Genomic DNA, 72,089 nt, shown 5'->3' with positions numbered 1-72,089 from the left:
AATACCCACTTTGAACTTACGGCCTTCTTCCCTTTGGGGAGGTCAGCCTCATCCCATGTGTGATTTCTGATCATTGCACCAGCTTCATCCTCCACAGCATCTACCCATACCTTATGTTCTTTGGCCTCCTCGTACGTTTGGGGAACCCAGTGTTCATCAACTTGGCCGAAGAAGGCTTGGTGCTCGGTCGGAAGCAGCTCGAGCGAACATACGGCTTGGATAGGATGTGCGACGGCTTGACTGTTGTAGTAGACCCTCTTATCTTTCCATGTAGAGGGGTGAGACCGGACACGCGTGCTTCGTCGTGGAGCTGGTTGAGCTGGCGGCACTGATTGGCTGGACTGAGTGACATCTTCGATGACCGGTTCAGCATCAGGTCGTGTCTCGGTCAGGCTTGAGTTTGGCTCGGGCATCTCATGTGCCTCGGTCATGCTCTGGTTTGACTCGGGCATCTCATGGTCCGGGGATATCATCTCGGGCATAGCACCTTCCGGCTCGAGCGTATGGTCAATGGAGCTCGGGTTGGGTTCTGGCTGAGGAAGGGCTGTGGCCGTAGGCGGATTTCCGAGATGGTCAAGGAGAAACTTAAGGCTGGAGGCTCTATCATTTGGTGATGATGAAAGATCCTTCAAGCTGTTCCAGTCTTTGTTATCAAAATAACCCACATTTTCCAAGAACCGAACATCTCTTGATACATACAGCCGGCTTGTCTTTGGGTCAAAACACTTGTATCCCTTTTGAGTAGTGGAGTAGCCGATGAACATACACCTTATGCTTTTGGGATCGAGCTTACTCCGCTGTTCTCCTGGCACAAGTACAAAAGAAACACACCCAAAGACCCGTAAGTGCTCTAGAGATGGTTTAAATCCATTCAATACCTCAAATGGCGATAGGTCATTAAGGACTTTGGTTGGTGTCCGATTGATCAGGTAGCATGCTGTCATCACAGCATCACCCCAATATCGCCTTGTAACGTGTGAATGGAACATCATCGACCGTGCCACCTCCATTAGATGTCGGTTCTTCCTCTCGGCCACACCATTTTGTTGGGGCGTATAGGGACAACTTGTTTGGTGTAGTATGCCGTGTTTTGCTAGGTGTTCTCTGAATTTGTGACTTGTATACTCTCCACCATTGTCTGATCTAAGTACCTTAATTTTAGCATTGAAATGATTAGTAACATAATTTTGAAAGTTTATAAAAGCATCAAACACTCTATCCTTTGAAGGCAACAAAGTAATCCATGTGTACTTAGATTTTTCATCAATAAAAGTCACAAAATATTTGTTATTATCTCTAGAAAGGCATGGTGAAGTCCACACATCCGAGTGCACTAAATCAAAACAATGCTCATAAATAGTTTTAGACTTGGGAAAAATAGATTTGCAATGTTTACCAAGAATACAAGACTCACACATTGAACTATCAAAAGAAACACTTGGTAACATTAAAGCAAGGGCACGAGAATGAGGATGGCCTAATCTAGCATGCCACACACTATCCAAATTAACAACAAAACAAGATTTAGTAGATAAACTTGGCGAGGTTTTCTCTAGGACATAGAGATCTCCACTCCCTTGTCCCTCTCCAAGAACTTTTCCAGTCTCAATATCCTGAAAATGAACACTATTAGGACCAAAGATTGCATAACAATTCAAATCATTAGTGGTTCTCTTAACCGATAGAAGATTAGATGTGAAGGTAGGCATAAAGAAAGCTTTTGTGGTTTTATCAAATAGTTTCAAGTCCCCTATTCCTTTCACTGGTATTTGTTCTCCATTTGCAATTATAACATTTCCTAAAGCCGGTTTTATATTGTCAATTAGACTAGGATTACTAATCATGTGGTGAGAAGCACCCGAGTCTATGACAAGAGATTTACTAGGCTTAGAGGTAAAGAAAGAGATACCAGACTCCTTGAGTGAGGCAATGGAACGGATGAGCGCCTCAAGGTCTGATTTCCTAACCACTTCTCCATACGCTGCGGTCATGGCTGCCTCATCTCCTTGCTTTGACGGCCCGGCTCCCTTGTCGCTAAGCGCTTCCTTTGAGAGGTTTGCTTTGAACTTGGCCGGTTTGAGATGAGGGTGGAGGACCCAGCACTTGTCTTTCAGGTGACCCCGCCTCTTGCAGTGGTCGCATATCCACACCTTCCTCTCCTCTTGCTTGTACACTCCTTTATTAGCCGTAGCAAGCTCCCCCTTACCGCTAAACAAGTCAAGAGAACCTTGCTCTCTTTGGATTTGTGAACAAATGTCTTCAAAAGAGGGAAGTTTCTCTGCCCTGAGGATGTGCTTCAAGAGATCGTTGAAGGATGGGTTTAAAGTAAGAAGGAGACCAAAGATCTTGTCTTGCTCCTTTCTTTCAGTCAACACACTCGGATCGAGTGTACTCGGCCGCAACATGTCAAGCTCGGACCATAAAGCTCGAAACTTGCCAAGATGTTTAGTGAACTCCACATCATCTTGGTTAAGCTCATTTATGGCCTTCTTGACTTCAAAGACCCGAGTCAAGTTGGAGATATTGCCATAGACACCTTTAAGTGTCTCCCACAACTCCTTGGCCGTCTCGCAATATGAGTAGGCCTCAAGGATTGGTGTGTCAAGAGAGTTTTGGAGAACAGATAGGACAACTTGGTCTTCTTGGAACCACTTGGCCTTCCTCTCGCTCTCTTCTTCTACTTCCTCCTCGGAAGCGCCTTCATCTTCTCCTTTTAGGTTTTGTTTTGGAGCATAGTCACTCTCGACATGACTCCAAAGACCACGACCTCCAAGGGCAGTTCTTGTGGTTCTAGTCCACAGCAAGTAGTTTGTTCCTTTGAGAACAACCGGCATGACAATGGGTTTGGCGTTTTCCATGGTTTAACCGCTATGGACCGATGGACAAAGCTTTTACCCGGAGAATAAAGAGAAATAGGACTGAGAATCGAGTGAACAAGAATGAAGAATGGAAGAATAGAAGAGATAGGTTATCAAGAACGACAACCTAGCTCTGATACCATGTTGAAATAAGCGGAAGACTTAGAGAGATTTGAGAGGTTTAGAATGAAGAAGAAGAGTTGGTGGCGAATAGTATGAAAGAGAGTGATAATAGGTTAGAATTAGGTAGAATATCTCAAATACAACACATGACAAGGGTTTAAATAGGGAGGCAGCTAGGGCGACCACATGACCTAAAGTAGAAACAAGAGAAATCGACAATTAGGAGAGAGAGGGGGTAGGTGATCGGTGATAGCGACTTGTCCTAGTCTTCCACTCTTGTCCACTTGCGCTTTCTCCCTAACGGCTACACAAGGGATTCTCGATCCTTCTCATGGGCCGGAGGTGAGCAGGCCTCCTCACTATCCTCACACATAGATGACTCGGCCTTAGTGCTTCACTCGGCCTTATTGCTTGCACGTACGGACGGTACGGACTGTACGGACGCCATAGGCTTATTCTTGATCAATAATAAGTGGCTTTTAAACTCTTCACATCTATCTCAAACTTTTATAATTAGTTAGTTGCGTTGGATTAAGACACATTTTAACCCCAGAAACACTAACATAGCTGTTTACAACTTCTAAGCAATGTTTTCTTGGTTTTAGCCTGTTTTGGGACAAAATGGGTATAAGTGGCTTTTAAACTCTCCACATCTATCTCAAACTCTTATAATTAGTTAGTTGCATTGGATTAAGACACATTTTAACCCCATAAACACTAACATAGCTGTTTACAGCTACTAAGCAATGTTTGCTTGCTGTTAGCCTGTTTTGGGACAAAATGGGTATAAGTGGCTTTTAAACTCTTCACATCTATCTCAAACTCTTATAATTAGTTAGTTGCATTGGATTAAGACACATTTTAACCCTAGAAACACTAACATAGCTGTTTACAACTTCTAAGCAATGTTTTCTTGGTTTTAGCCAGTTTTGGGACAAAATGGGTATAAGTGGCTTTTAAACTCTCCACATCTATCTCAAGCTCTTATAATTAGTTAGTTGCATTGGATTAAGACACATTTAAACCCCATAAACACTAACATAGCTGTTTACAGCTTCTAAGCAATGTTTTCTTGGTTTTAACCTGTTTTGGGACAAAATGGTTATAAGTGGCTTTTAAACTCTCCACATCTATCTCAAACTCTTATACTTAGTTAGTTGCATTGGATTAAGACACATTTTAACCCCATAAACACTAACATAGCTGTTTACAGCTACTAAGCAATGTTTTCTTGCTGTTAGCCTGTTTTGGGACAAAATGGGTATAAGTGGCTTTTAAACTCTCCACATCTATCTCAAACTCTTATAATTAGTCAGTTGCATTGGATTAAGACATATTTTAACCCCATAAACACTAACATAGCTGTTTACAGCTTCTAAGCAATGTTTTCTTGGTTTTAACCTGTTTTGGGATAAAATGGTTATAAGTGGCTTTTAAACTCTCCACATCTATCTGAAACTCTTATACTTAGTTAGTTGCATTGGATTAAGACACATTTTAACCCCATAAACACTAACATAGCTGTTTACAGCTACTAAGCAATGTTTTCTTGCTGTTAGCCTGTTTTGGGACAAAATGGGTATAAGTGGCTTTTAAACTCTCCACATCTATCTCAAAGTCTTATAATTAGTTAGTTGCATTGGATTAAGACACATTTTAACCCCATAAACACTAACATAGCTGTTTACAGCTACTAAGCAATGTTTTCTTGCTGTTAGCCTGTTTTGGGACAAAATGGGTATAAGTGGTTTTTAAACACTCCACATCTATCTCAAACTCTTATAATTAGTTAGTTGCATTAGATTAAGATACATTTTAACCCCAGAAACACTAACATAGCTGTTTACAACTTCTAAGCAATGTTTTCTTGGTTTTAGCCTGTTTTGGGACAAAATGGGTATTAGTGGCTTTTAAACTTTCCACATCTATCTCAAACTCTTATAATTAGTTAGTTGCATTGGATTAAGACACATTTTAACCCCATACACTAACATAGCTGTTTACAGCTTCTAAACAATGTTTTCTTGGTTTTAACCTGTTTTGGGACAAAATGGGTATAAGTGTCTTTTAAACTCTCTACATCTATCTCAAACTCTTATAATTAGTTAGTTGCATTGGATTAAGACACATTTTAACCCCATAAACACTAACATAGCTGTTTATAGCTTCTAAGCAATGTTTTCTTGGTTTTAACCTGTTTTGGGAAAAAATGGTTATAAGTGGCTTTTAAACTCTCCACATCTATCTCAAACTCTTATACTTAGTTAGTTGCATTGGATTAAGACACATTTTAACCCCATAAACACTAACATAGCTGTTTATAGCTACTAAGCAATGTTTTCTTGCTGTTAGCCTGTTTTGGGACAAAATAGGTATAAGTGGCTTTTAAACTCTTCACATCTATCTCAAACTTTTATAATTAGTTAGTTGCGTTGGATTAAGACACATTTTAACCCCAGAAACACTAACATAGCTGTTTACAACTTCTAAGCAATGTTTTCTTGGTTTTAGCCTGTTTTGGGACAAAATGGGTATAAGTGGCTTTTAAACTCTCCACATCTATCTCAAACTCTTATAATTAGTTAGTTGCATTGGATTAAGACACATTTTAACCCCATAAACACTAACATAGCTGTTTACAGCTTCTAAGCAATGTTTTGTTGGTTTTAACCTGTTTTGGGACAAAATGGTTATAAGTGGCTTTTAAACTCTCCACAACTATCTCAAACTCTTATACTTAGTTAGTTGCATTGGATTAAGACTCATTTTAACCCCATAAACACTAACATAGCTGTTTACAGCTACTAAGCAATGTTTTAATGCTGTTAGCTTGTTTTGGGACAAAATGGGTATAAGTGGCTTTTAAACTCTTCACATCTATCTCAAACTCTTATAATTAGTTAGTTGCATTGGATTAAGACACATTTTAACCCCAGAAACACTAACATAGCTGTTTACAACTTCTAAGCAATGTTTTCTTGGTTTTAGCCAGTTTTGGGACAAAATGGGTATAAGTGGCTTTTAAACTCTCCACATCTATCTCAAGCTCTTATAATTAGTTAGTTGCATTGGATTAAGACACATTTAAACCCCATAAACACTAACATAGCTGTTTACAGCTTCTAAGCAATGTTTTCTTGGTTTTAACCTGTTTTGGGACAAAATGGTTATAAGTGGCTTTTAAACTCTCCACATCTATCTCAAACTCTTATACTTAGTTAGTTGCATTGGATTAAGACACATTTTAACCCCATAAACACTAACATAGCTGTTTACAGCTACTAAGCAATGTTTTCTTGCTGTTAGCCTGTTTTGGGACAAAATGGGTATAAGTGGCTTTTAAACTCTCCACATCTATCTCAAACTTTTATAATTAGTTAGTTGCATTGGATTAAGACACATTTTAAACCCATAAACACTAACATAGCTGTTTACAGCTTCTAAGCAATGTTTTCTTGGTTTTAACCTGTTTTGGGACAAAATGGTTATAAGTGGCTTTTAAACTCTCCACATCTATCTCAAACTCTTATACTTAGTTAGTTGCATTGGATTAAGACACATTTTAACCCCATAAACACTAACATAGCTGTTTACAGCTACTAAGCAATGTTTTCTTCCTGTTAGCCTGTTTTGGGACAAAATGGGTATAAGTGGCTTTTAAACTCTTCACATCTATCTCAAACTCTTATAATTAGTTAGTTGCGTTGGATTAAGACACATTTTAACCCTAGAAACACTAACATAGCTGTTTACAACTTCTAAGCAATGTTTTCTTGGTTTTAGCCTGTTTTGGGACAAAATGGGTATAAGTGGCTTTTAAACTCTCCACATCTATCTCAAACTCTTATAATTAGTTAGTTGCATTGGATTAAGACACATTTTAACCCCATAAACACTAACATAGCTGTTTACAGCTTCTAAGCAATGTTTTCTTGGTTTTAACCTGTTTTGGGACAAAATGGTTATAAGTGGCTTTTAAACTCTCCACATCTATCTCAAACTCTTATATTTAGTTAGTTGCATTGGATTAAGACACATTTTAACCCCATAAACACTAACATAGCTGTTTACAGCTACTAAGCAATGTTTTCTTGCTGTTAGCCTGTTTTGGGACAAAATAGGTATAAGTGGCTTTTAAACTCTTCACATCTATCTCAAACTTTTATAATTAGTTAGTTGTGTTGGATTAAGACACATTTTAACCCCAGAAACACTAACATAGCTGTTTACAACTTCTAAGCAATGTTTTCTTGGTTTTAGCCTGTTTTGGGACAAAATGGGTATAAGTGGCTTTTAAACTCTCCACATCTATCTCAAACTCTTATAATTAGTTAGTTGCATTGGATTAAGACACATTTTAACCCCATAAACACTAACATAGCTGTTTACAGCTTCTAAGCAATGTTTTGTTGGTTTTAACCTGTTTTGGGACAAAATGGTTATAAGTGGCTTTTAAACTCTCCACAACTATCTCAAACTCTTATACTTAGTTAGTTGCATTGGATTAAGACTCATTTTAACCCCATAAACACTAACATAGCTGTTTACAGCTACTAAGCAATGTTTTAATGCTGTTAGCTTGTTTTGGGACAAAATGGGTATAAGTGGCTTTTAAACTCTTCACATCTATCTCAAACTCTTATAATTAGTTAGTTGCATTGGATTAAGACACATTTTAACCCCAGAAACACTAACATAGCTGTTTACAACTTCTAAGCAATGTTTTCTTGGTTTTAGCCAGTTTTGGGACAAAATGGGTATAAGTGGCTTTTAAACTCTCCACATCTATCTCAAGCTCTTATAATTAGTTAGTTGCATTGGATTAAGACACATTTAAACCCCATAAACACTAACATAGCTGTTTACAGCTTCTAAGCAATGTTTTCTTGGTTTTAACCTGTTTTGGGACAAAATGGTTATAAGTGGCTTTTAAACTCTCCACATCTATCTCAAACTCTTATACTTAGTTAGTTGCATTGGATTAAGACACATTTTAACCCCATAAACACTAACATAGCTGTTTACAGCTACTAGGCAATGTTTTCTTGCTGTTAGCCTGTTTTGGGACAAAATGGGTATAAGTGGCTTTTAAACTCTCCACATCTATCTCAAACTCTTATAATTAGTTAGTTGCATTGGATTAAGACACATTTTAAACCCATAAACACTAACATAGCTGTTTACAGCTTCTAAGCAATGTTTTCTTGGTTTTAACCTGTTTTGGGACAAAATGGTTATAAGTGGCTTTTAAACTCTCCACATCTATCTCAAACTCTTATACTTAGTTAGTTGCATTGGATTAAGACACATTTTAACCCCATAAACACTAACATAGCTGTTTACAGCTACTAAGCAATGTTTTCTTGCTGTTAGCCTGTTTTGGGACAAAATGGGTATAAGTGGCTTTTAAACTCTTCACATCTATCTCAAACTCTTATAATTAGTTAGTGGCGTTGGATTAAGACACATTTTAACCCTAGAAACACTAACATAGCTGTTTACAACTTCTAAGCAATGTTTTCTTGGTTTTAGCCTGTTTTGGGACAAAATGGGTATAAGTGGCTTTTAAACTCTCCACATCTATCTCAAACTCTTATAATTAGTTAGTTGCATTGGATTAAGACACATTTTAACCCCATAAACACTAACATAGCTGTTTACAGCTTCTAAGCAATGTTTTCTTGGTTTTAACCTGTTTTGGGACAAAATGGTTATAAGTGGCTTTTAAACTCTCCACATCTATCTCAAACTCTTATACTTAGTTAGTTGCATTGGATTAAGACACATTTTAACCCCATAAACACTAACATAGCTGTTTACAGCTACTAAGCAATGTTTTCTTGCTGTTAGCCTGTTTTGGGACAAAATGGGTATAAGTGGGTTTTAAACTCTCCACATCTATCTCAAACTCTTATAATTAGTTAGTTGCATTGGATTAAGACACATTTTAACCCCATAAACACTAACATAGCTGTTTACAGCTTCTAAGCAATGTTTTCTTGGTTTTAGCCTGTTTTGGGACAAAATGGGTATAAGTGGCTTTTAAACTCTCCACATCTATCTCAAACTCTTATACTTAGTTAGTTGCATTGGATTAAGACACATTTTAACCCCATAAAAACTAACATAGCTGTTTACAGCTTCTAAGCAATGTTTTGTTGCTGTTAGCCTGTTTTGGGACAAAATGGTTATAAGTGGCTTTTAAACTCTCCACAACTATCTCAAACTCTTATAATTAGTTAGTTGCATTGGATTAAGACTCATTTTAACCCCATAAACACTAACATAGCTGTTTACAGCTACTAAGCAATGTTTTAATGCTGTTAGCTTGTTTTGGGACAAAATGGGTATAAGTGGCTTTTAAACTCTTCACATCTATCTCAAACTCTTATAATTAGTTAGTTGCATTGGATTAAGACACATTTTAACCCCAGAAACACTAACATAGCTGTTTACAACTTCTAAGCAATGTTTTCTTGGTTTTAGCCAGTTTTGGGACAAAATGGGTATAAGTAGCTTTTAAACTCTCCACATCTATCTCAAGCTCTTATAATTAGTTAGTTGCATTGGATTAAGACACATTTAAACCCCATAAACACTAACATAGCTGTTTACAGCTTCTAAGCAATGTTTTCTTGGTTTTAACCTGTTTTGGGACAAAATGGTTATAAGTGGCTTTTAAACTCTCCACATCTATCTCAAACTCTTATACTTAGTTAGTTGCATTGGATTAAGACACATTTTAACCCCATAAACACTAACATAGCTGTTTACAGCTACTAGGCAATGTTTTCTTGCTGTTAGCCTGTTTTGGGACAAAATGGGTATAAGTGGCTTTTAAACTCTCCACATCTATCTCAAACTCTTATAATTAGTTAGTTGCATTGGATTAAGACACATTTTAAACCCATAAACACTAACATAGCTGTTTACAGCTTCTAAGCAATGTTTTCTTGGTTTTAACCTGTTTTGGGACAAAATGGTTATAAGTGGCTTTTAAACTCTCCACATCTATCTCAAACTCTTATACTTAGTTAGTTGCATTGGATTAAGACACATTTTAACCCCATAAACACTAACATAGCTGTTTACAGCTACTAAGCAATGTTTTCTTGCTGTTAGCCTGTTTTGGGACAAAATGGGTATAAGTGGCTTTTAAACTCTTCACATCTATCTCAAACTCTTATAATTAGTTAGTTGCGTTGGATTAAGACACATTTTAACCCTAGAAACACTAACATAGCTGTTTACAACTTCTAAGCAATGTTTTCTTGGTTTTAGCCTGTTTTGGGACAAAATGGGTATAAGTGGCTTTTAAACTCTCCACATCTATCTCAAACTCTTATAATTAGTTAGTTGCATTGGATTAAGACACATTTTAACCCCATAAACACTAACATAGCTGTTTACAGCTTCTAAGCAATGTTTTCTTGGTTTTAACCTGTTTTGGGACAAAATGGTTATAAGTGGCTTTTAAACTCTCCACATCTATCTCAAACTCTTATACTTAGTTAGTTGCATTGGATTAAGACACATTTTAACCCCATAAACACTAACATAGCTGTTTACAGCTACTAAGCAATGTTTTCTTGCTGTTAGCCTGTTTTGGGACAAAATGGGTATAAGTGGGTTTTAAACTCTCCACATCTATCTCAAACTCTTATAATTAGTTAGTTGCATTGGATTAAGACACATTTTAACCCCATAAACACTAACATAGCTGTTTACAGCTTCTAAGCAATGTTTTCTTGGTTTTAGCCTGTTTTGGGACAAAATGGGTATAAGTGGCTTTTAAACTCTCCACATCTATCTCAAACTCTTATACTTAGTTAGTTGCATTGGATTAAGACACATTTTAACCCCATAAAAACTAACATAGCTGTTTACAGCTTCTAAGCAATGTTTTGTTGCTGTTAGCCTGTTTTGGGACAAAATGGTTATAAGTGGCTTTTAAACTCTCCACAACTATCTCAAACTCTTATAATTAGTTAGTTGCATTGGATTAAGACTCATTTTAACCCCATAAACACTAACATAGCTGTTTACAGCTACTAAGCAATGTTTTAATGGTTTTAACCTGTTTTGGGACAAAATGGTTATAAGTGGCTTTTAAACTCTCCACATCTATCTCAAACTCTTATACTTAGTTAGTTGCATTGGATTAAGACACATTTTAACCCCATAAACACTAACATAGCTGTTTACAGCTACTAAGCAATGTTTTCTTGCTGTTAGCCTGTTTTGGGACAAAATGGGTATAAGTGGCTTTTAAACTCTCCACATCTATCTCAAACTCTTATAATTAGTTAGTTGCATTCGATTAAGACACATTTTAACCCCATAAACACTAACATAGCTGTTTACAGCTTCTAAGCAATGTTTTCTTGGTTTTAGCCTGTTTTGGGACAAAATGGTTATAAGTGGATTTTAAACTCTCCACATCTATCTCAAACTCTTATACTTAGTTAGTTGTATTGGATTAAGACACATTTTAACCCCATAAACACTAACATAGCTGTTTACAGCTACTAAGCAATGTTTTCTTGCTGTTAGCCTGTTTTGGGACAAAATGGGTATAAGTGGCTTTTAAACTCTTCACATCTATCTCAAACTCTTATAATTAGTTAGTTGCGTTGGATTAAGACACATTTTAACCCTAGAAACACTAACATAGATGTTTACAACTTCTAAGCAATGTTTTCTTGGTTTTAGCCTGTTTTGGGACAAAATGGGTATAAGTGGCTTTTAAACTCTCCACATCTATCTCAAACTCTTATAATTAGTTAGTTGCATTGGATTAAGACACATTTTAACCCCATAAACACTAACATAGCTGTTTACAGCTTCTAAGCAATGTTTTCATGGTTTTAACCTGTTTTGGGACAAAATGGTTATAAGTGGCTTTTAAACTCTCCACATCTATCTCAAACTCTTATACTTAGTTATTTGCATTGGATTAAGACACATTTTAACCCCATAAACACTAACATAGCTGTTTACAGCTACTAAGCAATGTTTTCTTGCTGTTAGCCTGTTTTGGGACAAAATGGGTATAAGTGGCTTTTAAACTCTCCACATCTATCTCAAACTCTTATAATTAGTTAGTTGCATTGGATTAAGACACATTTTAAACCCATAAACACTAACATAGCTGTTTACAGCTTCTAAGCAATGTTTTCTTGGTTTTAACCTGTTTTGGGACAAAATGGTTATAAGTGGCTTTTAAACTCTCCACATCTATCTCAAACTCTTATACTTAGTTAGTTGCATTGGATTAAGACACATTTTAACCCCATAAACACTAACATAGCTGTTTACAGCTACTAAGCAATGTTTTCTTGCTGTTAGCCTGTTTTGGGACAAAATGGGTATAAGTGGCTTTTAAACTCTCCACATCTATCTCAAGCTCTTATAATTAGTTAGTTGCATTGGATTAAGACACATTTAAACCCCATAAACACTAACATAGCTGTTTACAGCTTCTAAGCAATGTTTTCTTGGTTTTAACCTGTTTTGGGACAAAATGGTTATAAGTGGCTTTTAAACTCTCCACATCTATCTCAAACTCTTATACTTAGTTAGTTGCATTGGATTAAGACACATTTTAACCCCATAAACACTAACATAGCTGTTTACAGCTACTAGGCAATGTTTTCTTGCTGTTAGCCTGTTTTGGGACAAAATGGGTATAAGTGGCTTTTAAACTCTCCACATCTATCTCAAACTCTTATAATTAGTTAGTTGCATTGGATTAAGACACATTTTAAACCCATAAACACTAACATAGCTGTTTACAGCTTCTAAGCAATGTTTTCTTGGTTTTAACCTGTTTTGGGACAAAATGGTTATAAGTGGCTTTTAAACTCTCCACATCTATCTCAAACTCTTATACTTAGTTAGTTGCATTGGATTAAGACACATTTTAACCCCATAAACACTAACATAGCTGTTTACAGCTACTAAGCAATGTTTTCTTGCTGTTAGCCTGTTTTGGGACAAAATGGGTATAAGTGGCTTTTAAACTCTTCACATCTATCTCAAACTCTTATAATTAGTTAGTTGCGTTGGATTAAGACACATTTTAACCCTAGAAACACTAACATAGCTGTTTACAACTTCTAAGCAATGTTTTCTTGGTTTTAGCCTGTTTTGGGACAAAATGGGTATAAGTGGCTTTTAAACTCTCCACATCTATCTCAAACTCTTATAATTAGTTAGTTGCATTGGATTAAGACACATTTTAACCCCATAAACACTAACATAGCTGTTTACAGCTTCTAAGCAATGTTTTCTTGGTTTTAACCTGTTTTGGGACAAAATGGTTATAAGTGGCTTTTAAACTCTCCACATCTATCTCAAACTCTTATACTTAGTTAGTTGCATTGGATTAAGACACATTTTAACCCCATAAACACTAACATAGCTGTTTACAGCTACTAAGCAATGTTTTCTTGCTGTTAGCCTGTTTTGGGACAAAATGGGTATAAGTGGGTTTTAAACTCTCCACATCTATCTCAAACTCTTATAATTAGTTAGTTGCATTGGATTAAGACACATTTTAACCCCATAAACACTAACATAGCTGTTTACAGCTTCTAAGCAATGTTTTCTTGGTTTTAGCCTGTTTTGGGACAAAATGGGTATAAGTGGCTTTTAAACTCTCCACATCTATCTCAAACTCTTATACTTAGTTAGTTGCATTGGATTAAGACACATTTTAACCCCATAAAAACTAACATAGCTGTTTACAGCTTCTAAGCAATGTTTTGTTGCTGTTAGCCTGTTTTGGGACAAAATGGTTATAAGTGGCTTTTAAACTCTCCACAACTATCTCAAACTCTTATAATTAGTTAGTTGCATTGGATTAAGACTCATTTTAACCCCATAAACACTAACATAGCTGTTTACAGCTACTAAGCAATGTTTTAATGGTTTTAACCTGTTTTGGGACAAAATGGTTATAAGTGGCTTTTAAACTCTCCACATCTATCTCAAACTCTTATACTTAGTTAGTTGCATTGGATTAAGACACATTTTAACCCCATAAACACTAACATAGCTGTTTACAGCTACTAAGCAATGTTTTCTTGCTGTTAGCCTGTTTTGGGACAAAATGGGTATAAGTGGCTTTTAAACTCTCCACATCTATCTCAAACTCTTATAATTAGTTAGTTGCATTCGATTAAGACACATTTTAACCCCATAAACACTAACATAGCTGTTTACAGCTTCTAAGCAATGTTTTCTTGGTTTTAGCCTGTTTTGGGACAAAATGGTTATAAGTGGATTTTAAACTCTCCACATCTATCTCAAACTCTTATACTTAGTTAGTTGTATTGGATTAAGACACATTTTAACCCCATAAACACTAACATAGCTGTTTACAGCTACTAAGCAATGTTTTCTTGCTGTTAGCCTGTTTTGGGACAAAATGGGTATAAGTGGCTTTTAAACTCTTCACATCTATCTCAAACTCTTATAATTAGTTAGTTGCGTTGGATTAAGACACATTTTAACCCTAGAAACACTAACATAGATGTTTACAACTTCTAAGCAATGTTTTCTTGGTTTTAGCCTGTTTTGGGACAAAATGGGTATAAGTGGCTTTTAAACTCTCCACATCTATCTCAAACTCTTATAATTAGTTAGTTGCATTGGATTAAGACACATTTTAACCCCATAAACACTAACATAGCTGTTTACAGCTTCTAAGCAATGTTTTCATGGTTTTAACCTGTTTTGGGACAAAATGGTTATAAGTGGCTTTTAAACTCTCCACATCTATCTCAAACTCTTATACTTAGTTATTTGCATTGGATTAAGACACATTTTAACCCCATAAACACTAACATAGCTGTTTACAGCTACTAAGCAATGTTTTCTTGCTGTTAGCCTGTTTTGGGACAAAATGGGTATAAGTGGCTTTTAAACTCTCCACATCTATCTCAAACTCTTATAATTAGTTAGTTGCATTGGATTAAGACACATTTTAACCCCATAAACACTAACATAGCTGTTTACAGCTTCTAAGCAATGTTTTCTTGGTTTTAGCCTGTTTTGGGACAAAATGGTTATAAGTGGATTTTAAACTCTCCACATCTATCTCAAACTCTTATACTTAGTTAGTTGCATTGGATTAAGACACATTTTAACCCCATAAACACTAACATAGCTGTTTACAGCTACTAAGCAATGTTTTCTTGTTGTTAGCCTGTTTTGGGACAAAATGGGTATAAGTGGCTTTTAAACTCTTCACATCTATCTCAAACTCTTATAATTAGTTAGTTGCGTTGGATTAAGAAACATTTTAACCCTAGAAACACTAACATAGCTGTTTACAACTTCTAAGCAATGTTTTCTTGGTTTTAGCCTGTTTTGGGACAAAATGGGTATAAGTGGCTTTTAAACTCTCCACATCTATCTCAAACTCTTATAATTAGTTAGTTGCATTGGATTAAGACACATTTTAACCCCATAAACACTAACATAGCTGTTTACAGCTTCTAAGCAATGTTTTCTTGGTTTTAACCTGTTTTGGGACAAAATGGTTATAAGTGGCTTTTAAACTCTCCACATCTATCTCAAACTCTTATACTTAGTTAGTTGCATTGGATTAAGACACATTTTAACCCCATAAACACTAACATAGCTGTTTACAACTTCTAAGCAATGTTTTCTTGGTTTTAGCCTGTTTTGGGACAAAATGGGTATAAGTGGCGTTTTAAACTCTCCACATCTATCACAAACTCTTATAATTAGTTAGTTGCATTGGATTAAGACACATTTTAACCCCATAAACACTAACATAGCTGTTTACAGCTTCTAAGCAATGTTTTCTTGGTTTTAGCCTGTTTTGGGACAAAATGGTTATAAGTGTTGGGATTTATGAGACAAAGCTCACAAGAGAGGGTAGACAAACACTTGGTGAATGAATCCCCCTTTACCCACAACAAACTAACTCATTCTCAAGGGGGAGGAGAGGACATCAACTTGTGATGAACTCCCCATAAATAAGCTAAATAGATCCCCAATACTAGGTAGTAAACGGATCTATGAAGGAGCAAACAATCCTAGTTTGAGACTAATCCTTGTTAAAGTATCACAACACTTAAGAGTTTGTGTACTTAGGTAGAAAGGATTTAGAATCAGTAAGCTAGGGAAATAGAAGGAGATAAAGAAGAGTTTAGGTGGATTTGAGAAGAGAATAGGCTGCCTTAAGGGCAGCCTCTAATCGTTTATCCCTAAGCTATCTACATTGAAGATGATAGCATAAACATAAGTAAAAGAGGGAAAACGTTTCTCTTCTTATTAGATTGTTGTATTGTGTTACATATGAGATGAAATACAAAGCTTAATATAGGAGAATACAAGGTCATATGACCGTTAGAGAGAAGAAGAAGGTGATAGAGACTTGTAGCCGTTTGTCTCGAGTAAAGGATGGTGAAAGCGACTCCTTCTTTCTTTCTCCTACCAAAGGCACGAGATTCTCCTTCCCTTCCATTCCTTGTGACCGTTAGATCCTCCCTTCTTTCCTTTCTTTGTGGCCATTAGATCCTTCTCCCTTTTCCTTGTGAGATATTTCCTTCTTCTTGGGCCTCTTCTTCTTATAAGGCCTTTGTTCTTCTTATAAGGCACTTATGGCCTTGCTGACTTCTCTCACTCTTCACACGGCCCATATGGCCTTACTCATTGTGTTCACGGCCTAACTGGCCGCTCACACACCACTAATGGCCTTACCGGCCACACTTCTTGTACTAGCAGCCTTACCGGCCACTCTCTTCTTCCTTGTGCAGCTCGGCCTCACCGGCCTCACTCTCTCTTCTCCTTCATATATACTAATACTCCCCCGCACGTTTGATCTGCAGGGCACCATGGGGACCAAAGATCAAGCGTGGACACGTGAGGACTACCTCATTAAAAACCTTAACAAAGAAAACCACTTGGGAGAAAACTTTGTTAAGTAAAAAGAGTGTAGTCTCCACGTTCCTTGATGTCGCAATGATCTTGGTTTGTCAAGAACCAGCTCTCTTCTCTTTAAGCCTTTGAACCGCTACACTTCCTTAGCCCTCCTTGCCTTTAGCACATTCCTTATGATCTCCATCCTTGTTCCTTTAGAATTCCTTTGAGGCTCTCATAGTCTCCTTTACCCTTAAACAAGTGATAAAGAAGAAAAGAATAAGTGTTTGCTATGAGGAATATCAAAGAAAATTTCTAAAAGTGTGACAATTTAAGAGAACATATTAAAGAGTAAAGACTAGTAATGAAGCTAAGGTAATGAATTTAAGAAATTTAAATAGAGTAGAGTTTAGAGCACAGCCTTTATGGTGTTTTGATGGATAGGAAGGAGAGAGTTGATCACTGATGCGGTTTGGAATTCCTCCTTGAGACCGCTTCTCTAACCATGGTTTTTAAACCCGGCCAGTTTTATCGTCAGACTGACATATGCCCACTGAATCGGACATAACTTTCGAACGGCTGCTCGGATTGGTATGATTCCACTTCCACTGGCAAGATGACGCCATGGTCTAGAACTTTGTTGAAGAACGCGGAAGCTGAATCGCAGTGGAAGGGTTTCGTCCGAGTCGATCTTTGAGACGCTTCGGCTGAGCTTTAAGTAAAAACTTTTGCTTGTGGCCGAGCAGAATCTGTGAGGTACGGTCTGAAGTCACTTGATAGTTGATCTCCCCCGTAACCTTTACTTGATGATGGGCTGAAACCTCATCACCTCAGTTGAAACCTTGTGCATCACCGTTCTTGTGCACATCCGATCAACAGTTGAAACCTTGTGCATCACCTTTCTTAAAGACCATTGTGCACATCCGATCAACAACTTGGCACTAACACACATGCTCTTGGACTGATTCATCACATTCCACCAGCTTAACAAAGACTTGGTGGCCCTTGGTTCTAACTCCAGGCATTGTGCTGCGCTCTCCTCATGGCTATCTTGTAGCCTTCAACCTCGCCACTTCTTCTTCTTGAGATAGCAAGCGAGTTCCACACAATCTTCAAGGTTGAAACTGAAACCAAATTCAATGGAACAGATTCTAAACAAGAGATTGTTAGAGATTAGAGTATAGAGTATATTACTGAAAATTAAATAGAGAATTTAGAGAATTAATAAGAGTATCAATGGAGAATAGAGAATGAGTAACCAAGTATAAGTAACCAAGAGTATAGAGTATAGTAGAGTATATGGGCGGAAGTATAAGTGAATGGAGAGTAGAGTAGAGCTCAAGAGTTCCTATGGACAGAGTTAGACTCTGTTTTCTTGAGTTTGCGGAAGCTGTGACAGCCAGGAACAACCAAGAAGACAAACTCTTGGTGCTTTAATGGCTGAAATTCATGGACCTTATGGAGAATTAATTTCTCCAAAGGTTTAACAACAAAACTCATTGTAGAATCACTTAAACAAGTTTTCTCCAAGAGATTAAGGCTTGAAGATCCACGAAGATAACATATAGAAGATGTTTTTCGTGGTCCCAAGCAAAGAAGAAACAACAAAAGCCTTTGGAACAACCTATTGTCCAACGGTTAAAAGAATGCATCTTGGACCAACTTGAATCTATTTGACCAAGCGGGCTCTACATGCTAAAATAAAGTCTCTCTCTTCCTCAAACTCGAACCTGGACACACCATATGACCAGAAACAAAGCTTTCTCAACCTTGAGAAGAAGAAGAAGTGATTTAGTAATTAAACTTTAAAGGAAATTTAACAAAAGCAAAATTAAACCTTTAAAGGAAAATTAACTAAATCTTAAGAGAACTAAATCCTAAGAATTTCGTGGCTCATACAAGCACACAAAAACGTGAATCCTTACCAAGAACAAAACCGATTTGCTCCTTGGTTCATCACCACCTCATTTAAACCCAAGCTTTCACCAAATCGGTAAGCCTAAAGATGAGGTTTTAAAATCGATTTCTTTCACACACTTGGTCTACAAATTCTAACAAGACAAGAGACCAAGCTTACTCAACAATGAGCTGCTAGAGAATCGATTTAACAACAAAAGCAAAATTAAAGCTTTAAAGAACTAAGCTAAGCGAATTAACACCTAAGCTAGGATTAAAACTTTAACTAAGCTAACTCCTAAGAAAACGACATTGAGAATGAGTTTGAATCACCAAGAACAGAACCTGCTCTGATACCATGTTGGGATTTATGAGACAAAGCTCACAAGAGAGGGTAGACAAACACTTGGTGAATGAATCCCCCTTAACCCACAACAAACTAACTCATTCTCAAGGGGGAGGAGAGGACATCAACTTGTGATGAACTCCCCATAAATAAGCTAAATAGATCCCCAATACTAGGTAGTAAACGGATCTATGAAGGAGCAAACAATCCTAGTTTGAGACTAATCCTTGTTAAAGTATCACAACACTTAAGAGTTTGTGTACTTAGGTAGAAAGGATTTAGAATCAGTAAGCTAGGGAAATAGAAGGAGATAAAGAAGAGTTTAGGTGGATTTGAGAAGAGAATAGGCTGCCTTAAGGGCAGCCTCTAATCGTTTATCCCTAAGCTATCTACATTGAAGATGATAGCATAAACATAAGTAAAAGAGGGAAAACGTTTCTCTTCTTATTAGATTGTTGTATTGTGTTACATATGAGATGAAATACAAAGCTTAATATAGGAGAATACAAGGTCATATGACCGTTAGAGAGAAGAAGAAGGTGATAGAGACTTGTAGCCGTTTGTCTCGAGTAAAGGATGGTGAAAGCGACTCCTTCTTTCTTTCTCCTACCAAAGGCACGAGATTCTCCTTCCCTTCCATTCCTTGTGACCGTTAGATCCTCCCTTCTTTCCTTTCTTTGTGGCCATTAGATCCTTCTCCCTTTTCCTTGTGAGATATTTCCTTCTTCTTGGGCCTCTTCTTCTTATAAGGCCTTTGTTCTTCTTATAAGGCACTTATGGCCTTGCTGACTTCTCTCACTCTTCACACGGCCCATATGGCCTTACTCATTGTGTTCACGGCCTAACTGGCCGCTCACACACCACTAATGGCCTTACCGGCCACACTTCTTGTACTAGCAGCCTTACCGGCCACTCTCTTCTTCCTTGTGCAGCTCGGCCTCACCGGCCTCACTCTCTCTTCTCCTTCATATATACTAATACTCCCCCGCACGTTTGATCTGCAGGGCACCATGGGGACCAAAGATCAAGCGTGGACACGTGAGGACTACCTCATTAAAAACCTTAACAAAGAAAACCACTTGGGAGAAAACTTTGTTAAGTAAAAAGAGTGTAGTCTCCACGTTCCTTGATGTCGCAATGATCTTGGTTTGTCAAGAACCAGCTCTCTTCTCTTTAAGCCTTTGAACCGCTACACTTCCTTAGCCCTCCTTGCCTTTAGCACATTCCTTATGATCTCCATCCTTGTTCCTTTAGAATTCCTTTGAGGCTCTCATAGTCTCCTTTACCCTTAAACAAGTGATAAAGAAGAAAAGAATAAGTGTTTGCTATGAGGAATATCAAAGAAAATTTCTAAAAGTGTGACAATTTAAGAGAACATATTAAAGAGTAAAGACTAGTAATGAAGCTAAGGTAATGAATTTAAGAAATTTAAATAGAGTAGAGTTTAGAGCACAGCCTTTATGGTGTTTTGATGGATAGGAAGGAGAGAGTTGATCACTGATGCGGTTTGGAATTCCTCCTTGAGACCGCTTCTCTAACCATGGTTTTTAAACCCGGCCAGTTTTATCGTCAGACTGACATATGCCCACTGAATCGGACATAACTTTCGAACGGCTGCTCGGATTGGTATGATTCCACTTCCACTGGCAAGATGACTCCACTTCTAAGCAATGTTTTCTTGGTTTTAGCCTGTTTTGGGACAAAATGGTTATAAGTGGCTTTTAAACTCTCCACATCTATCTCAAACTCTTATACTTAGTTAGTTGCATTGGATTAAGACACATTTTAACCCCATAAACACTAACATAGCTGTTTACAGCTACTAAGCAATGTTTTCTTGCTGTTAGCCTGTTTTGGGACAAAATGGGTATAAGTGGCTTTTAAACTCTCCACATCTATCTCAAACTCTTATAATTAGTTAGTTGCATTGGATTAAGACACATTTTAACCCCATAAACACTAACATAGCTGTTTACAGCTTCTAAGCAATGTTTTCTTGGTTTTAGCCTGTTTTGGGACAAAATGGTTATAAGTGGATTTTAAACTCTCCACATCTATCTCAAACTCTTATACTTAGTTAGTTGCATTGGATTAAGACACATTTTAACCCCATAAACACTAACATAGCTGTTTACAGCTACTAAGCAATGTTTTCTTGTTGTTAGCCTGTTTTGGGACAAAATGGGTATAAGTGGCTTTTAAACTCTTCACATCTATCTCAAACTCTTATAATTAGTTAGTTGCGTTGGATTAAGAAACATTTTAACCCTAGAAACACTAACATAGCTGTTTACAACTTCTAAGCAATGTTTTCTTGGTTTTAGCCTGTTTTGGGACAAAATGGGTATAAGTGGCTTTTAAACTCTCCACATCTATCTCAAACTCTTATAATTAGTTAGTTGCATTGGATTAAGACACATTTTAACCCCAGAAACACTAACATAGCTGTTTACAACTTCTAAGCAATGTTTTCTTGGTTTTAGCCTGTTTTGGGACAAAATGGGTATAAGTGGCTTTTAAACTCTCCACATCTATCTCAAACTCTCATACTTAGTTAGTTGCATTGGATTAAGACACATTTTAATCCCATAAACACTAACATAGCTGTTTACAGCTACTACGCAATGTTTTCTTGCTGTTAGCCTGTTTTGGGACAAAATGGGTATAAGTGGCTTTTAAACTCTTCACATCTATCTCAAACTCTTATAATTAGTTAGTTGCATTGGATTAAGACACATTTTAACCCCAGAAACACTAACATAGCTGTTTACAACTTCTAAGCAATGTTTTCTTGGTTTTAGCCTGTTTTGGGACAAAATGGTTATAAGTGGCTTTTAAACTCTCCACATCTATCTCAAACTCTTATAATTAGTTAGTTGCATTGGATTAAGACACATTTTCACCCCATAAACACTAACATAGCTGTTTACAGCTACTAAGCAATGTTTGCTTGCTGTTAGCCTGTTTTGGGACAAAATGGGTATAAGTGGCTTTTAAACTCTTCACATCTATCTCAAACTCTTATAATTAGTTAGTTGCATTGGATTAAGACACATTTTAACCCCATAAACACTAACATAACTGTTTACAGCTTCTAAGCGATGTTTTCTTGGTTTTAACCTGTTTTGGGACAAAATGGTTATAAGTGGCTTTTAAACTCTCCACATCTATCTCAAACTCTTACACTTAGTTAGTTGCATTGGATTAAGACACATTTTAACCCCATAAACACTAACATAGCTGTTTACAGCTACTAAGCAATGTTTTCTTGCTGTTAGCCTGTTTTGGGACAAAATGGGTATAAGTGGCTTTTAAACTCGTCACATCTATCTCAAACTCTTATAATTAGTTAGTTGCATTGGATTAAGACACATTTTAACCCCAGAAACACTAAAATAGCTGTTTACAACTTCTAAGCAATGTTTTCTTGCCGTTAGCCTGTTTTGGGACAAAATGGGTATAAGTGGCTTTTAAACTCTCCACATCTATCTCAAAGTCTTATAATTAGTTAGTTGCATTGGATTAAGACACATTTTAACCCCATAAACACTAACATAGCTGTATACAGCTACTAAGCAATGTTTTCTTGCTGTTAGCCTGTTTTGGGACAAAATGGGTATAAGTGGCTTTTAAACTCTTCACATCTATCTCAAACTCTTATAATTAGTTAGTTGCATTGGATTAAGACACATTTTAACCCCATAAACACTAACATAGCTGTTTACAACTTCTAAGCAATGTTTTCTTGGTTTTAGCCTGTTTTGGGACAAAATGGTTATAAGTGGCTTTTAAACTCTCCACATCTATCTCAAACTCTTATAATTAGTTAGTTGCATTGGATTAAGACACATTTTAACCCCATAAACACTAACATAGCTGTTTACAGCTACTAAGCAATGTTTGCTTGCTGTTAGCCTGTTTTGGGACAAAATGGGTATAAGTGGCTTTTAAACTCTTCACATCTATCTCAAACTCTTATAATTAGTTAGTTGCATTGGATTAAGACACATTTTAACCCTAGAAACACTAACATAGCTGTTTACAACTTCTAAGCAATGTTTTCTTGGTTTTAGCCTGTTTTGGGACAAGATGGGTATAAGTGGCTTTTAAACTCTCCACATCTATCTCAAACTCTTATAATTAGTTAGTTGCATTGGATTAAGACATATTTTAACCCCATAAACACTAACATAGCTGTTTACAGCTTCTAAGCAATGTTTTCTTGGTTTTAACCTATTTTGGGACAAAATGGTTATAAGTGGCTTTTAAACTCTCCACATCTATCTCAAACTCTTACACTTAGTTAGTTGCATTGGATTAAGACACATTTTAACCCCATAAACACTAACATAGCTGTTTACAGCTACTAAGCAATGTTTTCTTGCTGTTAGCCTGTTTTGGGACAAAATGGGTATAAGTGGCTTTTAAACTCGTCACATCTATCTCAAACTCTTATAATTAGTTAGTTGCATTGGATTAAGACACATTTTAACCCCAGAAACACTAAAATAGCTGTTTACAACTTCTAAGCAATGTTTTCTTGCTGTTAGCCTGTTTTGGGACAAAATGGGTATAAGTGGCTTTTAAACTCTCCACATCTATCTCAAAGTCTTATAATTAGTTAGTTGCATTGGATTAAGACACATTTTAACCCCATAAACACTAACATAGCTGTATACAGCTACTAAGCAATGTTTTCTTGCTGTTAGCCTGTTTTGGGACAAAATGGGTATAAGTGGCTTTTAAACTCTTCACATCTATCTCAAACTCTTATAATTAGTTAGTTGCATTGGATTAAGACACATTTTAACCCCATAAACACTAACATAGCTGTTTACAACTTCTAAGCAATGTTTTCTTGGTTTTAGCCTGTTTTGGGACAAAATGGTTATAAGTGGCTTTTAAACTCTCCACATCTATCTCAAACTCTTATAATTAGTTAGTTGCATTGGATTAAGACACATTTTAACCCCATAAACACTAACATAGCTGTTTACAGCTACTAAGCAATGTTTGCTTGCTGTTAGCCTGTTTTGGGACAAAATGGGTATAAGTGGCTTTTAAACTCTTCACATCTATCTCAAACTCTTATAATTAGTTAGTTGCATTGGATTAAGACACATTTTAACCCTAGAAACACTAACATAGCTGTTTACAACTTCTAAGCAATGTTTTCTTGGTTTTAGCCTGTTTTGGGACAAGATGGGTATAAGTGGCTTTTAAACTCTCCACATCTATCTCAAACTCTTATAATTAGTTAGTTGCATTGGATTAAGACATATTTTAACCCCATAAACACTAACATAGCTGTTTACAGCTTCTAAGCAATGTTTTCTTGGTTTTAACCTGTTTTGGGACAAAATGGTTATAAGTGGCTTTTAAACTCTCCACATCTATCTGAAACTCTTATACTTAGTTAGTTGCATTGGATTAAGACACATTTTAACCCCATAAACACTAACATAGCTGTTTACAGCTACTAAGCAATGTTTTCTTGCTGTTAGCCTGTTTTGGGACAAAATGGGTATAAGTGGCTTTTAAACTCTCCACATCTATCTCAAAGTCTTATAATTAGTTAGTTGCATTGGATTAAGACACATTTTAACCCCATAAACACTAACATAGCTGTTTACAGCTACTAAGCAATGTTTTCTTGCTGTTAGCCTGTTTTGGGACAAAATGGGTATAAGTGGTTTTTAAACACTCCACATCTATCTCAAACTCTTATAATTAGTTAGTTGCATTGGATTAAGATACATTTTAACCCCAGAAACACTAACATAGCTGTTTACAGCTACTAAGCAATGTTTTCTTGGTTTTAGCCTATTTTGGGACAAAATGGGTATTAGTGGCTTTTAAACTTTCCACATCTATCTCAAACTCTTATAATTAGTTAGTTGCATTGGATTAAGACACATTTTAACCCCATAAACACTAACATAGCTGTTTACAGCTTCTAAGCGATGTTTTCTTGGTTTTAACCTGTTTTGGGACAAAATGGTTATAAGTGGCTTTTAAACTCTCCACATCTATCTCAAACTCTTACACTTAGTTAGTTGCATTGGATTAAGACACATTTTAACCCCATAAACACTAACATAGCTGTTTACAGCTACTAAGCAATGTTTTCTTGCTGTTAGCCTGTTTTGGGACAAAATGGGTATAAGTGGCTTTTAAACTCTTCACATCTATCTCAAACTCTTATAATTAGTTAGTTGCATTGGATTAAGACACATTTTAACCCCAGAAACACTAACATAGCTGTTTACAACTTCTAAGCAATGTTTTCTTGGTTTTAGCCTGTTTTGGGACAAAATGGTTATAAGTGGCTTTTAAACTCTCCACATCTATCTCAAACTCTTATAATTAGTTAGTTGCATTGGATTAAGACACATTTTCACCCCATAAACACTAACATAGCTGTTTACAGCTACTAAGCAATGTTTGCTTGCTGTTAGCCTGTTTTGGGACAAAATGGGTATAAGTGGCTTTTAAACTCTTCACATCTATCTCAAACTCTTATAATTAGTTAGTTGCATTGGATTAAGACACATTTTAACCCCATAAACACTAACATAGCTGTTTACAGCTTCTAAGCAATGTTTTCTTGGTTTTAACCTGTTTTGGGACAAAATGGTTATAAGTGGCTTTTAAACTCTCCACATCTATCTCAAACTCTTATACTTAGTTAGTTGCATTGGATTAAGACACATTTTAACCCCATAAACACTAACATAGCTGTTTACAGCTACTAAGCAATGTTTTCTTGCTGTTAGCCTGTTTTGGGACAAAATGGGTATAAGTGGCTTTTAAACTCTCCACATCTATCTCAAACTCTTATAATTAGTTAGTTGCATTGGATTAAGACACATTTTAACCCCAGAAACACTAAAATAGCTGTTTACAGCTTCTAAGCAATGTTTTCTTGCTGTTAGCCTGTTTTGGGACAAAATGGGTATAAGTGGATTTTAAACTCTCCACATCTATCTCAAACTCTTATACTTAGTTAGTTGCATTGGATTAAGACACATTTTAACCCCATAAACACTAACATAGCTGTTTACAGCTACTAAGCAATGTTTTCTTGCTGTTAGCCTGTTTTGGGACAAAATGGGTATAAGTGGCTTTTAAACTCTTCACATCTATCTCAAACTCTTATAATTAGTTAGTTGCGTTGGATTAAGAAACATTTTAACCCTAGAAACACTAACATAGCTGTTTACAACTTCTAAGCAATGTTTTCTTGGTTTTAGCCTGTTTTGGGACAAAATGGGTATAAGTGGCTTTTAAACTCTCCACATCTATCTCAAACTCTTATAATTAGTTAGTTGCATTGGATTAAGACACATTTTAACCCCATAAACACTAACATAGCTGTTTACAGCTACTAAGCAATGTTTGCTTGCTGTTAGCCTGTTTTGGGACAAAATGGGTATAAGTGGCTTTTAAACTCTTCACATCTATCTCAAACTCTTATAATTAGTTAGTTGCATTGGATTAAGACACATTTTAACCCTAGAAACACTAACATAGCTGTTTACAACTTCTAAGCAATGTTTTCTTGGTTTTAGCCTGTTTTGGGACAAGATGGGTATAAGTGGCTTTTAAACTCCCCACATCTATCTCAAACTCTTATAATTAGTTAGTTGCATTGGATTAAGACATATTTTAACCCCATAAACACTAACATAGCTGTTTACAGCTTCTAAGCAATGTTTTCTTGGTTTTAACCTATTTTGGGACAAAATGGTTATAAGTGGCTTTTAAACTCTCCACATCTATCTCAAACTCTTATACTTAGTTAGTTGCATTGGATTAAGACACATTTTAACCCCATAAACACTAACATAGCTGTTTACAGCTACTAAGCAATGTTTTCTTGCTGTTAGCCTGTTTTGGGACAAAATGGGTATAAGTGGCTTTTAAACTCTCCACATCTATCTCAAACTCTTATAATTAGTTAGTTGCATTGGATTAAGACACATTTTAACCCCAGAAACACTAAAATAGCTGTTTACAGCTTCTAAGCAATGTTTTCTTGCTGTTAGCCTGTTTTGGGACAAAATGGGTATAAGTGGATTTTAAACTCTCCACATCTATCTCAAACTCTTATACTTAGTTAGTTGCATTGGATTAAGACACATTTTAACCCCATAAACACTAACATAGCTGTTTACAGCTACTAAGCAATGTTTTCTTGCTGTTAGCCTGTTTTGGGACAAAATGGGTATAAGTGGCTTTTAAACTCTTCACATCTATCTCAAACTCTTATAATTAGTTAGTTGCATTGGATTAAGACACATTTTAACCCCATAAACACTAACATAGCTGTTTACAACTTCTAAGCAATGTTTTCTTGGTTTTAGCCTGTTTTGGGACAAAATGGTTATAAGTGGCTTTTAAACTCTCCACATCTATCTCAAACTCTTATAATTAGTTAGTTGCATTGGATTAAGACACATTTTAACCCCATAAACACTAACATAGCTGTTTACAGCTACTAAGCAATGTTTGCTTGCTGTTAGCCTGTTTTGGGACAAAATGGGTATAAGTGGCTTTTAAACTCTTCACATCTATCTCAAACTCTTATAATTAGTTAGTTGCATTGGATTAAGACACATTTTAACCCTAGAAACACTAACATAGCTGTTTACAACTTCTAAGCAATGTTTTCTTGGTTTTAGCCTGTTTTGGGACAAGATGGGTATAAGTGGCTTTTAAACTCTCCACATCTATCTCAAACTCTTATAATTAGTTAGTTGCATTGGATTAAGACATATTTTAACCCCATAAACACTAACATAGCTGTTTACAGCTTCTAAGCAATGTTTTCTTGGTTTTAACCTATTTTGGGACAAAATGGTTATAAGTGGCTTTTAAACTCTCCACATCTATCTCAAACTCTTACACTTAGTTAGTTGCATTGGATTAAGACACATTTTAACCCCATAAACACTAACATAGCTGTTTACAGCTACTAAGCAATGTTTTCTTGCTGTTAGCCTGTTTTGGGACAAAATGGGTATAAGTGGCTTTTAAACTCGTCACATCTATCTCAAACTCTTATAATTAGTTAGTTGCATTGGATTAAGACACATTTTAACCCCAGAAACACTAAAATAGCTGTTTACAACTTCTAAGCAATGTTTTCTTGCTGTTAGCCTGTTTTGGGACAAAATGGGTATAAGTGGCTTTTAAACTCTCCACATCTATCTCAAAGTCTTATAATTAGTTAGTTGCATTGGATTAAGACACATTTTAACCCCATAAACACTAACATAGCTGTATACAGCTACTAAGCAATGTTTTCTTGCTGTTAGCCTGTTTTGGGACAAAATGGGTATAAGTGGCTTTTAAACTCTTCACATCTATCTCAAACTCTTATAATTAGTTAGTTGCATTGGATTAAGACACATTTTAACCCCATAAACACTAACATAGCTGTTTACAACTTCTAAGCAATGTTTTCTTGGTTTTAGCCTGTTTTGGGACAAAATGGTTATAAGTGGCTTTTAAACTCTCCACATCTATCTCAAACTCTTATAATTAGTTAGTTGCATTGGATTAAGACACATTTTAACCCCATAAACACTAACATAGCTGTTTACAGCTACTAAGCAATGTTTGCTTGCTGTTAGCCTGTTTTGGGACAAAATGGGTATAAGTGGCTTTTAAACTCTTCACATCTATCTCAAACTCTTATAATTAGTTAGTTGCATTGGATTAAGACACATTTTAACCCTAGAAACACTAACATAGCTGTTTACAACTTCTAAGCAATGTTTTCTTGGTTTTAGCCTGTTTTGGGACAAGATGGGTATAAGTGGCTTTTAAACTCTCCACATCTATCTCAAACTCTTATAATTAGTTAGTTGCATTGGATTAAGACATATTTTAACCCCATAAACACTAACATAGCTGTTTACAGCTTCTAAGCAATGTTTTCTTGGTTTTAACCTGTTTTGGGACAAAATGGTTATAAGTGGCTTTTAAACTCTCCACATCTATCTGAAACTCTTATACTTAGTTAGTTGCATTGGATTAAGACACATTTTAACCCCATAAACACTAACATAGCTGTTTACAGCTACTAAGCAATGTTTTCTTGCTGTTAGCCTGTTTTGGGACAAAATGGGTATAAGTGGCTTTTAAACTCTCCACATCTATCTCAAAGTCTTATAATTAGTTAGTTGCATTGGATTAAGACACATTTTAACCCCATAAACACTAACATAGCTGTTTACAGCTACTAAGCAATGTTTTCTTGCTGTTAGCCTGTTTTGGGACAAAATGGGTATAAGTGGTTTTTAAACACTCCACATCTATCTCAAACTCTTATAATTAGTTAGTTGCATTGGATTAAGATACATTTTAACCCCAGAAACACTAACATAGCTGTTTACAGCTACTAAGCAATGTTTTCTTGGTTTTAGCCTATTTTGGGACAAAATGGGTATTAGTGGCTTTTAAACTTTCCACATCTATCTCAAACTCTTATAATTAGTTAGTTGCATTGGATTAAGACACATTTTAACCCCATAAACACTAACATAGCTGTTTACAGCTTCTAAGCGATGTTTTCTTGGTTTTAACCTGTTTTGGGACAAAATGGTTATAAGTGGCTTTTAAACTCTCCACATCTATCTCAAACTCTTACACTTAGTTAGTTGCATTGGATTAAGACACATTTTAACCCCATAAACACTAACATAGCTGTTTACAGCTACTAAGCAATGTTTTCTTGCTGTTAGCCTGTTTTGGGACAAAATGGGTATAAGTGGCTTTTAAACTCTTCACATCTATCTCAAACTCTTATAATTAGTTAGTTGCATTGGATTAAGACACATTTTAACCCCAGCAACACTAACATAGCTGTTTACAACTTCTAAGCAATGTTTTCTTGGTTTTAGCCTGTTTTGGGACAAAATGGTTATAAGTGGCTTTTAAACTCTCCACATCTATCTCAAACTCTTATAATTAGTTAGTTGCATTGGATTAAGACACATTTTCACCCCATAAACACTAACATAGCTGTTTACAGCTACTAAGCAATGTTTGCTTGCTGTTAGCCTGTTTTGGGACAAAATGGGTATAAGTGGCTTTTAAACTCTTCACATCTATCTCAAACTCTTATAATTAGTTAGTTGCATTGGATTAAGACACATTTTAACCCCATAAACACTAACATAGCTGTTTACAGCTTCTAAGCAATGTTTTCTTGGTTTTAACCTGTTTTGGGACAAAATGGTTATAAGTGGCTTTTAAACTCTCCACATCTATCTCAAACTCTTATACTTAGTTAGTTGCATTGGATTAAGACACATTTTAACCCCATAAACACTAACATAGCTGTTTACAGCTACTAAGCAATGTTTTCTTGCTGTTAGCCTGTTTTGGGACAAAATGGGTATAAGTGGCTTTTAAACTCTCCACATCTATCTCAAACTCTTATAATTAGTTAGTTGCATTGGATTAAGACACATTTTAACCCCAGAAACACTAAAATAGCTGTTTACAGCTTCTAAGCAATGTTTTCTTGCTGTTAGCCTGTTTTGGGACAAAATGGGTATAAGTGGATTTTAAACTCTCCACATCTATCTCAAACTCTTATACTTAGTTAGTTGCATTGGATTAAGACACATTTTAACCCCATAAACACTAACATAGCTGTTTACAGCTACTAAGCAATGTTTTCTTGCTGTTAGCCTGTTTTGGGACAAAATGGGTATAAGTGGCTTTTAAACTCTTCACATCTATCTCAAACTCTTATAATTAGTTAGTTGCGTTGGATTAAGAAACATTTTAACCCTAGAAACACTAACATAGCTGTTTACAACTTCTAAGCAATGTTTTCTTGGTTTTAGCCTGTTTTGGGACAAAATGGGTATAAGTGGCTTTTAAACTCTCCACATCTATCTCAAACTCTTATAATTAGTTAGTTGCATTGGATTAAGACACATTTTAACCCCATAAACACTAACATAGCTGTTTACAGCTACTAAGCAATGTTTGCTTGCTGTTAGCCTGTTTTGGGACAAAATGGGTATAAGTGGCTTTTAAACTCTTCACATCTATCTCAAACTCTTATAATTAGTTAGTTGCATTGGATTAAGACACATTTTAACCCTAGAAACACTAACATAGCTGTTTACAACTTCTAAGCAATGTTTTCTTGGTTTTAGCCTGTTTTGGGACAAGATGGGTATAAGTGGCTTTTAAACTCCCCACATCTATCTCAAACTCTTATAATTAGTTAGTTGCATTGGATTAAGACATATTTTAACCCCATAAACACTAACATAGCTGTTTACAGCTTCTAAGCAATGTTTTCTTGGTTTTAACCTATTTTGGGACAAAATGGTTATAAGTGGCTTTTAAACTCTCCACATCTATCTCAAACTCTTACACTTAGTTAGTTGCATTGGATTAAGACACATTTTAACCCCATAAACACTAACATAGCTGTTTACAGCTACTAAGCAATGTTTTCTTGCTGTTAGCCTGTTTTGGGACAAAATGGGTATAAGTGGCTTTTAAACTCGTCACATCTATCTCAAACTCTTATAATTAGTTAGTTGCATTGGATTAAGACACATTTTAACCCCAGAAACACTAAAATAGCTGTTTACAACTTCTAAGCAATGTTTTCTTGCTGTTAGCCTGTTTTGGGACAAAATGGGTATAAGTGGCTTTTAAACTCTCCACATCTATCTCAAAGTCTTATAATTAGTTAGTTGCATTGGATTAAGACACATTTTAACCCCATAAACACTAACATAGCTGTATACAGCTACTAAGCAATGTTTTCTTGCTGTTAGCCTGTTTTGGGACAAAATGGGTATAAGTGGCTTTTAAACTCTTCATATCTATCTCAAACTCTTATAATTAGTTAGTTGCATTGGATTAAGACACATTTTAACCCCATAAACACTAACATAGCTGTTTACAACTTCTAAGCAATGTTTTCTTGGTTTTAGCCTGTTTTGGGACAAAATGGTTATAAGTGGCTTTTAAACTCTCCACATCTATCTCAAACTCTTATAATTAGTTAGTTGCATTGGATTAAGACACATTTTAACCCCATAAACACTAACATAGCTGTTTACAGCTACTAAGCAATGTTTGCTTGCTGTTAGCCTGTTTTGGGGCAAAATGGGTATAAGTGGCTTTTAAACTCTTCACATCTATCTCAAACTCTTATAATTAGTTAGTTGCATTGGATTAAGACACATTTTAACCCTAGAAACACTAACATAGCTATTTACAACTTCTAAGCAATGTTTTCTTGGTTTTAGCCTGTTTTGGGACAAGATGGGTATAAGTGGCTTTTAAACTCTCCACATCTATCTCAAACTCTTATAATTAGTTAGTTGCATTGGATTAAGACATATTTTAACCACATAAACACTAACATAGCTGTTTACAGCTTCTAAGCAATGTTTTCTTGGTTTTAACCTGTTTTGGGACAAAATGGTTATAAGTGGCTTTTAAACTCTCCACATCTATCTGAAACTCTTATACTTAGTTAGTTGCATTGGATTAAGACACATTTTAACCCCATAAACACTAACATAGCTGTTTACAGCTACTAAGCAATGTTTTCTTGCTGTTAGCCTGTTTTGGGACAAAATGGGTATAAGTGGCTTTTAAACTCTCCACATCTATCTCAAAGTCTTATAATTAGTTAGTTGCATTGGATTAAGACACATTTTAACCCCATAAACACTAACATAGCTGTTTACAGCTACTAAGCAATGTTTTCTTGCTGTTAGCCTGTTTTGGGACAAAATGGGTATAAGTGGTTTTTAAACACTCCACATCTATCTCAAACTCTTATAATTAGTTAGTTGCATTGGATTAAGATACATTTTAACCCCAGAAACACTAACATAGCTGTTTACAGCTACTAAGCAATGTTTTCTTGGTTTTAGCCTATTTTGGGACAAAATGGGTATTAGTGGCTTTTAAACTTTCCACATCTATCTCAAACTCTTATAATTAGTTAGTTGCATTGGATTAAGACACATTTTAACCCCATAAACACTAACATAGCTGTTTACAGCTTCTAAGCGATGTTTTCTTGGTTTTAACCTGTTTTGGGACAAAATGGTTATAAGTGGCTTTTAAACTCTCCACATCTATCTCAAACTCTTATAATTAGTTAGTTGCATTGGATTAAGACACATTTTCACCCCATAAACACTAACATAGCTGTTTACAGCTACTAAGCAATGTTTGCTTGCTGTTAGCCTGTTTTGGGACAAAATGGGTATAAGTGGCTTTTAAACTCTTCACATCTATCTCAAACTCTTATAATTAGTTAGTTGCATTGGATTAAGACACATTTTAACCCCATAAACACTAACATATATGAACCGGCACACACACTTGTCCGTACGACCGTACGGACGTCCGTACGACCAACCAACGGGCCATCCTCAAATAGAAGTCTTCATGAGCCCAATCCACCAAAGAGATCCTCCAACGGTCGCCATTCATCTCGATCCTTCCTTTGTAGCCGTTGGAGCAAGTTGTAAGAGAGAAGAGGAGATCACATGTTAGAATAAGGAGATGTCGCTTTCTCCTCATATTAGTGTGCATAGGATCCTAAGAGAATATCCTATTTGTATATGTCTTTAAATAGTTTGTAAGTATCATACTAATAGAAGTAAGAAAAGAGTTTATTCTCTTTCTCCAACACTCTCTCTCTCAATCGTTCACTCTCCTCACTCTTTGCACGATTTCACTCTCTTCCATAATCTCTTGATTACTCTACTCTCAAACTTACATGGTATCAGAGCAGATTTGATTCTGTTCTTGCCTCAAATCTCCATCACTCCCTTCCGCATTCTCTTTCTTGTTCTTGAAATTTCTTGTTCTTGAATCTTCTTTCTTTAACCGTTGGACAATAGCTTTAACCAACGGTCTCTTCATCTTTTTCCATGGAAACTACCAAAACTCTCATTGTTCCAGTTACTCTCAAGGGAGAGAATTACTTACTGTGGGCTAGAACCACAAAGACAGCCCTATGCGGCCGAGGACTTTGGTCCCATGTTGAGACGAGCGAAGCTCCTAGTGGCGAGACCACCAAAGACGGCAAGGATCTTGTCGATGAGAAGAACAAGTGGTTTCAAGAAGATCAGGGAGTCCTAGCTATCATTCAAAACTCCCTAGATGCACCTATACTTGAAGCTTACTCTTATTGCGAGACAGCAAAAGACTTGTGGGACACTCTCAAGAATGTTTTTGGGAATGTTACAAATGTAAACCGAATTTTTGAGATTAAGAGGGCCATCAACAACCTCAACCAAGAAGACATGGAGTTCACCAAGCACTTTGGGAAGTTTAGGTCCCTTTGGGCTGAACTAGAGATGCTCCGGCCGGCGACTATAGATCCGGCCATTCTGAATGAGAGGCGTGAACAAGATAAGGTGTTCGGCCTTCTCTTGACCTTGAACCCCTCCTACAATGACCTTATCAAGCATATTCTACGGTCGGACAAGCTCCCTAGCCTTGATGATGTCTGTAACCAAATTCAAAAGGAGCATGGCTCCATGGGATTGTTTGGCGGCAAGGGAGAACTTGTGACCGCTAACAAAGCTGAGACGGCATCAGCAAACAAGGGCTACTACAAGCCGGAGGACAAGAACAACCCGCCATTTTGTGAGCATTGTAAGAAGCTTGGTCACTTCAAGAGCCGCTGCTGGATTCTACACCCTCATCTAGCACCACCGCCGGGTACCATCCGAGGTGGACGACCAAACCGCGGAGGACCACCGAGAGCTCATCAAGCAGTAGCCATGGGGGAGTCATCAATCTCTGAGCAACCTCAACAAGTGACCAGTGGAACTGCTCTTGCTGCAGCATCGTCCGAGCTGGTAAGGCGGTCCGACCTTGATGCGCTCATCAAAGCCATCAAAGAGGCCACCGGTAAGGCGTTTCTTGCCTCAAACAAAATTAAACCCCTCATAGTTGATTCTGGTGCATCCCATCACATGATTAGTGATTCTAGGCTAATTAGTGATATTAAACCTGCTAATGGTAATGTGATAATAGCAAATGGTGAGAAAGTACCAGTTAAAGGCATTGGAAACTTGAAACTTTTTGATAAGGAGACTAAGGCATTTTATATGCCAAACTTTACTTCTAACTTGCTATCAGTTAAGAGAGCCACTACTGATTTAAATTGTTATGCTATATTTGGTCCTAACAATGTTCATTTTCAGGATATTGAGACAAGTAAGGTTCTTGGTCAAGGAGGATCCAAGGATGACCTCTATGTGCTTGAGGACTTGAACTTATCTTCTAATGCATCTTGTTTTAATTCGGTTATTATGAAACCTAGTGATTCTATTTTACATGCTAGGCTAGGACACCCTCACACAAGAGCTTTATCTTTAATATTTCCTAATGTTTCTTTTCAAAATGATGAGTGTGAGGCTTGTATTCTTGGTAAACATTGCAAGGCTGTTTTTCCTAAATCTATTACTATTTATGAAAAATGTTTTGATTTAATTCATTCTGATGTTTGGACATCTCCTTGCTTATCTAGAGATAATCAAAAGTATTTTGTGACTTTTATTGATGAAAAATCAAAATATACTTGGATAACTTTACTTCCCTCTAAGGATAGAGTCCTTGAGGCCTTTACTAATTTTCAAAATTATGTCACTAACCACTTTCATGCCAAGATTAAAATTTTGAGATCAGATAATGGTGGAGAGTACACAAGCCATGCCTTTAAGCAATATCTAGCCAAACATGGAATTCTTCATCAAACTAGCTGTCCTTACACACCACAACAAAATGGAGTGGCTGAGAGAAAGAATAGACATCTCATGGAAGTAGCAAGGTCTATGATGTTTCACACAAGGGTTCCAAAGAGGTTTTGGGGAGATGCTGTGCTAGCCGCTTGTTATCTTATTAACCGCACACCAACAAAGATCCTAAAGGATGTGTCTCCATTTGAGGTATTAACGAATGACAAACCTACATTTGATCACTTACGAGTGTTTGGTTGTGTGTGCTATGTGTTGCGACCAGGTGAGCTAAGAGACAAGCTTGATGCAAAGAGTACAAAGGCTATGTTTCTTGGCTACTCTACCACACAAAAGGGGTATAAGTGCTATGAACCTACAACAAGGAGGGTTCTAGTATCTCGTGATGTCAAGTTCATGGAGACACAAGGTTTTTACGATGAGAAGAATTGGGATGAGCTCCGTAACCTCTCTGATTCACCATCTGATCGGACGCGCAACCTCCGAGTAATCCTTGAGCGACTAGGTCTTGAAAACGATCGGATCACTACCGAGTCAGCCAGACCAGCATCACCAGAGCAACCTGAGCCATTTACTGAGCCTGAGCCTGCTACACATGCCGATGACCATACTGAGCAGCATGAGGAAGCACCCGAGTCACTCGCGGACAACACGGCCGAAACAACCGAGGAGACGGCTGAACAGCTTGAGGAGATCATTACTCCAGGACGAGCCAACTCCGAAGCTGGGGCTATAGTTCCTCTTCGGCGCAGCCAACGTATTAGGTATCCTCCTAGTCATTGGAAGAACACCCGTGTGTACTACAACAACATGGCCGTTGCTCATCCAATTCAGGCCGTGTGCACCTTGGCTCATTTTCCGATAGAGCATCAAGTGTTTCTTGGCCATATTGATGAGGATTGGATCCCTAAGACCTATGATGAGGCTAAGCAGCACAAAGTATGGAGAGATGCAGTGGATGCCGAGAATACGGCCATGGTGCAAAATCATACATGGGACGAGGCTGACTTACCCAAGGGCAAGAAGGCTGTCACCTCTCGGTATATCTTCACAATCAAATATAAGAGCAATGGGGAGATTGAACGCCACAAAGCCCGCCTAGTCGCACGAGGGTTCACGCAAACGTATGGGGAGGACTATCTTGATACGTTTGCTCCGGTGGCTAAGCTTCACACGGTTCGAGTTGTACTCTCTCTCGCCACCAACCTCGACTGGGAACTTTGGCAAATGGACGTGAAGAACGCCTTCTTGCAAGGAGAACTGGAGGATGAAGTGTATATGCGACCACCACCGGGTTTGGAGGATACTATTGGTCCGGGAAAGGTCTTGAAACTCAACAAAGCTATCTATGGCTTGAAGCAGTCACCAAGGGCTTGGTATCACAAGCTTAGCACCACACTCCTTGACAAAGGCTTTCGCAAATCCGAAGCTGACCACACCTTGTTCACCTTACCAAGCGCCAAAGGTATAGTAGTCATTCTAGTGTATGTTGATGATATCATCATCACTGGAAGTGACTCGGTAGGTATTCAAGACTCTAAAACATTCTTGAAATCAGTTTTTGATATTAAAGATCTTGGAGAGTTGAAATACTTTCTTGGGATAGAAGTTTATAGATCAAATGAAGGGTTATTGTTGTCTCAAAGAAAGTATGCACTAGACTTATTGAGTGAAACAGGAAAACTAGGAGCTAAGGCAGTAACAACGCCCCTAGAAGAGAATTACAAGGATGGAGGACAGGGGGAGCTTGACACCGCTCCATTCGAGGACGTTAGCCTCTACCGGCGGCTAGTCGGTAAGCTCATTTATTTGACTATCACACGGCCTGACATTTGCTTTGCCGTGAACCAGGTAAGCCAGCATATGAAGAACCCCACCGTGCACCATTGGAACATGCTGACACGGATCCTCAAGTACATCAAGGGCTCACCCGGCCAAGGCATATGGATGGGACGCAACAAGAGCACTGAGTTGGTAGGCTACTGCGACGCTGACTATGCCGGAGATCGTGGGGACCGACGCTCAACCACAGGCTATTGCACGTTCCTTGGAGGGAACCTGGTCACATGGAAGAGCAAGAAGCAAAAGGTCGTCTCACTCTCAAGTGCCGAATCCGAGTATAGAGCTATGAGGAAGCTAACGACGGAGCTAATGTGGCTGAAGATGTTACTCAAGGATCTTGGAATAGAATCAACAAAGCCAATCACCATGCACTGTGATAACGAAGCAGCCATTCATATAGCAACCAATTCAGTGTTCCATGAGCGGACCAAGCACATTGAAGTGGATTGCCATAAGGTCCGAGAACAAATCAAGCTTGGAGTTGTCTTACCTTGCCATACCGAAAGCAAAGAACAACTTGCAGACGTCCTGACTAAAGCTGCGAGCCCCCAAGTGTGTGAATACATCCATCCTAAGCTTGGCCTCCTAAACCTCACTCGGCCATGACTTGCTTTGTTTTGGCGCCTACACTCTTTTTCCCTTAAGTATAGTTTTCCCAAGAGGTTTTTCTATACTAAGGTTTTTAATGAGGTGGGTGCCTATGTTGTCAAGCTTGACTAGTTCCCCAAGTCAAGCTTGAGGGGGAGTATGAACCGGCACACACACTTGTCCGTACGACCGTACGGACGTCCGTACGACCAACCAACGGGCCATCCTCAAATAGAAGTCTTCATGAGCCCAATCCACCAAAGAGATCCTCCAACGGTCGCCATTCATCTCGATCCTTCCTTTGTAGCCGTTGGAGCAAGTTGTAAGAGAGAAGAGGAGATCACATGTTAGAATAAGGAGATGTCGCTTTCTCCTCATATTAGTGTGCATAGGATCCTAAGAGAATATCCTATTTGTATATGTCTTTAAATAGTTTGTAAGTATCATACTAATAGAAGTAAGAAAAGAGTTTATTCTCTTTCTCCAACACTCTCTCTCTCAATCGTTCACTCTCCTCACTCTTTGCACGATTTCACTCTCTTCCATAATCTCTTGATTACTCTACTCTCAAACTTACAACATAGCTGTTTACAGCTTCTAAGCAATGTTTTCTTGGTTTTAACCTGTTTTGGGACAAAATGGTTATAAGTGGCTTTTAAACTCTCCACATCTATCTCAAACTCTTATACTTAGTTAGTTGCATTGGATTAAGACACATTTTAACCCCATAAACACTAACATAGCTGTTTACAGCTACTAAGCAATGTTTTCTTGCTGTTAGCCTGTTTTGGGACAAAATGGGTATAAGTGGCTTTTAAACTCTCCACATCTATCTCAAAGTCTTATAATTAGTTAGTTGCATTGGATTAAGACACATTTTAACCCCATAAACACTAACATAGCTGTTTACAGCTTCTAAGCAATGTTTTCTTGGTTTTAGCCTGTTTTGGGACAAAATGGTTATAAGTGGATTTTAAACTCTCCACATCTATCTCAAACTCTTATACTTAGTTAGTTGCATTGGATTAAGACACATTTTAACCCCATAAACACTAACATAGCTGTTTACAGCTACTAAGCAATGTTTTCTTGTTGTTAGCCTGTTTTGGGACAAAATGGGTATAAGTGGCTTTTAAACTCTTCACATCTATCTCAAACTCTTATAATTAGTTAGTTGCGTTGGATTAAGAAACATTTTAACCCTAGAAACACTAACATAGCTGTTTACAACTTCTAAGCAATGTTTTCTTGGTTTTAGCCTGTTTTGGGACAAAATGGGTATAAGTGGCTTTTAAACTCTCCACATCTATCTCAAACTCTTATAATTAGTTAGTTGCATTGGATTAAGACACATTTTAACCCCATAAACACTAACATAGCTATTTACAGCTTCTAAGCAATGTTTTCTTGGTTTTAACCTGTTTTGGGACAAAATGGTTATAAGTGGCTTTTAAACTCTCCACATCTATCTCAAACTCTTATACTTAGTTAGTTGCATTGGATTAAGACACATTTTAACCCCATAAACACTAACATAGCTGTTTACAACTTCTAAGCAATGTTTTCTTGGTTTTAGCCTGTTTTGGGACAAAATGGGTATAAGTGGCTTTTTAAACTCTCCACATCTATCTCAAACTCTTATAATTAGTTAGTTGCATTGGATTAAGACACATTTTAACCCCATAAACACTAACATAGCTGTTTACAGCTTCTAAGCAATGTTTTCTTGGTTTTAGCCTGTTTTGGGACAAAATGGTTATAAGTGGCTTTTAAACTCTCCACATCTATCTCAAACTCTTATACTTAGTTAGTTGCATTGGATTAAGACACATTTTAACCCCATAAACACTAACATAGCTGTTTACAGCTACTAAGCAATGTTTTCTTGCTGTTAGCCTGTTTTGGGACAAAATGGGTATAAGTGGCTTTTAAACTCTCCACATCTATCTCAAACTCTTATAATTAGTTAGTTGCATTGGATTAAGACACATTTTCACCCCATAAACACTAACATAGCTGTTTACAGCTACTAAGCAATGTTTGCTTGCTGTTAGCCTGTTTTGGGACAAAATGGGTATAAGTGGCTTTTAAACTCTTCACATCTATCTCAAACTCTTATAATTAGTTAGTTGCATTGGATTAAGACTCATTTTAACCCCATAAACACTAACATAGCTGTTTACAGCTTCTAAGCGATGTTTTCTTGGTTTTAACCTGTTTTGGGACAAAATGGTTATAAGTGGCTTTTAAACTCTCCACATCTATCTCAAACTCTTACACTTAGTTAGTTGCATTGGATTAAGACACATTTTAACCCCATAAACACTAACATAGCTGTTTACAGCTTCTAAGCAATGTTTTCTTGGTTTTAGCCTGTTTTGGGACAAAATGGTTATAAGTGGATTTTAAACTCTCCACATCTATCTCAAACTCTTATACTTAGTTAGTTGCATTGGATTAAGACACATTTTAACCCCATAAACACTAACATAGCTGTTTACAGCTACTAAGCAATGTTTTCTTGTTGTTAGCCTGTTTTGGGACAAAATGGGTATAAGTGGCTTTTAAACTCTTCACATCTATCTCAAACTCTTATAATTAGTTAGTTGCGTTGGATTAAGAAACATTTTAACCCTAGAAACACTAACATAGCTGTTTACAACTTCTAAGCAATGTTTTCTTGGTTTTAGCCTGTTTTGGGACAAAATGGGTATAAGTGGCTTTTAAACTCTCCACATCTATCTCAAACTCTTATAATTAGTTAGTTGCATTGGATTAAGACACATTTTAACCCCATAAACACTAACATAGCTGTTTACAGCTTCTAAGCAATGTTTTCTTGGTTTTAACCTGTTTTGGGACAAAATGGTTATAAGTGGCTTTTAAACTCTCCACATCTATCTCAAACTCTTATACTTAGTTAGTTGCATTGGATTAAGACACATTTTAACCCTAGAAACACTAACATAGCTGTTTACAACTTCTAAGCAATGTTTTCTTGGTTTTAGCCTGTTTTGGGACAAAATGGGTATAAGTGGCTTTTTAAACTCTCCACATCTATCTCAAACTCTTATAATTAGTTAGTTGCATTGGATTAAGACACATTTTAACCCCATAAACACTAACATAGCTGTTTACAGCTTCTAAGCAATGTTTTCTTGGTTTTAGCCTGTTTTGGGACAAAATGGTTATAAGTGGCTTTTAAACTCTCCACATCTATCTCAAACTCTTATACTTAGTTATTTGCATTGGATTAAGACACATTTTAACCCCATAAACACTAACATAGCTGTTTACAGCTACTAAGCAATGTTTTCTTGCTGTTAGCCTGTTTTGGGACAAAATGGGTATAAGTGGCTTTTAAACTCGTCACATCTATCTCAAACTCTTATAATTAGTTAGTTGCGTTGGATTAAGACACATTTTAACCCCAGAAACACTAACATAGCTGTTTACAACTTCTAAGCAATGTTTTCTTGGTTTTAGCCTGTTTTGGGACAAAATGGGTATAAGTGGCTTTTAAACTTTCCACATCTATCTCAAACTCTTATAATTAGTTAGTTGCATTGGATTAAGACACATTTTAACCCCATAAACACTAACATAGCTGTTTACAGCTTATAAGCAATGTTTTCTTGGTTTTAACCTGTTTTGGGACAAAATGGTTATAAGTGGCTTTTAAACTCTCCACATCTATCTCAAACTCTTATAGTTAGTTAGTTGCTGTAAGACTTTGTAGAATAAAGAAGAGAATCAAGAGATTGATGAGAGATATCGGTAGACAAAGAGAATGAGGAAGAAGAAAAGATTAGGTTCTTGTTCCATAAGAATCAATAATACAAGGTGGCTATGAGCCTATTTAAGGAAACACAAACTAGGGCTACTCCCTTGACCGAGACACACAAGTGGGATAGGGACATTAGGAGAGAGACACACTACATCCCAAGGTGAAAGCGACAGCCCATCCTTACCAAACATGTGACTATTTCCTTCCCTCCTCTCTAACGGTTATAATGTGCTTCTCGATCCTTCTAGTGGGCTTCAGGCCTCCTCTCCATTCCTTATCACTAGAAGACTCGGCCATTTCACCACACTTGTACGGACAGCCCATATTCAACACTCGTACGGACGGCCATGGCTGCCTTAGGCTTATTCTTTTGATCAATACTCCCCCTCAAGCTTAGCCTAATGAAATGGCTAAGCTTGGAACCCGTGAAGCAGCACCTCATTAAAAACCTTGACTTAGAAAACCTCATGGGACAAAACCAAGTCAAGGGAAAAAGAGTGTGCTGTCCACGGATTAGAGAAGCTTGATCATGGCCGTGTAATGTCTACAAGTCCAAGTTTGCTATAGATGTGATCACAAACCTTGGAGCTTGCAGACTTGGTGAAGATGTCAGCTAGCTGATCTTGACTCCTTGTGTGGCATGGTAACACCACTCCTTCTTCAATCTTCTCTCTCACCTTGTGGCAATCGCTTTCTATGTGCTTGGTCCTCTCATGAAAGACCGAGTTTGTGGCAATGTGGATGGCCGCTTCATTGTTGCAGTGCATGGTCATGGGCTGCTTTGTTTCGATGCCTAAGTCCTTGAGTAGACCCTTCAGCCATATCATCTCGTTAGTGAGCTTCCTCATAGCTCTATACTCGGCCTCGGCGCTAGAGCATGAAACCACCTTTTGTTTCTTAGACCTCCATGTAACCATGTTGCCTCCAACGAACGTGCAGTACCCAGTAGTGGATCTTCTATCCAGCGTGTCGCCATTGTAATCCGCATCACAGTAGCCAACAATCTCGGTGTTGTCATTCTTGCCCATCCAAATACCTTGACCCGGACTGCCCTTGAGATAGCTTAGGATCCTCTCGACTTGACTCCATTGGTACTTGCTTGGTGCCTTCATATGTTGGCTAACCTGATTCACAGCATAACATATGTCAGGTCGTGTGATAGTAAGGTATATTAGCTTACCTACAAGCCGGCGGTAGCGTGTGACGTCTAAGAATGGCTCGTCCATTGGTTCCTTAGGTCGGCCTTCTTTTTCCCGTAAGCTCTCCCCCTTTCGCTTGAGCTGGTAGTCTTCATCAAGTGGCGTAGCGACCGGAGACACACCAAGCTTGCCAGTCTCCTCTAACAAGTCAAGAGTGTACTTGCGTTGTGAGAGGAAGAGTCCTTCCGGTGAGCGACAAATTTCAATACCAAGAAAGTATTTGAGTTCCCCAAGGTCCTTGATGTCAAATGCCGACTTGAGGGAGTCCTTGGTGTCCTGAATGGCCGCCTTATCATCACCAGTCACGATGATATCGTCGACGTATATGAGCACCACCACCCAACCAATAGAGGTGCGACGTGTGAAGAGAGTATGATCAGCCTCCGATCGCTTAAAACCATAAGTCTTGAGAGTAGAGCTTAGTTTGTGGTACCAAGCTCGTGGGGACTGCTTAAGGCCATAGATGGCCTTACGTAGCCTCAAGACTTTTCCGGGTGTAACCATGTCTTCAAGGCCGGGAGGAGGCGTCATGTACACTTCTTCATCAAGTTCACCTTGAAGAAAGGCGTTCTTCACATCCATCTGCCATAAGTCCCATGATAGGTTGACAGCAAGAGACAGCACAACCCGAACCGTATGGAGCTTGGCCACGGGTGCAAAGGTGTCCGTGTAGTCTGCACCATAGGTTTGGGTGAAGCCACGGGCCACTAACCGGGCTTTATGCCGTTCAATGTCACCATTGCTCAAATACTTTATGGTGAACACCCATTTGGAGCTAACTGCCCGCTTGCCTTGAGGAAGATCCGATTCGTCCCACGTATGATTCCGGATCATGGCGCCGGTTTCATCCTTGACCGCATCTAACCAAACCTGATGCTCCTTGGCCTCATCATATGTCTGCGGGATCCAATTGGCGTCAACTTGGCCAAAGAAAGCTTGGTGATCAGCAGGTAACAGCTCAAGGGAACAAACGGACTGGATGGGATGAGCGACGGCTTGACTGTTGTAATATACACGCTTGTTCTTCCAAGTGGAGGGGTCAGATCGAGGTCTGGTGCTCCGACGCAGGACTGGTGCAGGAGGTGGATCCGTCCTAGGCAACTCCGTTGACGTACCGTCCGTAAGAACCGTCTCCGTGTTTTCCTCGGTAGGAGCCGCTGCCGGAGCATGTGTGTCCGGTGTAGGGCCAGGAACAGGAACACCGGCTATGGGTAGGCCAGACTCAAGGGACACACTATCTTGGGCTGAAACATTGTTATTCGTATCTCCTTGGTCAGACCCACCGTTGGTAGGGGTTTGGCGTAGCATAGGCTGCACGACACCCGTTGGTGGAGACGGGTTGCCAAGGTGATCAAGAAGGAACCTTAGACTTGAAGCTCGGTCATTAGGTGAGTGAGAGAGGTCTTTAAGGTTGTTCCAGTCCTTCTTGTCATAGTAGCCCACATTCTCTAGGAACCGGACATCTCGGGAGACATATAGACGACTTGTGGCCGGATCATAACATTTGTACCCCTTTTGTGTGGTAGAGTAGCCAATGAACATGCACTTTGTACTCTTGGCATCCAGCTTACTCCTTTGTTCTCCTAGTACTAACACAAAACAAACACAACCAAAAACGCGTAAGTGATCAAGGGATGGTTTAAATTTGTTTAGTACTTCAAATGGAGATAAGTCATGAAGAACTCGGGTTGGTGTCCGGTTGATGAGATAGCATGCAGTCATCACAGCATCACCCCAATATCGTTTGGGAACACTAGAGTGGAACATGATTGCCCGCGCCACTTCCATGAGATGCCGGTTCTTTCTCTCGGCCACACCATTTTGTTGTGGCGTGTAGGGACAACTAGTTTGATGGAGAATGCCATGCTTGGAGAGATGTTCTTTGAACTTGCAACTTGTGTATTCTCCACCATTATCAGACCTAAGTACCTTAAGTTTTGCATTAAAGTGATTAGTCACATAGTTTTGAAAGTTGACAAAGGCATCAAACACTCTATCTTTAGAAGGCAATAAGGTAATCCAAGTATATTTTGATTTTTCATCAATAAAAGTCACAAAATACTTGTTATTATCTCTAGATAGGCATGGTGAAGTCCAAACATCTGAGTGAACTAAATCAAAACAATTTTCATAAATAGTAGTTGACTTAGGAAAGATAGACTTGCAATGTTTTCCAAGAATACAAGGTTCACAAGTAGAATTATCAAAAGAAATATTGGGAAACATTAGTCCTAAAGCACGCGAATGAGGGTGGCCCAGCCTAGCATGCCACACCATATTCGAATCAACAACAAAACAAGACTTAATAGAAGATAAATTTGGATCGGTTTTCTCTAGGACATAGAGATCTCCACTCCCTTGCCCTTCTCCAAGAACCTTTCCAGTCTCAATATCCTGAAAATGAACACTGTTAGGACCAAAAATTGCATAACAATTCAAATCATTTGTGGCCCTCTTAACCGATAGAAGATTGGAGGTAAATGTAGGCATAAAGAAAGCTTTTGAGGTTTTATCAAAAAGTTTCAAGTCCCCTATCCCTTTTACTGGTATTTGATCTCCATTAGCAATAACAACATTCCCTAAAGCCGGTTTTATGTTGTCAATTAACCTAGGGTTGCTAATCATATGATGTGAAGCCCCCGAGTCAATAACAAGCGATTTACTAGGCTTAGAGGTAAAGAAAGAGATACCAGACTCCTTGAGTGAGGCAATGGAGCGGATGAGAGCCTCAAGGTCTGACTTCCTCACCACATCTCCATAGGCTGCGGTCATGGCCACCTCATCTCCCTGCTTTGATGATCCGGCTCCCTTGTCGCTAACCGCTTCCTTTGAGAAGTTGGCTTTGAACTTGGCCGGCTTGAGATGAGGATGGAGAACCCAGCATTTGTCTTTCAGGTGGCCCCGCTTCTTGCAGTGGTCGCATACCCACACCTTCCTCTCCTCTTGCTTGTACACTCCTTTGTTGGCCGTAGCAAGCTCCCCCTTACCGCTAAACAAATCAAGAGATCCTTGTTCTTTCTGAATTTGGGAGCAAATATCTTCAAAGGAGGGAAGCTTCTCTGCCCTTAGGATGTGCTTCAAGAGGTCATTGAAGGATGGGTTCAAGGTAAGGAGGAGTCCAAAGATCTTGTCTTGCTCCTTCCTTTCGTTTAGCACACTCGCCTCAAGTGTACTTGGCCGCAACATGTCAAGCTCGGACCATAGTGCACGGAACTTACCAAGATGCTTAGTGAACTCCACATCATCTTGGTTAAGGTCGTTTATGGCCTTCTTGACCTCAAAGACTCTAGTCATGTTAGAGACATTACCATACACGCCTTTAAGTGTTTCCCACAGTTCCTTGGCCGTCTCGCAGTATGAGTAGGCCTCAAGGATAGGCGTGTCCAGAGAGTTTTGGAGAACAGATAGGACAACTTGGTCTTCTTGGAACCATTTGGCCTTCCTCTCGCTCTCTTCCTCCGCTTCCGCCTCGGAAGCGTCCTCTCCTTTGGGGTTTTTCTTTGGGACATAGTCGGATTCGACATGACTCCAAAGGCCGCGACCTCCAAGGGCGGTTCTTGTGGTTCTTGTCCACAGCAAGTAGTTTGTCCCCTTTAGGACAATCGGTGAAACAATGGGCTTGGCGTTTTCCATGGTCGGATTTCTATGGACCGATGGGTAAAGCTTTTACCCGGAGAATAAAAGAGATGCGAGTAAGAAGAAACGGAGATAAGGAGACTAGAGTGTAGAAATGAGTAGGAGAATGAGATTAGACTGTAGAGAATCGAAGAACTTGCTCTGATACCATGTAAGACTTTGTAGAATAAAGAAGAGAATCAAGAGATTGATGAGAGATATCGGTAGACAAAGAGAATGAGGAAGAAGAAAAGATTAGGTTCTTGTTCCATAAGAATCAATAATACAAGGTGGCTATGAGCCTATTTAAGGAAACACAAACTAGGGCTACTCCCTTGACCGAGACACACAAGTGGGATAGGGACATTAGGAGAGAGACACACTACATCCCAAGGTGAAAGCGACAGCCCATCCTTACCAAACATGTGACTATTTCCTTCCCTCCTCTCTAACGGTTATAATGTGCTTCTCGATCCTTCTAGTGGGCTTCAGGCCTCCTCTCCATTCCTTATCACTAGAAGACTCGGCCATTTCACCACACTTGTACGGACAGCCCATATTCAACACTCGTACGGACGGCCATGGCTGCCTTAGGCTTATTCTTTTGATCAATAGTTGCATTGGATTAAGACACATTTTAACCCCAGAAACACTAACATAGCTGTTTACAACTTCTAAGCAATGTTTTCTTGGTTTTAGCCTGTTTTGGGACAAAATGGGTATAAGTGGCTTTTAAACTCTCCACATCTATCTCAAACTCTCATACTTAGTTAGTTGCATTGGATTAAGACACATTTTAACCCCATAAACACTAACATAGCTGTTTACAGCTACTAAGCAATGTTTTCTTGCTGTTAGCCTGTTTTGGGACAAAATGGGTATAAGTGGCTTTTAAACTCTTCACATCTATCTCAAACTCTTATAATTAGTTAGTTGCATTGTATTAAGACACATTTTAACCCCAGAAACACTAACATAGCTGTTTACAACTTCTAAGCAATGTTTTCTTGGTTTTAGCCTGTTTTGGGACAAAATGGTTATAAGTGGCTTTTAAACTCTCCACATCTATCTCAAACTCTTATAATTAGTTAGTTGCATTGGATTAAGACACATTTTCACCCCATAAACACTAACATAGCTGTTTACAGCTACTAAGCAATGTTTGCTTGCTGTTAGCCTGTTTTGGGACAAAATGGGTATAAGTGGCTTTTAAACTCTTCACATCTATCTCAAACTCTTATAATTAGTTAGTTGCATTGGATTAAGACACATTTTAACCCCATAAACACTAACATAGCTGTTTACAGCTTCTAAGCGATGTTTTCTTGGTTTTAACCTGTTTTGGGACAAAATGGTTATAAGTGGCTTTTAAACTCTCCACATCTATCTCAAACTCTTACACTTAGTTAGTTGCATTAGATTAAGACACATTTTAACCCCATAAACACTAACATAGCTGTTTACAGCTACTAAGCAATGTTTTCTTGCTGTTAGCTTGTTTTGGGACAAAATGGGTATAAGTGGCTTTTAAACTCGTCACATCTATCTCAAACTCTTATAATTAGTTAGTTGCATTGGATTAAGACACATTTTAACCCCAGAAACACTAAAATAGCTGTTTACAACTTCTAAGCAATGTTTTCTTGCTGTTAGCCTGTTTTGGGACAAAATGGGTATAAGTGGCTTTTAAACTCTCCACATCTATCTCAAAGTCTTATAATTAGTTAGTTGCATTGGATTAAGACACATTTTAACCCCATAAACACTAACATAGCTGTATACAGCTACTAAGCAATGTTTTCTTGCTGTTAGCCTGTTTTGGGACAAAATGGGTATAAGTGGCTTTTAAACTCTTCACATCTATCTCAAACTCTTATAATTAGTTAGTTGCATTGGATTAAGACACATTTTAACCCCATAAACACTAACATAGCTGTTTACAACTTCTAAGCAATGTTTTCTTGGTTTTAGCCTGTTTTGGGACAAAATGGTTATAAGTGGCTTTTAAACTCTCCACATCTATCTCAAACTCTTATAATTAGTTAGTTGCATTGGATTAAGACACATTTTAACCCCATAAACACTAACATAGCTGTTTACAGCTACTAAGCAATGTTTGCTTGCTGTTAGCCTGTTTTGGGACAAAATGGGTATAAGTGGCTTTTAAACTCTTCACATCTATCTCAAACTCTTATAATTAGTTAGTTGCATTGGATTAAGACACATTTTAACCCTAGAAACACTAACATAGCTGTTTACAACTTCTAAGCAATGTTTTCTTGGTTTTAGCCTGTTTTGGGACAAGATGGGTATAAGTGGCTTTTAAACTCTCCACATCTATCTCAAACTCTTATAATTAGTTAGTTGCATTGGATTAAGACATATTTTAACCCCATAAACACTAACATAGCTGTTTACAGCTTCTAAGCAATGTTTTCTTGGTTTTAACCTGTTTTGGGACAAAATGGTTATAAGTGGCTTTTAAACTCTCCACATCTATCTGAAACACTTATACTTAGTTAGTTGCATTGGATTAAGACACATTTTAACCCCAGAAACACTAACATAGCTGTTTACAGCTACTAAGCAATGTTTTCTTGCTGTTAGCCTGTTTTGGGACAAAATGGGTATAAGTGGCTTTTAAACTCTCCACATCTATCTCAAAGTCTTATAATTAGTTAGTTGCATTGGATTAAGACACATTTTAACCCCATAAACACTAACATAGCTGTTTACAGCTACTAAGCAATGTTTTCTTGCTGTTAGCCTGTTTTGGGACAAAATGGGTATAAGTGGTTTTTAAACACTCCACATCTATCTCAAACTCTTATAATTAGTTAGTTGCATTGGATTAAGATACATTTTAACCCCAAAAATACTAACATAGCTGTTTACAGCTACTAAGCAATGTTTTCTTGGTTTTAGCCTGTTTTGGGACAAAATGGGTATTAGTGGCTTTTAAACTTTCCACATCTATCTCAAACTCTTATAATTAGTTAGTTGCATTGGATTAAGACACATTTTAACCCCATAAACACTAACATAGCTGTTTACAGCTTCTAAGCGATGTTTTCTTGGTTTTAACCTGTTTTGGGACAAAATGGTTATAAGTGGCTTTTAAACTCTCCACATCTATCTCAAACTCTTACACTTAGTTAGTTGCATTGGATTAAGACACATTTTAACCCCATAAACACTAACATAGCTGTTTACAGCTACTAAGCAATGTTTTCTTGCTGTTAGCCTGTTTTGGGACAAAATGGGTATAAGTGGCTTTTAAACTCTTCACATCTATCTCAAACTATTATAATTAGTTAGTTGCATTGGATTAAGACACATTTTAACCCCAGAAACACTAACATAGCTGTTTACAACTTCTAAGCAATGTTTTCTTGCTGTTAGCCTGTTTTGGGACAAAATGGGTATAAGTGGCTTTTAAACTCTCCACATCTATCTCAAAGTCTTATAATTAGTTAGTTGCATTGGATTAAGACACATTTTAACCCCATAAACACTAACATAGCTGTATACAGCTACTAAGCAATGTTTTCTTGCTGTTAGCCTGTTTTGGGACAAAATGGGTATAAGTGGCTTTTAAACTCTTCACATCTATCTCAAACTCTTATAATTAGTTAGTTGCATTGGATTAAGACACATTTTAACCCCAGAAACACTAACATAGCTGTTTACAACTTCTAAGCAATGTTTTCTTGGTTTTAGCCTGTTTTGGGACAAAATGGGTATAAGTGGCTTTTAAACTCTCCACATCTATCTCAAACTCTTATAATTAGTTAGTTGCATTGGATTAAGACACATTTTAACCCCATAAACACTAACATAGCTGTTTACAGCTACTAAGCAATGTTTGCTTGCTGTTAGCCTGTTTTGGGACAAAATGGGTATAAGTGGCTTTTAAACTCTTCACATCTATCTCAAACTCTTATAATTAGTTAGTTGCATTGGATTAAGACACATTTTAACCCTAGAAACACTAACATAGCTGTTTACAACTTCTAAGCAATGTTTTCTTGGTTTTAGCCTGTTTTGGGACAAGATGGGTATAAGTGGCTTTTAAACTCTCCACATCTATCTCAAACTCTTATAATTAGTTAGTTGCATTGGATTAAGACATATTTTAACCCCATAAACACTAACATAGCTGTTTACAGCTTCTAAGCAATGTTTTCTTGGTTTTAACCTGTTTTGGGACAAAATGGTTATAAGTGGCTTTTAAACTCTCCACATCTATCTGAAACTCTTATACTTAGTTAGTTGCATTGGATTAAGACACATTTTAACCCCATAAACACTAACATAGCTGTTTACAGCTACTAAGCAATGTTTTCTTGCTGTTAGCCTGTTTTGGGACAAAATGGGTATAAGTGGCTTTTAAACTCTCCACATCTATCTCAAACTCTTATAATTAGTTAGTTGCATTGGATTAAGACACATTTTAACCCCATAAACACTAACATAGCTGTTTACAGCTACTAAGCAATGTTTTTTTGCTTTTAGCCTGTTTTGGGACAAAATGGGTATAAGTGGTTTTTAAACACTCCACATCTATCTCAAACTCTTATAATTAGTTAGTTGCATTGGATTAAGATACATTTTAACCCCAGAAACACTAACATAGCTGTTTACAACTTCTAAGCATTGTTTTCTTGGTTTTAGCCTGTTTTGGGACAAAATGGGTATTAGTGGCTTTTAAACTTTCCACATCTATCTCAAACTCTTATAATTAGTTAGTTGCATTGGATTAAGACACATTTTAACCCCATACACTAACATAGCTGTTTACAGCTTCTAAGCAATGTTTTCTTGGTTTTAACCTGTTTTGGGACAAAATGGGTATAAGTGTCTTTTAAACTCTCTACATCTATCTCAAACTCTTATAATTAGTTAGTTGCATTGGATTAAGACACATTTTAACCCCATAAACACTAACATAGCTGTTTATAGCTTCTAAGCAATGTTTTCTTGGTTTTAACCTGTTTTGGGAAAAAATGGTTATAAGTGGCTTTTAAACTCTCCACATCTATCTCAAACTCTTATACTTAGTTAGTTGCATTGGATTAAGACACATTTTAACCCCATAAACACTAACATAGCTGTTTACAGCTACTAAGCAATGTTTTCTTGCTGTTAGCCTGTTTTGGGACAAAATAGGTATAAGTGGCTTTTAAACTCTTCACATCTATCTCAAACTTTTATAATTAGTTAGTTGCGTTGGATTAAGACACATTTTAACCCCAGAAACACTAACATAGCTGTTTACAACTTCTAAGCAATGTTTTCTTGGTTTTAGCCTGTTTTGGGACAAAATGGGTATAAGTGGCTTTTAAACTCTCCACATCTATCTCAAACTCTTATAATTAGTTAGTTGCATTGGATTAAGACACATTTTAACCCCATAAACACTAACATAGCTGTTTACAGCTTCTAAGCAATGTTTTGTTGGTTTTAACCTGTTTTGGGACAAAATGGTTATAAGTGGCTTTTAAACTCTCCACAACTATCTCAAACTCTTATACTTAGTTAGTTGCATTGGATTAAGACTCATTTTAACCCCATAAACACTAACATAGCTGTTTACAGCTACTAAGCAATGTTTTAATGCTGTTAGCTTGTTTTGGGACAAAATGGGTATAAGTGGCTTTTAAACTCTTCACATCTATCTCAAACTCTTATAATTAGTTAGTTGCATTGGATTAAGACACATTTTAACCTCAGAAACACTAACATAGCTGTTTACAACTTCTAAGCAATGTTTTCTTGGTTTTAGCCTGTTTTGGGACAAAATGGGTATAAGTGGGTTTGAAACTCTCCACATCTATCTCAAACTCTCATACTTAGTTAGTTGCATTGGATTAAGACACATTTTAACCCCATAAACACTAACATAGCTGTTTACAGCTACTAAGCAATGTTTTCTTGCTGTTAGCCTGTTTTGGGACAAAATGGGTATAAGTGGCTTTTAAACTCTTCACATCTATCTCAAACTCTTATAATTAGTTAGTTGCATTGGATTAAGACACATTTTAACCCCAGAAACACTAACATAGCTGTTTACAACTTCTAAGCAATGTTTTCTTGGTTTTAGCCTGTTTTGGGACAAAATGGGTATAAGTGGCTTTTAAACTCTCCACATCTATCTCAAACTCTTATAATTAGTTAGTTGCATTGGATTAAGACACATTTTAACCCCATAAACACTAACATAGCTGTTTATAGCTTCTAAGCAATGTTTTCTTGGTTTTAACCTGTTTTGGGGAAAAATGGTTATAAGTGGCTTTTAAACTCTCCACATCTATCTCAAACTCTTATACTTAGTTAGTTGCATTGGATTAAGACACATTTTAACCCCATAAACACTAACATAGCTGTTTACAGCTACTAAGCAATGTTTTCTTGCTGTTAGCCTGTTTTGGGACAAAATAGGTATAAGTGGCTTTTAAACTCTTCACATCTATCTCAAACTCTTATAATTAGTTAGTTGCGTTGGATTAAGACACATTTTAACCCCAGAAACACTAACATAGCTGTTTACAACTTCTAAGCAATGTTTTCTTGGTTTTAGCCTGTTTTGGGACAAAATGGGTATAAGTGGCTTTTAAACTCTCCACATCTATCTCAAACTCTTATAATTAGTTAGTTGCATTGGATTAAGACACATTTTAACCCCATAAACACTAACATAGCTGTTTATAGCTTCTAAGCAATGTTTTCTTGGTTTTAACCTGTTTTGGGACAAAATGGTTATAAGTGGCTTTTAAACTCTCCACATCTATCTCAAACTCTTATACGTAGTTAGTTGCATTGGATTAAGACACATTTTAACCCCATAAACATTAACATAGCTGTTTATAGCTTCTAAGCAATGTTTTCTTGGTTTTAACCTGTTTTGGGAAAAAATGGTTATAAGTGGCTTTTAAACTCTCCACATCTATCTCAAACTCTTATACTTAGTTAGTTGCATTGGATTAAGACACATTTTAACCCCATAAACACTAACATAGCTGTTTACAGCTACTAAGCAATGTTTTCTTGCTGTTAGCCTGTTTTGGGACAAAATAGGTATAAGTGGCTTTTAAACTCTTCACATCTATCTCAAACTTTTATAATTAGTTAGTTGCGTTGGATTAAGACACATTTTAACCCCAGAAACACTAACATAGCTGTTTACAACTTCTAAGCAATGTTTTCTTGGTTTTAGCCTGTTTTGGGACAAAATGGGTATAAGTGGCTTTTAAACTCTCCACATCTATCTCAAACTCTTATAATTAGTTAGTTGCATTGTATTAAGACACATTTTAACCCCATAAACACTAACATAGCTGTTTACAGCTACTAAGCAATGTTTGCTTGCTGTTAGCCTGTTTTGGGACAAAATGGGTATAAGTGGCTTTTAAACTCTTCACATCTATCTCAAACTCTTATAATTAGTTAGTTGCATTGGATTAAGACACATTTTAAAACTAGAAACACTAACATAGCTGTTTACAACTTCTAAGCAATGTTTTCTTGGTTTTAGCCTGTTTTGGGACAAGATGGGTATAAGTGGCTTTTAAACTCTCCACATCTATCTCAAACTCTTATAATTAGTTAGTTGCATTGGATTAAGACATATTTTAACCCCATAAACACTAACATAGCTGTTTACAGCTTCTAAGCAATGTTTTCTTGGTTTTAACCTGTTTTGGGACAAAATGGTTATAAGTGGCTTTTAAACTCTCCACATCTATCTGAAACTCTTATACTTAGTTAGTTGCATTGGATTAAGACACATTTTAACCCCATAAACACTAACATAGCTGTTTACAGCTACTAAGCAATGTTTTCTTGCTGTTAGCCTGTTTTGGGACAAAATGGGTATAAGTGGCTTTTAAACTCTCCACATCTATCTCAAAGTCTTATAATTAGTTAGTTGCATTGGATTAAGATATATTTTAACCCCAGAAACACTAACATAGCTGTTTACAACTTCTAAGCAATGTTTTCTTGGTTTTAGCCTGTTTTGGGACAAAATGGGTATTAGTGGCTTTTAAACTTTCCACATCTATCTCAAACTCTTATAATTAGTTAGTTGCATTGGATTAAGACACATTTTAACCCCATACACTAACATAGCTGTTTACAGCTTCTAATCAATGTTTTCTTGGTTTTAACCTGTTTTGGGACAAAATGGGTATAAGTGTCTTTTAAACTCTCTACATCTATCTCAAACTCTTATAATTAGTTAGTTGCATTGGATTAAGACACATTTTAACCCCATAAACACTAACATAGCTGTTTACAACTTCTAAGCAATGTTTTCTTGGTTTTAGCCTGTTTTGGGACAAAATGGGTATTAGTGGCTTTTAAACTTTCCACATCTATCTCAAACTCTTATAATTAGTTAGTTGCATTGGATTAAGACACATTTTAACCCCATACACTAACATAGCTGTTTACAGCTTCTAATCAATGTTTTCTTGGTTTTAACCTGTTTTGGGACAAAATGGGTATAAGTGTCTTTTAAACTCTCTACATCTATCTCAAACTCTTATAATTAGTTAGTTGCATTGGATTAAGACACATTTTAACCCCATAAACACTAACATAGCTGTTTATAGCTTCTAAGCAATGTTTTCTTGGTTTTAGCCTGTTTTGGGACAAAATGGTTATAAGTGGCTTTTAAACTCTCCACATCTATCTGAAACTCTTATAATTAGTTAGTTGCATTGGATTAAGACACATTTTAACCCCATAAACACTAACATAGCTGTTTATAGCTTCTAAGCAATGTTTTCTTGGTTTTAACCTGTTTTGGGACAAAATGGTTATAAGTGGCTTTTAAACTCTCCACATCTATCTCAAACTCTTATACTTAGTTAGTTGCATTGGATTAAGACACATTTTAACCCCATAAACACTAACATAGCTGTTTATAGCTTCTAAGCAATGTTTTCTTGGTTTTAACCTGTTTTGGGAAAAAATGGTTATAAGTGGCTTTTAAACTCTCCACATCTATCTCAAACTCTTATACTTAGTTAGTTGCATTGGATTAAGACACATTTTAACCCCATAAACACTAACATAGCTGTTTACAGCTACTAAGCAATGTTTTCTTGGTTTTAGCCTGTTTTGGGACAAAATAGGTATAAGTGGCTTTTAAACTCTTCACATCTATCTCAAACTTTTATAATTAGTTAGTTGCGTTGGATTAAGACACATTTTAACCCCAGAAACACTAACATAGCTGTTTACAACTTCTAAGCAATGTTTTCTTGGTTTTAGCCTGTTTTGGGACAAAATGGGTATAAGTGGCTTTTAAACTCTCCACATCTATCTCAAACTCTTATAATTAGTTAGTTGCATTGTATTAAGACACATTTTAACCCCATAAACACTAACATAGCTGTTTACAGCTACTAAGCAATGTTTGCTTGCTGTTAGCCTGTTTTGGGACAAAATGGTTATAAGTGGCTTTTAAACTCTTCACATCTATCTCAAACTCTTATAATTAGTTAGTTGCATTGGATTAAGACACATTTTAAAACTAGAAACACTAACATAGCTGTTTACAACTTCTAAGCAATGTTTTCTTGGTTTTAGCCTGTTTTGGGACAAGATGGGTATAAGTGGCTTTTAAACTCTCCACATCTATCTCAAACTCTTATAATTAGTTAGTTGCATTGGATTAAGACATATTTTAACCCCATAAACACTAACATAGCTGTTTACAGCTTCTAAGCAATGTTTGCTTGCTGTTAGCCTGTTTTGGGACAAAATGGTTATAAGTGGCTTTTAAACTCTTCACATCTATCTCAAACTCTTATAATTAGTTAGTTGCATTGGATTAAGACACATTTTAAAACTAGAAACACTAACATAGCTGTTTACAACTTCTAAGCAATGTTTTCTTGGTTTTAGCCTGTTTTGGGACAAGATGGGTATAAGTGGCTTTTAAACTCTCCACATCTATCTCAAACTCTTATAATTAGTTAGTTGCATTGGATTAAGACATATTTTAACCCCATAAACACTAACATAGCTGTTTACAACTTCTAAGCAATGTTTTCTTGGTTTTAGCCTGTTTTGGGACAAAATGGGTATAAGTGGCTTTTAAACTCTCCACATCTATCTCAAACTCTTATAATTAGTTAGTTGCATTGTATTAAGATATTAGTATATATGAAGGAGAAGAGAGAGTGAGGCCGGTGAGGCCGAGCTGCACAAGCAAGAAGAGAGTGGCCGGTAAGGCTGCTAGTACAAGAAGTGTGGCCGGTAAGGCCATGAGTGGTGTGGGAGCGGCCAGTAAGGCCGTGAGCACAATAAGAGTGGCCAATAAGGCCATGTGGGCCGTGAGCACAATGAGAGTGGTTAGCAAGGCCATAGGTGCAATGTGAGAAGAATTGTGAAGTAAAGGCCTTATAAGAAGAAGAGGCCCAAGAAGAAGTTAAATATCTCACAAGGAAAAGGGAAGAAGGATCTAATGGCCACAAAGAAAGGAAAGAAGGGAGGATCTAACGGTCACAAGGAATGGAAGGGAAGGAGAATCTCGTGCCTTTGGTAGGAGAAAGAAAGAAGGAGTCGCTTTCACCATCCTTTACTCGAGACAAACGGCTACAAGTCTCTATCACCTTCTTCTTCTCTCTAACGGTCATATGACCTTGTATTCTCCTATATTAAGCATTGTAATCTCTCATTTTGTAACACATCACAACATTATTCAATAGAAGAGAAACCGATTTCCTCTCTATACTTGTGTTCTTGTTTCATATTAACAATGTAGAGAGTTTAGGATTAGCGGTTAGGGGCTGCCCTTAAGGCAGCCTATTCTCTTCTCAAATCCACCTAAACTCTTCTTATTTACTGCTTTACTTAGCCTAGATTACTGATTCTTAATCCTCCTTCTCCTAAGTACACAAACTCTAAGTGTTGTGATACTAGAAGAGGATAAGTCTCAAACTAGTGCTTCTCCTAGTTAGGATCCGCTTACTCTCTAGTATTTGGGTTCTATCTAGCTTGTTTATGGGGAGTTCATCACAAGTTGATGTTCTCTCCTCCCCCTTGAGAATGAGTTAGTTTGTTGTGGGTAAAGGGGGATTCATTCACCAAGTGTTTGTCTACCCTCTCTTGTGAGCTTTGTCTCATAAATCCCAACATGGTATCAGAGCAGGCTCTGTTCTTGGTGACTCAAACTCGTTCTCAAGTTGGTTCTCTTAGGAGTTAGCTTAATTAAAGTTTTAATCCTAGCCTAGGTGTTAAATCGCTTAGCTTAGTTTCTTTAAAACTTTAATTTTGCTTTTGTTGTTAAATCGATTCTCTAGCAGCTCAATGTTGAGTAAGCTTGGTCTTGGGTCTTTGTAGAGTTCATAGACCAAGTGTGTGAAAGAAATCGATTTTAAAACCTCATCCTTAGGCTTCACCGATTGGGTAAAAGCTTGGGTTTAAATTGAGGTGGTGATGAACCAAGGAGCAAATTGTTCTTGTTCTTGGTAAGGATTCACGTGTTTTTAGGCTTGTATAGAGCCACGAAATCCTTAGGATTTTTCCTAGGATTCTCTTAAGATTTAGTTAATTTTCCTTTAAAGGTTTAATTTTGCTTTTGTTAAATTTCCTTTAAAGTTTAATTACTAAATCACTTCTTCTTCTTCTCAAGGTTGAGAAAGCTTTGTTTCTGGTCATATGGTGTGTCCAGGTTCGAGTTTGAGGAAGAGAGAGACTTTATTTTAGCATGTAGAGCCCGCTTGGTCAAATAGATTCAAGTTGGTCCAAGATGCATTCTTTTAACCGTTGGACAATAGGCTGTTCCAAAGGCTTTTGTTGTTTCTTCTTTGCTTGGGACCACGAAAAACATCTTCTATATGTTATCTTCGTGGATCTAAAGCCTTAATCTCTTGAAGAACACTTGTTTAAGTGATTCTACAAGGAGTTTTGTTGTTAAACCTTTGGAGAAACTAATTTTCCATAAGGTCCATTGTGTTTCAGCCATTAAAGCACCAAAAGAGATTGTCTTCTTGGATGTTCTTGGCTGTCAAAGCTTCTTTCAACTCAAGAAAACAGAGTTAAACTCTGTCCATAAGAATTCTTGAGCAGATTCTCTATTCTACTCTCCATTCATCTTATACTACCGCCAATACTCTCCCTTATACTCTCACTTTCTATTCTCCATATATACTCTTATTAATTCTCTAAATTCTCTATTTAATTTCAGTATTATTCTCTATACTCTAATCTCTAACAATCTCTTGTTTAGAATCTGTTCCATTGATTTTTGGTTTCAGTTTCAGCATTGAAGATTGTGTGGAGCTCGCTCACTATCTCAAGGAGAAGAAGTGGCGAGGTTGAAGGCTACAAGATAGCCATGTAAGAGCGCAGCACAATGCCTGGAGTTAGAACCAAGGGCCACCAAGTCTTTGTTAAGCTGGTGGAAGGTGATGAATCAGTCCAAGAGCATGTGTGTTAGTGCCAAGTTGTTGATCGGATGTGCACAATGGTCTTTAGGAAAGGTGATGCACAAGGTTTCAACTGTTGATTGGATGTGCACAAGAACGGTGATGCACAAGGCTTCAACTGAGGTGATGAGGTTTCAGCCCATCATCAAGTAAAGGTTACGGGGGAGATCAAGTGACTTCAGACCGTACCTCACAGATTCTGCTCGGCCACAAGCAAAAGTCTTTACTTAAAGCTCAGCCGAAGCGTCTCAAAGATCGACTCGGACGAAACCCTTCCACTGCGATTCGGCTTCCGCGTTCTTCATTAAAGTTCGAGACCACAGAGTCATCTTGCCAGTGGAAGTGGAATCATACCAATCCGAGCAGCCGTTCGAAAGTTATGTCCGATTCAGTGGGCATGTGTCAGTCTGACAAATAAAACTGACCGGGTTTAAAACCATGGTTAGAGGAGCGGTCTCAAGGAGGAATTCCAAACCGCAACTGTGATCAAATCTCTCCTTCCTATCCATCAATACACCATAAAGGCTGTGCTCTAAACCCTTCTCTATTTTAATTCATAAATTCATTACCTTAGCTTCATTACTAGTCTTTAGTCTTTAATATGATTCTTCTTAAATTGTCACACTTTTAGAATTTTTCTTTGATATTCCTCATAGCAAACACTTATTCTTTTCTTCTTTATCACTTGTTTAAGGGTAAAGGAGACTATGAGAGCCTCAAAGGAATTCTAAAGGAACAAGGATGGAGATCATAAGGAATGTGCTAAAGGCAAGGAGGGCTAAGGAAGTGTAGCGGTTCAAAGACTTAAAGAGAAGAGAGCTGGTTCTTGACAAACCAAGATCATTGCGACATCAAGGAACGTGGAGACTACACTCTTTTTACTTAACAAAGTTTTCTCCCAAGTGGTTTTCTTTGTTAAGGTTTTTAATGAGGTAGTCCTCACGTGTCCACGCTTGATCTTTGGTCCCCATGGTGCCCTGCAGATCAAACGTGCGGGGGAGTATTAGTATATATGAAGGAGAAGAGAGAGTGAGGCCGGTGAGGCCGAGCTGCACAAGCAAGAAGAGAGTGGCCGGTAAGGCTGCTAGTACAAGAAGTGTGGCCGGTAAGGCCATGAGTGGTGTGGGAGCGGCCAGTAAGGCCGTGAGCACAATAAGAGTGGCCAATAAGGCCATGTGGGCCGTGAGCACAATGAGAGTGGTTAGCAAGGCCATAGGTGCAATGTGAGAAGAATTGTGAAGTAAAGGCCTTATAAGAAGAAGAGGCCCAAGAAGAAGTTAAATATCTCACAAGGAAAAGGGAAGAAGGATCTAATGGCCACAAAGAAAGGAAAGAAGGGAGGATCTAACGGTCACAAGGAATGGAAGGGAAGGAGAATCTCGTGCCTTTGGTAGGAGAAAGAAAGAAGGAGTCGCTTTCACCATCCTTTACTCGAGACAAACGGCTACAAGTCTCTATCACCTTCTTCTTCTCTCTAACGGTCATATGACCTTGTATTCTCCTATATTAAGCATTGTAATCTCTCATTTTGTAACACATCACAACATTATTCAATAGAAGAGAAACCGATTTCCTCTCTATACTTGTGTTCTTGTTTCATATTAACAATGTAGAGAGTTTAGGATTAGCGGTTAGGGGCTGCCCTTAAGGCAGCCTATTCTCTTCTCAAATCCACCTAAACTCTTCTTATTTACTGCTTTACTTAGCCTAGATTACTGATTCTTAATCCTCCTTCTCCTAAGTACACAAACTCTAAGTGTTGTGATACTAGAAGAGGATAAGTCTCAAACTAGTGCTTCTCCTAGTTAGGATCCGCTTACTCTCTAGTATTTGGGTTCTATCTAGCTTGTTTATGGGGAGTTCATCACAAGTTGATGTTCTCTCCTCCCCCTTGAGAATGAGTTAGTTTGTTGTGGGTAAAGGGGGATTCATTCACCAAGTGTTTGTCTACCCTCTCTTGTGAGCTTTGTCTCATAAATCCCAACATAAGACACATTTGAACCCCATAAACACTAACATAGCTGTTTACAGCTACTAAGCAATGTTTGCTTGCTGTTAGCCTGTTTTGGGACAAAATGGTTATAAGTGGCTTTTAAACTCTCCACATCTATCTGAAACTCTTATACTTAGTTAGTTGCATTGGATTAAGACACATTTTAACCCCATAAACACTAACATAGCTGTTTACAGCTACTAAGCAATGTTTTCTTGCTGTTAGCCTGTTTTGGGACAAAATGGGTATAAGTGGCTTTTAAACTCTCCACATCTATCTCAAAGTCTTATAATTAGTTAGTTGCATTGGATTAAGATATATTTTAACCCCAGAAACACTAACATAGCTGTTTACAACTTCTAAGCAATGTTTTCTTGGTTTTAGCCTGTTTTGGGACAAAATGGGTATTAGTGGCTTTTAAACTTTCCACATCTATCTCAAACTCTTATAATTAGTTAGTTGCATTGGATTAAGACACATTTTAACCCCATACACTAACATAGCTGTTTACAGCTTCTAATCAATGTTTTCTTGGTTTTAACCTGTTTTGGGACAAAATGGGTATAAGTGTCTTTTAAACTCTCTACATCTATCTCAAACTCTTATAATTAGTTAGTTGCATTGGATTAAGACACATTTTAACCCCATAAACACTAACATAGCTGTTTATAGCTTCTAAGCAATGTTTTCTTGGTTTTAACCTGTTTTGGGAAAAAATGGTTATAAGTGGCTTTTAAACTCTCCACATCTATCTCAAACTCTTATACTTAGTTCGTTGCATTGGATTAAGACACATTTTAACCCCATAAACACTAACATAGCTGTTTACAGCTACTAAGCAATGTTTTCTTGCTGTTAGCCTATTTTGGGACAAAATAGGTATAAGTGGCTTTTAAACTCTTCACATCTATCTCAAACTTTTATAATTAGTTAGTTGCGTTGGATTAAGACACATTTTAACCCCAGAAACACTAACATAGATGTTTACAACTTCTAAGCAATGTTTTCTTGGTTTTAGCCTGTTTTGGGACAAAATGGGTATAAGTGGCTTTTAAACTCTCCACATCTATCTCAAACTCTTATAATTAGTTAGTTGCATTGGATTAAGACACATTTTAACCCCATAAACACTAACATAGCTGTTTACAGCTTCTAAGCAATGTTTTGTTGGTTTTAACCTGTTTTGGGACAAAATGGTTATAAGTGGCTTTTAAACTCTCCACAACTATCTCAAACTCTTATACTTAGTTAGTTGCATTGGATTAAGACTCATTTTAACCCCATAAACACTAACATAGCTGTTTACAGCTACTAAGCAATGTTTTAATGCTGTTAGCTTGTTTTGGGACAAAATGGGTATAAGTGGCTTTTAAACTCTTCACATCTATCTCAAACTCTTATAATTAGTTAGTTGCATTGGATTAAGACACATTTTAACCCCAGAAACACTAACATAGCTGTTTACAACTTCTAAGCAATGTTTTCTTGGTTTTAGCCTGTTTTGGGACAAAATGGGTATAAGTGGCTTTTAAACTCTCCACATCTATCTCAAACTCTCATACTTAGTTAGTTGCATTGGATTAAGACACATTTTAACCCCATAAACACTAACATAGCTGTTTACAGCTACTAAGCAATGTTTTCTTGCTGTTAGCCTGTTTTGGGACAAAATGGGTATAAGTGGCTTTTAAACTCTTCACATCTATCTCAAACTCTTATAATTAGTTAGTTGCATTGGATTAAGACACATTTTAACCCTAGAAACACTAACATAGCTGTTTACAACTTCTAAGCAATGTTTTCTTGGTTTTAGCCTGTTTTGGGACAAGATGGGTATAAGTGGCTTTTAAACTCTCCACATCTATCTCAAACTCTTATAATTAGTTAGTTGCATTGGATTAAGACATATTTTAACCCCATAAACACTAACATAGCTGTTTACAGCTTCTAAGCAATGTTTTCTTGGTTTTAACCTGTTTTGGGACAAAATGGTTATAAGTGGCTTTTAAACTCTCCACATCTATCTGAAACTCTTATACTTAGTTAGTTGCATTGGATTAAGACACATTTTAACCCCATAAACACTAACATAGCTGTTTACAGCTACTAAGCAATGTTTTCTTGCTGTTAGCCTGTTTTGGGACAAAATGGGTATAAGTGGCTTTTAAACTCTCCACATCTATCTCAAAGTCTTATAATTAGTTAGTTGCATTGGATTAAGACACATTTTAACCCCATAAACACTAACATAGCTGTTTACAGCTACTAAGCAATGTTTTCTTGCTGTTAGCCTGTTTTGGGACAAAATGGGTATAAGTGGTTTTTAAACACTCCACATCTATCTCAAACTCTAATAATTAGTTAGTTGCATTGGATTAAGATATATTTTAACCCCAGAAACACTAACATAGCTGTTTACAACTTCTAAGCAATGTTTTCTTGGTTTTAGCCTGTTTTGGGACAAAATAGGTATTAGTGGCTTTTAAACTTTCCACATCTATCTCAAACTCTTATAATTAGTTAGTTGCATTGGATTAAGACTCATTTTAACCCCATACACTAACATAGCTGTTTACAGCTTCTAAGCAATGTTTTCTTGGTTTTAACCTGTTTTGGGACAAAATGGGTATAAGTGTCTTTTAAACTCTCTACATCTATCTCAAACTCTTATAATTAGTTAGTTGCATTGGATTAAGACACATTTTAACCCCATAAACACTAACATAGCTGTTTATAGCTTCTAAGCAATGTTTTCTTGGTTTTAACCTGTTTTGGGAAAAAATGGTTATAAGTGGCTTTTAAACTCTCCACATCTATCTCAAACTCTTATACTTAGTTAGTTGCATTGGATTAAGACACATTTTAACCCCATAAACACTAACATAGCTGTTTACAGCTACTAAGCAATGTTTTCTTGCTGTTAGCCTATTTTGGGACAAAATAGGTATAAGTGGCTTTTAAACTCTTCACATCTATCTCAAACTTTTATAATTAGTTAGTTGCGTTGGATTAAGACACATTTTAACCCCAGAAACACTAACATAGCTGTTTACAACTTCTAAGCAATGTTTTCTTGGTTTTAGCCTGTTTTGGGACAAAATGGGTATAAGTGGCTTTTAAACTCTCCACATCTATCTCAAACTCTTATAATTAGTTAGTTGCATTGGATTAAGACACATTTTAACCCCATAAACACTAACATAGCTGTTTACAGCTTCTAAGCAATGTTTTGTTGGTTTTAACCTGTTTTGGGACAAAATGGTTATAAGTGGCTTTTAAACTCTCCACAACTATCTCAAACTCTTATACTTAGTTAGTTGCATTGGATTAAGACTCATTTTAACCCCATAAACACTAACATAGCTGTTTACAGCTACTAAGCAATGTTTTAATGCTGTTAGCTTGTTTTGGGACAAAATGGGTATAAGTGGCTTTTAAACTCTCCACATCTATCTCAAACTCTTATAATTAGTTAGTTGCATTGGATTAAGACATATTTTAACCCCATAAACACTAACATAGCTGTTTACAGCTTCTAAGCAATGTTTTCTTGGTTTTAACCTGTTTTGGGACAAAATGGTTATAAGTGGCTTTTAAACTCTCCACATCTATCTGAAACTCTTATACTTAGTTAGTTGCATTGGATTAAGACACATTTTAACCCCATAAACACTAACATAGCTGTTTACAGCTACTAAGCAATGTTTTCTTGCTGTTAGCCTGTTTTGGGACAAAATGGGTATAAGTGGCTTTTAAACTCTCCACATCTATCTCAAAGTCTTATAATTAGTTAGTTGCATTGGATTAAGACACATTTTAACCCCATAAACACTAACATAGCTGTTTACAGCTACTAAGCAATGTTTTCTTGCTGTTAGCCTGTTTTGGGACAAAATGGGTATAAGTGGTTTTTAAACACTCCACATCTATCTCAAACTCTAATAATTAGTTAGTTGCATTGGATTAAGATATATTTTAACCCCAGAAACACTAACATAGCTGTTTACAACTTCTAAGCAATGTTTTCTTGGTTTTAGCCTGTTTTGGGACAAAATAGGTATTAGTGGCTTTTAAACTTTCCACATCTATCTCAAACTCTTATAATTAGTTAGTTGCATTGGATTAAGACTCATTTTAACCCCATACACTAACATAGCTGTTTACAGCTTCTAAGCAATGTTTTCTTGGTTTTAACCTGTTTTGGGACAAAATGGGTATAAGTGTCTTTTAAACTCTCTACATCTATCTCAAACTCTTATAATTAGTTAGTTGCATTGGATTAAGACACATTTTAACCCCATAAACACTAACATAGCTGTTTATAGCTTCTAAGCAATGTTTTCTTGGTTTTAACCTGTTTTGGGAAAAAATGGTTATAAGTGGCTTTTAAACTCTCCACATCTATCTCAAACTCTTATACTTAGTTAGTTGCATTGGATTAAGACACATTTTAACCCCATAAACACTAACATAGCTGTTTACAGCTACTAAGCAATGTTTTCTTGCTGTTAGCCTATTTTGGGACAAAATAGGTATAAGTGGCTTTTAAACTCTTCACATCTATCTCAAACTTTTATAATTAGTTAGTTGCGTTGGATTAAGACACATTTTAACCCCAGAAACACTAACATAGCTGTTTACAACTTCTAAGCAATGTTTTCTTGGTTTTAGCCTGTTTTGGGACAAAATGGGTATAAGTGGCTTTTAAACTCTCCACATCTATCTCAAACTCTTATAATTAGTTAGTTGCATTGGATTAAGACACATTTTAACCCCATAAACACTAACATAGCTGTTTACAGCTTCTAAGCAATGTTTTGTTGGTTTTAACCTGTTTTGGGACAAAATGGTTATAAGTGGCTTTTAAACTCTCCACAACTATCTCAAACTCTTATACCTAGTTAGTTGCATTGGATTAAGACTCATTTTAACCCCATAAACACTAACATAGCTGTTTACAGCTACTAAGCAATGTTTTAATGCTGTTAGCTTGTTTTGGGACAAAATGGGTATAAGTGGCTTTTAAACTCTTCACATCTATCTCAAACTCTTATAATTAGTTAGTTGCATTGGATTAAGACACATTTTAACCCCAGAAATACTAACATAGCTGTTTACAACTTCTAAGCAATGTTTTCTTGGTTTTAGCCTGTTTTGGGACAAAATGGGTATAAGTGGCTTTTAAACTCTCCACATCTATCTCAAACTCTCATACTTAGTTAGTTGCATTGGATTAAGACACATTTTAACCCCATAAACACTAACATAGCTGTTTACAGCTACTAAGCAATGTTTTCTTGCTGTTAGCCTGTTTTGGGACAAAATGGGTATAAGTGGCTTTTAAACTCTTCACATCTATCTCAAACTCTTATAATTAGTTAGTTGCATTGGATTAAGACACATTTTAACCCCAGAAACACTAACATAGCTGTTTACAACTTCTAAGCAATGTTTTCTTGGTTTTAGCCTGTTTTGGGACAAAATGGGTATAAGTGGCTTTTAAACTCTCCACATCTATCTCAAACTCTTATAATTAGTTAGTTGCATTGGATTAAGACACATTTTAACCCCATAAACACTAACATAGCTGTTTATAGCTTCTAAGCAATGTTTTCTTGGTTTTAACCTGTTTTGGGAAAAAATGGTTATAAGTTGCTTTTAAACTCTCCACATCTATCTCAAACTCTTATACTTAGTTAGTTGCATTGGATTAAGACACATTTTAACCCCATAAACACTAACATAGCTGTTTACAGCTACTAAGCAATGTTTTCTTGCTGTTAGCCTGTTTTGGGACAAAATAGGTATAAGTGGCTTTTAAACTCTTCACATCTATCTCAAACTCTTATAATTAGTTAGTTGCATTGGATTAAGACACATTTTAACCCCATAAACACTAACATAGCTGTTTATAGCTTCTAAGCAATGTTTTCTTGGTTTTAGCCTGTTTTGGGACAAAATGGGTATAAGTGGCTTTTAAACTCTCCACATCTATCTCAAACTCTTATAATTAGTTAGTTGCATTGGATTAAGACATATTTTAACCCCATAAACACTAACATAGCTGTTTACAGCTTCTAAGCAATGTTTTGTTGGTTTTAACCTGTTTTGGGACAAAATGGTTATAAGTGGCTTTTAAACTCTCCACAACTATCTCAAACTCTTATACTTAGTTAGTTGCATTGGATTAAGACTCATTTTAACCCCATAAACACTAACATAGCTGTTTACAGCTACTAAGCAATGTTTTAATGCTGTTAGCTTGTTTTGGGACAAAATGGGTATAAGTGGCTTTTAAACTCTTCACATCTATCTCAAACTCTTATAATTAGTTAGTTGCATTGGATTAAGACACATTTTAACCCCAGAAACACTAACATAGCTGTTTACAACTTCTAAGCAATGTTTTCTTGGTTTTAGCCTGTTTTGGGACAAAATGGGTATTAGTGGCTTTTAAACTTTCCACATCTATCTCAAACTCTTATAATTAGTTAGTTGCATTGGATTAAGACACATTTTAACCCCATACACTAACATAGCTGTTTACAGCTTCTAAGCAATGTTTTCTTGGTTTTAACCTGTTTTGGGACAAAATGGGTATAAGTGTCTTTTAAACTCTCTACATCTATCTCAAACTCTTATAATTAGTTAGTTGCATTGGATTAAGACACATTTTAACCCCATAAACACTAACATAGCTGTTTATAGCTTCTAAGCAATGTTTTCTTGGTTTTAACCTGTTTTGGGAAAAAATGGTTATAAGTGGCTTTTAAACTCTCCACATCTATCTCAAACTCTTATACTTAGTTAGTTGCATTGGATTAAGACACATTTTAACCCCATAAACACTAACATAGCTGTTTACAGCTACTAAGCAATGTTTTCTTGCTGTTAGCCTATTTTGGGACAAAATAGGTATAAGTGGCTTTTAAACTCTTCACATCTATCTCAAACTTTTATAATTAGTTAGTTGCGTTGGATTAAGACACATTTTAACCCCAGAAACACTAACATAGCTGTTTACAACTTCTAAGCAATGTTTTCTTGGTTTTAGCCTGTTTTGGGACAAAATGGGTATAAGTGGCTTTTAAACTCTCCACATCTATCTCAAACTCTTATAATTAGTTAGTTGCATTGGATTAAGACATATTTTAACCCCATAAACACTAACATAGCTGTTTACAGCTTCTAAGCAATGTTTTGTTGGTTTTAACCTGTTTTGGGACAAAATGGTTATAAGTGGCTTTTAAACTCTCCACAACTATCTCAAACTCTTATACTTAGTTAGTTGCATTGGATTAAGACTCATTTTAACCCCATAAACACTAACATAGCTGTTTACAGCTACTAAGCAATGTTTTAATGCTGTTAGCTTGTTTTGGGACAAAATGGGTATAAGTGGCTTTTAAACTCTTCACATCTATCTCAAACTTTTATAATTAGTTAGTTGCGTTGGATTAAGACACATTTTAACCCCAGAAACACTAACATAGCTGTTTACAACTTCTAAGCAATGTTTTCTTGGTTTTAGCCTGTTTTGGGACAAAATGGGTATAAGTGGCTTTTAAACTCTCCACATCTATCTCAAACTCTTATAATTAGTTAGTTGCATTGGATTAAGACATATTTTAACCCCATAAACACTAACATAGCTGTTTACAGCTTCTAAGCAATGTTTTCTTGGTTTTAACCTGTTTTGGGACAAAATGGTTATAAGTGGCTTTTAAAATCTCCACATCTATCTCAAACTCTTATACTTAGTTAGTTGCATTGAATTAAAACACATTTTAACCCCATAAACACTAACATAGCTGTTTACAGCTACTAAGCAATGTTTTCTTGCTGTTAGCCTGTTTTGGGACAAAATGGGTATAAGTGGCTTTTAAACTCTCCACATCTATCTCAAAGTCTTATAATTAGTTAGTTGCATTGGATTAAGACACATTTTAACCCCATAAACACTAACATAGCTGTTTATAGCTTCTAAGCAATGTTTTCTTGGTTTTAACCTGTTTTGGGACAAAATGGTTATAAGTGGCTTTCAAACTCTCCACATCTATCTCAAACTCTTATACTTAGTTAGTTGCATTGGATTAAGACACATTTTAACCCCAGAAACACTAATATAGCTGTTTACAGCTACTAAGCAATGTTTTCTTGCTGTTAGCCTGTTTTGGGACAAAATGGGTATAAGTGGCTTTTAAACTCTTCACATCTATCTCAAACTCTTATAATTAGTTAGTTGCATTGGATTAAGACACATTTTAACCCCAGAAACACTAACATAGCTATTTACAACTTCTAAGCAATGTTTTCTTGGTTTTAGCCTGTTTTGGGACAAAATGGGTATAAGTGGCTTTTAAACTCTCCACATCTATCTCAAACTCTTATAATTAGTTAGTTGCATTGGATTAAGACACATTTTAACCCCATAAACACTAACATAGCTGTTTATAGCTTCTAAGCAATGTTTTCTTGGTTTTAACCTGTTTTGGGACAAAATGGTTATAAGTGGCTTTTAAACTCTCCACATCTATCTCAAACTCTTATACTTAGTTAGTTGCATTGGATTAAGACACATTTTAACCCCATAAACACTAACATAGCTGTTTATAGCTTCTAAGCAATGTTTTCTTGGTTTTAACCTGTTTTGGGAAAAAATGGTTATAAGTGGCTTTTAAACTCTCCACATCTATCTCAAACTCTTATACTTAGTTAGTTGCATTGGATTAAGACACATTTTAACCCCAGAAACACTAACATAGCTGTTTACAGCTACTAAGCAATGTTTTCTTGCTGTTAGCCTGTTTTGGGACAAAATGGGTATAAGTGGCTTGTAAACTCTCCACATCTATCTCAAACTCTTATAATTAGTTAGTTGCATTGTATTAAGACACATTTTAACCCCATAAACACTAACATAGCTGTTTACAGCTACTAAGCAATGTTTGCTTGCTGTTAGCCTGTTTTGGGACAAAATGGGTATAAGTGGCTTTTAAACTCTTCACATCTATCTCAAACTCTTATACTTAGTTAGTTGCATTGGATTAAGACACATTTTAACCCCATAAACACTAACATAGCTGTTTACAACTTCTAAGCAATGTTTTCTTGGTTTTAGCCTGTTTTGGGACAAGATGGGTATAAGTGGCTTTTAAACTCTCCACATCTATCTCAAACTCTTATAATTAGTTAGTTGCATTGGATTAAGACATATTTTAACCCCATAAACACTAACATAGCTGTTTACAGCTTCTAAGCAATGTTTTCTTGGTTTTAACCTGTTTTGGGACAAAATGGTTATAAGTGGCTTTTAAACTCTCCACATCTATCTGAAACTCTTATACTTAGTTAGTTGCATTGGATTAAGACACATTTTAACCCCATAAACACTAACATAGCTGTTTACAGCTACTAAGCAATGTTTTCTTGCTGTTAGCCTGTTTTGGGACAAAATGGGTATAAGTGGCTTTTAAACTCTCCACATCTATCTCAAAGTCTTATAATTAGTTAGTTGCATTGGATTAAGAAACATTTTAACCCCATAAACATTAACATAGCTGTTTATAGCTACTAAGCAATGTTTTCTTGCTGTTAGCCTGTTTTTGGACAAAATGGGTATAAGTGGTTTTTAAACACTCCACATCTATCTCAAACTCTTATAATTAGTTAGTTGCATTGGATTAAGATATATTTTAACCCCAGAAACACTAACATAGCTGTTTACAACTTCTAAGCAATGTTTTCTTGGTTTTAGCCTGTTTTGGGACAAAATGGGTATTAGTGGCTTTTAAACTTTCCACATCTATCTCAAACTCTTATAATTAGTTAGTTGCATTGGATTAAGACACATTTTAACCCCATACACTAACATAGCTGTTTACAGCTTCTAAGCAATGTTTTCTTGGTTTTAACCTGTTTTGGGACAAAATGGGTATAAGTGTCTTTTAAACTCTCTACATCTATCTCAAACTCTTATAATTAGTTAGTTGCATTGGATTAAGACACATTTTAACCCCATAAACACTAACATAGCTGTTTATAGCTTCTAAGCAATGTTTTCTTGGTTTTAACCTGTTTTGGGAAAAAATGGTTATAAGTGGCTTTTAAACTCTCCACATCTATCTCAAACTCTTATACTTAGTTAGTTGCATTGGATTAAGACACATTTTAACCCCATAAACACTAACATAGCTGTTTACAGCTACTAAGCAATGTTTTCTTGCTGTTAGCCTATTTTGGGACAAAATAGGTATAAGTGGCTTTTAAACTCTTCACATCTATCTCAAAATTTTATAATTAGTTAGTTGCGTTGGATTAAGACACATTTTAACCCCAGAAACACTAACATAGCTGTTTACAACTTCTAAGCAATGTTTTCTTGGTTTTAGCCTGTTTTGGGACAAAATGGGTATAAGTGGCTTTTAAACTCTCCACATCTATCTCAAACTCTTATAATTAGTTAGTTGCATTGGATTAAGACACATTTTAACCCCATAAACACTAACATAGCTGTTTACAGCTTCTAAGCAATGTTTTGTTGGTTTTAACCTGTTTTGGGACAAAATGGTTATAAGTGGCTTTTAAACTCTCCACAACTATCTCAAACTCTTATACTTAGTTAGTTGCATTGGATTAAGACTCATTTTAACCCCATAAACACTAACATAGCTGTTTACAGCTACTAAGCAATGTTTTAATGTTGTTAGCTTGTTTTGGGAAAAA

Source organism: Camelina sativa, chromosome 12 (assembly GCF_030686135.1).
Source record: "Camelina sativa cultivar CO46 ecotype springtype chromosome 12, ASM3068613v1".
In the NCBI taxonomy this organism is placed as follows: domain Eukaryota; kingdom Viridiplantae; phylum Streptophyta; class Magnoliopsida; order Brassicales; family Brassicaceae; genus Camelina; species Camelina sativa.
The sequence above is the reverse complement of the archived record's forward strand: the minus strand, read 5'-3'. Positions refer to the sequence as shown.